This window comes from Oncorhynchus clarkii, unplaced genomic scaffold (genome assembly GCF_045791955.1).
Source record: "Oncorhynchus clarkii lewisi isolate Uvic-CL-2024 unplaced genomic scaffold, UVic_Ocla_1.0 unplaced_contig_1467_pilon_pilon, whole genome shotgun sequence".
NCBI lineage: Eukaryota > Metazoa > Chordata > Actinopteri > Salmoniformes > Salmonidae > Oncorhynchus > Oncorhynchus clarkii.
The window spans coordinates 1,688-73,776 of record NW_027258093.1 but is presented as its reverse complement, the minus strand read 5'-3'; the positions used below and the strand labels follow the sequence as shown (position 1 = coordinate 73,776).

Genomic DNA, 72,089 nt, shown 5'->3' with positions numbered 1-72,089 from the left:
TCTCTCTGTCTCTCTGTAGTGTTGACAGGAGGTTACTGCTGAGTTTCCTCCAGTGCTGTGCTGCCTCTCAGATCCAGCAGGGAGCACCATCATCACCACCAACAGCAGTGTGGCTGCTCAGGTCTCTGCACTACAGACTGGACTTCTCCTGCTCCTCCTCTGTGGACCTGTCAGCTCAGGACCAGGAGAAGGCTCTGTGTCTGACCACTGACCATTGCAGGGCCATCAACTCTGTTCTGAAGCAGAACCAACACGGCACCCAGCTGGTTCAGAACCAGGTCCAGCTCATCCTAAGAGACTGTGAGGTGGAGGACAGAGCACTGAGGGAGCTGCTTCCCATCCTGAATATTGTCAAGCTGAGGTTAGACACACAAAAACAAACATTTGACCAACTGGTTTATCAGTAGGAGTTAGACCTACTCTGTGTCATAATGTTGTCTCTGCTTCTTGTCCTCTCAGCCCCAGCAAAGCTCTGCTACTTCAGCTGCTGGACCTTGTGTGTGAGGGGATTGAAGAGGGGCTGCTGAGTCACGCAGAGTCCCTTTGCAGAGCCCTGGATGGGGAGCTGGACCTCAGTGAGACCAGGCTGGACCAGAAGGCCTGTGGATCTCTGGCCATGGTTCTGGAACACTCAGAGGGTCTGTCAGAACTGGACCTCAGCCACTGTCAACTCACAGACCACCAGCTACAGCCCCTGATCACACACCTGCATAAAGTACAAGTCCTGGAGTGAGTGGCTTTCACTGTGTGTGTGTGTGTGTGTGTGTGTGTGTGTGTGTGTGTGTGTGTGTGTGTGTGTGTGTGTGTGTGTGTGTGTGTGTGTGTGTGTGTGTGTGTGTGTGTGACACTAGATGACAAATGTCTGACCACTCGTTCTCTCTCTCTCTGTCTTTCTCTCTCTCTCTCTCTCTCTCTTGCTCTCTCTCTGTCTTTCTCTGTCTCTCTTTCTCTCTCTGTCTTTCTCTCTCTTGCTCTCTCTCTTGCTCTCTGTCTCTCTCTCTCGCGCTGTCTCCCTCTCTGTCTCCCTCTCTGTCTCTGTCTCTCTCTTTCTCTCTCTCTCTCTCTCTCTCTCTCTCTCTCTCTCTCTCTCTCTCTCTCTCTCAGCCTGAGCCACAATGACATCACTGATGCTCTGACTGACAGAATACTCCAACTGGTCTCTACCAACACTTCAATACACACCGTACGGTAAGGGTGTGTGTGATGGTGAGCAGAGCATGTGTGTGAGATCATATGGGTGAGTCTGTTTCTGGGGGCAACTGTTGGAGGATGGAGATGCGTTGTCTAATGATGTAATAATGATTCATAATAATCATGTTCTATAGACTCTTCAACAACAGAATCCAGGACAGAAGACCCTTCCTGACAGACAAGAGGTTTGAGATCTGATGAAACAACATCAGGTATTAGTTCAGGAAGAGAAGGCTGAATCCAGGACAGAAGATCCTTCCTGACAGACAAGAGATTTGACATCTGGTGAAGATAATGCTGTATAATAACAGGATAATGTGGTCAATGTAGAAGGCTGGTTCGACATCTGGTGATGATAATGTTGTATAATAACAGGATAATGTGGTCAATGTAGAAGGCTGGTTTGACATCTGCTGAAGATAATGTTGTATAATAACAGGATAATGTGGTCAATGTAGAAGGCTGGTTTGACATCTGGTGATGATAATGTTGTATAATAACAGGATAATGTGGTCAATGTAGAAGGCTGGTTTGACATCTGGTGATGATAATGTTGTATAATAACAGGATAATGTGGTCAATGTAGAAGGCTGGTTTGACATCTGGTGATGATAATGTTGTATAATAACAGGATAATGTGGTCAATGTAGAAGGCAGGTTTGAGATCTGGTGAAGATAATGCTGTATAATAACAGGATAATGTGGTCAATGTAGAAGGCTGGTTTTACATCTGGTGAAGATAATGCTGTATAATAACAGGATAATGTGGTCAATGTAGAAGGCTGGTTTTACATCTGGTGAAGATAATGTTGTATAATAACAGGATAATGTGGAACATAAACTTATGGAACATTTTAATACAAAAGACACACAACAAACTGGTTGTTCCAGCTGTAACAGTCCGATCATGTGTAAACTACAGTCAACAGACTCATTAAACAGATTCTCTGCTACTTTTTGGCTACTTTTTAGCCAGTGGTGCTGGCTACTAGTACCGGTACCCCCGGAATATTGTCTCCACATTGACTCTGTACTGTTAACCCCCTGTATATAACCTCCACATTGACTCTGTGCCGTAACACCCTGTATATAGCCTCCACATTGACTCTGTGCCGTAACACCCTGTATATAGCCTCCACATTGACTCTGTACCGGTAACCCCTGTATATAGCCTCCACATTGACTCTGTACCGTAATACCCTGTATATAGTCTCCACATTGACTCTGTACCGGTAACCCCTGTATATAGCCTCCACATTAACTCTGTACCGGTACCCCTGTATACAGCCTCCACATTGACTCTGTACCGGTAACCCCTGTATATAGCCTCCACATTGACTCTGTACCGTAACACCCTGTATATAGCCTCCACATTGACTCTGTACCGGTAACCCCTGTATATAGCCTCCACATTGACTCTGTACCGTAATACCCTGTATATAGTCTCCACATTGACTCTGTACCGGTAACCCCTGTATATAGCCTCCACATTAACTCTGTACCGGTACCCCCTGTGTATAGTCTCCACATTGACTCTGTACCGGTAACCCCTGTATATAGCCTCCACATTAACTCTGTACCGGTACCCCTGTATATAGCCTCCACATTGACTCTGTACCGGTAACCCCTGTATATAGCCTCCACATTGACTCTGTACCGTAACACCCTGTATATAGCCTCCACATTGACTCTGTACCGGTAACCCCTGTATATAGCCTCCACATTGACTCTGTACCGTAATACCCTGTATATAGTCTCCACATTGACTCTGTACCGGTAACCCCTGTATATAGCCTCCACATTGACTCTGTACCAAAACACCCTGTATATAGCCTCCACATTGACTCTGTACCGGTAACCCCTGTATATAGCCTCCACATTGACTCTGTACCGTAATACCCTGTATATAGTCTCCACATTGACTCTGTACCGGTAACCCCTGTATATAGCCTCCACATTGACTCTGTACCAAAACACCCTGTATATAGCCTCCACATTGACTCTGTACCGGTAACCCCTGTATATAGCCTCCACATTGACTCTGTACCGTAATACCCTGTATATAGTCTCCACATTGACTCTGTACCGGTAACCCCTGTATATAGCCTCGCTGTTGTTATTTCCTTCTGCTATTTAATCATTTGTTTTTCTTATCGCTTACTTTTATTTTGGTATTTTCTTAAAACTGCATTGTTGGTTAAGTGCTTGTAAGGTTCTACATGTTGTATTCATCATTTCACTGTAAGTCCTACACCTGTATTCATGTGACTAATAAAGTTTGATTTGATTATCAGTTGATGATGTCTTTCTTTCCTTTTGTTTCCATAACAACCAGGTGTTGTAAATTACCTCAGGCTAGAAACACTATAGCACATCTGACAATTGTTAAATGTGTTGGGACTCGTCTATTTCAAAATAAAATTAAACAAAAACGTTTTAAGTCTTTTCTGATATCAAAACAGAAAAACCTCCCAAATGTTTAAATTTTTTGACCATTTAAATCATTTATGAATATTTTGTTTGTGTTTTTAATAAATTTCCCATGATGCACATGATTGGTGTTTGTCACAGTGTTTTCTCTAAAGGTTGAAATCATTACTAGTAAACACTAAATAATCACTTTCAAGTTATTGCTGGTATGAACGCGATCCCACCCCAAATGTGTTTCTTTTCATGACGATGTAAAAGTTGTTTGTTGAAGACATCTCCTCCTCTGATAGGCAGATCTCGGGAAAGCCGGACCCGCCCATTTACCAGGATGCACCATATTAGGTCAATGATGTCAAAGGAATCTCCTTTTGGAACGTTCCATTTCTTGGAAACATAGAAGTTCTAACTTGTTTTCTTTACCGATAAATGCCAGGTAAATTACATATTCAAATAAATCAAACTTTATTAGTCACATGCGCCGAATACAACAAGTGTAGACTTTACGGCGAAATGCTGATTTACAAGCCCTTAACCAACAGTGCAGTTCAAGAAGCAGAAAATATTTACCAAGTAGGCTAACATAAAAAGTAAAACAATAACAAAAACGAGGCTATATACAGGGGGCACCGGTACCGGGTCAGTGTGCAGGGGTACAGGCTAGTTGAGGCTATATACAGGGGGCAACGGCAGGGGTACAGGCTAGTTGAGGCTAATGTGCAGGTGCAGGGGTACAGGCTAGTTGAGGCTATATACAGGGGGCACCGGTACCGGGTCAGTGTGCAGGGGTACAGGCTAGTTGAGGCTATATACAGGGGGCACCGGTACCGGGTCAGTGTGCAGGGGTACAGGCTAGTTGAGGCTATATACAGGGGGCACCGGTACCGGGTCAGTGTGCAGGGGTACAGGCTAGTTGAGGCTATATACAGGGGGCACCGGTACCGGGTCAGTGTGCAGGGGTACAGGCTAGTTGAGGCTATATACAGGGGGCACCGGTACCGGGTCAGTGTGCAGGGGTACAGGCTAGTTGAGGCTATATACAGGGGGCACCGGTACCGGGTCAGTGTGCAGGGGTACAGGCTAGTTGAGGCTATATACAGGGGGCACCGGTACCGGGTCAGTGTGCGGGGGTACAGGTTAGTTGAGGTAATATACAGCCCACACCAGGGTTTCTCTAGAGAATGTAGCCTTTATACAGCCCACACCAGGGTTTCTCTAGACAATGTAGCCTATATATAGCCTACACCAGGGTTTCTCTAGAGAATGTAGCCTTTATACAGCCCACACCAGGGTTTCTCTAGAGAATGTAGCCTTTATATAGCCCACACCAGGGTTTCTCTAGAGAATGTAGCCTATATGCAGCCCACACCAGGGTTTCTCTAGAGAATGTAGCCTATATACAGCCCACACCTGGGTTTCTCTAGAGAATATGGCCTTTATACAGCCCACACCAGGGTTTCTCTAGAGATTATGGCCTTTATACAGCCCACACCAGGGTTTCTCTAGAGAATGTAGCCTATATGCAGCCCACACCAGGGATTCTCTAGAGAATGTAGCCTATATACAGCCCACACCTGGGTTTCTCTAGAGAATATGGCCTTTATACAGCCCACACCAGGGTTTCTCTAGAGATTATGGCCTTTATATAGCCCACACCAGGGTTTCTCTAGAGAATGTAGCCTATATACAGCCTACACCAGGGTTTCTCTAGAGAATGTAGCCTATATGCAGCCCACACCAGGGTTTCTCTAGAGAATGTAGCCTATATACAGCCCACACCATGGTGTCTCTAGAGAATGTAGCCTATATACAGCCTACACCAGGGTTTATCTCGAGAATGTAGCCTATATACAGCCTACACCAGGGTTTATCTAGAGAATGTAGCCTATATACAGCCCACACCATGGTTCCTGCCCCAGAATCGCATTGTGGGCATTCTTAAATGTACAGCCTAACCGATGGATTTGAAATGGAAATTGGGTATCAGCCCAATCAGTGACACCAACAGAACCAGTTATTTGGTGAAATTACATAAATATTACTGTCTTAGAATTTATACAGCAACATGCCAACATTGTTTAGCATTATATTGTCCAATTGGGGCATTTTTCACTATATTTATTGGGTTGCATCAGTTACATTGGGGGACTTTTATTTTGAAGGCGAACTGCCGATTCCACTATTGCTGCTCACGCCACACTGGTCCACTGATCCACATCGGAATGAAACCTGCGAGTCTCCGCTGTCCGCTCAGTCTGTAACATTCGACAACGTTTGGCGACTGAATATTGCCCTGGGGTGCATTCATCAGGAACCAAACGGAAACAAACTGTCAGAAACAGGAAGGGAATAACCTGAACTTTTTCAGTGAGAAACGCTCGTTTCTGATGCAAAACATTTTGTTACGATCTGCACGATTGAATACACCCATGGAAAGTATGAGACAGGCTTTCCTGCTGGTGATAACTACAACATTTTCAAAAAATTGTTGAATGTTGCCATTAAAAATGACAAGAATAGAGCTAAAGTGATTTCTTATTTTAAATGTCCGAGGCATATTTGGCCTTCACAGTGTATTTGATGTCTGAAAGTTCAAAAACGTTGCGTCTTGCTCAACCGATAATGTTTTTATACATGGAAGTATAAGTGAAAGTAAAATAGGTCAGGGGTCAGGGGTCAGGGGTCACTGCAGAAGCAAACAACTAGTAGATTTAGTTGTCTATAGGAAATGCCAGCACATTTACATTCTAGGAGATTTAGTTGTCTATATGAATCGACAACATATTTACAGTCTAGTAGATTTAGTTGTCAATAGGAAATGACAACACATTTACAGTCTAGTAGATTTAGTTGTCAATAGGAAATGACAACACATTTACAGTCTAGTAGATTTAGTTGTCTAAAGGAATAGCCGACACATTTACAGTCTAGTAGATTTAGTTGTCAATAGGAAATGACAATATATTTACAGTCTAGTAGACTTACAGTGCCTTGCGAAAGTATTATATATATATAAATTATATATAATTTTGCACGCCCAATTTTTCAGTTTTTGATTTGTTAAAAAAGTTTGAAATATTCAATAAATGTCGTTCCACTTCATGATTGTGTCCCACTTGTTGTTGATTCTTCACAACAAAATACAGTTTTATATCTTTATGTTTGAAGCCTGAAATGTGGCAAAAGGTCGCAAAGTTCAAGGGGGCCGAATATTTTCGCAAGGCACTGTATGTATATATATGGTCTATAAGAAATGACAACACATTTACAGTTTAGTATATTTAGTTTACTATAGGAAATAACAACACACTTCCAGTCTAGTAGATTTAGTTGTCTGTAGGAAATGAAAAGACATTTATAGTCTAGTAGATTTAGTATCAATAGGAAATTACAACACATTTACAGTCTAGTAGATTTAGTTGTCAATAGGAATTGACAACACACTTACAGTCTAGTAGATGTAGTTGTCTATAGGAAATGCCAGCACATTTACATTTTAGTAGATTTAGTTGTAAATATAAAATGACAAGACATTTACAGTCTAGTAGATTTAGATGTTTTCGGAAATGCAGACACATTTACGGTAGAGTAGATTTAGTTGTCTGTTGGCAATGCCGACACATTAACAGTCTAGTAGATTTAAATGTCAATAGGAAATGACAATATGTTTACAGTCCAGTAGATGTAGTTGTCAATAGGAAATGATAAGACATTTACAGTCTAGTAGATGTAGTTGTCTATAGGAATTGCCAAAACATTTGCAGGCTAGTAGATTTAGTGGTCTATAGGAAATTCCAACACACCTAGTCTCGTAGATTTAGTTGTCTTTTGGAAATGCCAACACATTTACAGTCTAGTGGATTTAGATTTCTAAAGGAAATGCCGACACATTTACAGTCTAGCAGATTTAGTTGACTGTAGGCAATGCTGACACTTTTACCTTCTGGTAGATTTAGTTGTCAATAGGAAATGACAATATGTTTACAGTCTAGTAAATTTAGTTGTCTATAGGAAATGCCAGCACATTTACAGTTTAGTAGATTTAGTTGTAAATATAAAATGACAAGACATTTCCAGTCTAGTAGATTTAGTTTTCTGTAGGAAATGAAAATACATTTATAGTCTAGTAGATTTAGTTGTCAGAAGGAAATTACAACACATTTACAGTGTAGTAGATTTAGTTGTATATAGGAAATGACAACACATTTACAGTCTAGTAGATTTAGTTGTAAATATGAAATGACAAGACATTTACAGTCTAGTAGATTTAGTTGTCTATAGGAAATTCCAACACATTTACAGTCTAGTAGATTTAGTTGTCATTAGGAAATGACAAGACACTTAGAGTCTAGTATATGTAGTTGTCTTTAGGAATTGCCATCACATTTCCAGTCTAGTAGATTTAGTTGTCTGTAGGAAATGAAAATACATTTACAGTCTAGTAGATTTAGTTGTCTATAGGAAATGACAACACATTTACAGTCTAGTAGATTTAGTAGTCTATAGGAAATGACAACACATTTACAGTGTAGTAGATTTAGTTGTAAATATGAAATGACAAGACATTTACAGTCTAGTAGATTTAGTTGTAAATATGAAATGACAACACATTTAAAGTCTAGTAGATTTAGTTGTCTGCAGTTAATGCAGACACTTTTACATTCTGGTGTATTTAGTTGTCAATAGGAAATGACAATATGTTTACAGTCCAGTAGATGTAGTTGTCTATCGGAAATGCCAGCACATTTACATTCTAGGAGATTTAGTTGTCTATATGAATCGACAACATATTTACAGTCTAGTAGATTTAGTAGTCTATAGGAAATGACAACACATTTACAGTCTAGTAGATTTAGTTGTCTATAGGAAATTCCAACACATTTACAGTCGAGTAGATTTAGTTGTCTTTAGGAAATGCCAACACATTTACAGTCTAGTAGATTTAGTTGTCATTAGGAAATGACAAGACACTTGGAGTCTAGTAGATGTAGTTGTCTGTAGGAATTGCCATCACATTTACAGTCCAGTAGATTTAGTTGTCTGTAGGAAATGAAAAGACAATTATAGTCTAATAGATTTAGTTGTCATTTGGAAATGACAACACAATTACAGTTTAGTAGATTTAGTTGTCTATAGGAAATGACAACACATTTACAGTCTAGGAGATTTAGTAGTCTATAGGAAATGCCAACACATTTACAGTCTAGTAGATTTAGTTTCCTATAGGAAATGACAACACATTTAGTGTAGTAGATTTAGTTGTCTATAGGAAATGACACTACATTTACAGTCCAGTAGATTTAGTTTTCTACAGGATATGAAAAAACATTTAGTAGTGTAGTGTTTAGCAGTGTAGTAGATTTAGTTGTCTATAAGAAATGACAACATATTTACAGTCAAGTAGATGTAGTTGTAAATATGAAATGACAAGACATTTACCGTCTAGTAGATTTAGTTTTCTGTAGGAAATGAAAAGACATTTATAGTCTAGTACATTTAGTTGTAAATATGAAATGACAAGACATTTACAGTCTAGTAGATTTAGTTGTCTATAGGAAATTCCAACACATTTACAGTCTAGTAGATTTAGTTTTCTATAGGAAATGACAACACATTTACAGTGTAGTAGATTTGGTTGTCTATAAGAAATGACAACACATTTACAGTCTAGTAGATTTAGTTGTCAATAGGAAATGACAAAACATTTACCGTCTAGTAGATTTAGTTGTATATAGGAAATAACAACACATTTTCAGTCGAGAAGATTTAGTTGTCTCTTGGAAATGCTGACAAATTTACAGTCTAGTAGATTTAGTTGTCTATAGGAAATTCCAACACATTTACAGTCGAGTAGATTTAGTTGTCTGTAGGAAATGCCAACACATTTACAGTCTAGTAGATTTAGTTGTCATTAGGAAATGACAAGACACTTAGAGTCTAGTATATGTAGTTGTCTATAGGAATTGCCATCACATTTACAGTCCAGTAGATTTAGTTGTCTATAGGAAATAACAACACATTTCCAGTCTAGTAGATTTAGTTGTCTATAGGAAATGACAACACATTTACAGTCTAGTAGATTTAGTAGTCTATAGGAAATGACAACACATTTACAGTCTAGTAGATTTAGTAGTCTATAGGAAATGACAACACATTTACAGTGTAGTAGATTTAGTTGGAAATATGAAATGACAAGACATTTACAGTCTAGTAGATTTAGTTGTAAATATGAAATGACAAGACATTTGCAGTCTAGTAGATTTAGTTGTCTATAGGAAATTCCAACACATTTACAGTCGAGTAGATTTAGTTGTCTGTAGGAAATGCCAACACATTTCCAGTCGAGAAGATTTAGTTGTCTATTGGAAATGCTGACAAATGTACAGTCTAGTAGATTTAGTAGTCTATAGGAAATGACAACACATTTTCAGTCGAGAAGATTTAGTTGTCTATTGGAAATGCTGACAAATGTACAGTCTAGTAGATTTAGTAGTCTATAGGAAATGCCAACACATTTACAGTCTAGTAGATTTAGTTTTCTATAGGAAATGACAAAACATTTACAGTGTAGTAGACTTAGTTGTCAATAAGAAATGACAACACATTTACAGTGTAGTAGATTTAGTTGTCTGTAGGAAATGCCAACACATTTACAGTCTAGTAGATTTAGTTGTCATTAGGAAATGACAAGACATTTAGAGTCTAGTATATGTAGTTGTCTATAGGAATTGCCATCACATTTACAGTCCAGTAGATTTAGTTGTCTATAGGAAATAACAACACATTTCCAGTCTAGTAGATTTAGTTGTCTATAGGAAATGACAACACATTTACAGTGTAGTAGATTCAGTTGTAAATATGAAATTCCAACACATTTACAGTAGAGTAGATTTAGTTGTCTGTAGGAAATGCCAACACATTTCCAGTCCAGTAGATTTAGTTGTCTGTAGGAAATGAAAATACATTTATAGCCTAGTAGATTTAGTTGTCAATAGGAAATGACAACACATTTACAGTCTAGTAGATTTAGTAGTCTATAGGAAATGACAACACATTTACAGTGTAGTAGATTTAGTTGTAAATATGAAATGACAAGACATTTACAGTCTAGTAGATTTAGTTGTAAATATGAAATGACAAGACATTTACAGTCTAGTAGATTTAGTTGTCTATAGGAAATTCCAACACATTTACAGTAGAGTAGATTTAGTTGTCTGTAGGAAATGCCAACACATTTCCAGTCTAGTAGATTTAGTTGTCTGTAGGAAATGAAAATACATTTATAGTCTAGTAGATTTAGTTGTCAATAGGAAATGACAACACATTTACAGTGTAGTAGATTTAGTTGTCTATAGGAAATGACAACACATTTACAGTGTAGTAGATTTAGTTTCCTATAGGAAATGACAACACATTTACACTGTAGTAGATTTAGTTGTCTATAGGAAATGACAACACATTTCCAGTCCAGTAGATTTAGTTGTCTGCAGTTAATGCAGACACTTTTACAGTCTGGTGTATTTAGTTGTCAATAGGAAATGACAATATGTTTACAGTCCAGTAGATGTAGTTGTCTATCGGAAATGCCAGCACATTTACATTCTAGGAGATTTAGTTGTCTATATGAATCGACAACATATTTACAGTCTAGTAGATTTAGTTTTCTATTTGAAACGACAACATATTTACAGTCTAGTAGATTTAGTAGTCTATAGGAAATGACAACACATTTACAGTCTAGTAGATTTAGTTGTCTATAGGAAATTCCAACACATTTACAGTCGAGTAGATTTAGTTGTCTTTAGGAAATGCCAACACATTTACAGTCTAGTAGATTTAGTTGTCATTAGGAAATGACAAGACACTTGGCGTCTAGTAGATGTAGTTGTCTGTAGGAATTGCCATCACATTTACAGTCCAGTAGATTTAGTTGTCTGTAGGAAATGAAAAGACAATTATAGTCTAATAGATTTAGTTGTCATTTGGAAATGACAACACAATTACAGTTTAGTAGATTTAGTTGTCTATAGGAAATGACAACACATTTACAGTCTAGGAGATTTAGTAGTCTATAGGAAATGCCAACACATTTACAGTCTAGTAGATTTAGTTTCCTATAGGAAATGACAACACATTTAGTGTAGTAGATTTAGTTGTCTATAGGAAATGACACTACATTTACAGTCCAGTAGATTTAGTTTTCTACAGGATATGACAAAACATCTCCAGTGTAGTAGATTAGTTGTCTATAAGAAATCACAACATATTTACAGTCAAGTAGATGTAGTTGTAAATATGAAATGACAAGACATTTACCGTCTAGTAGATTTAGTTTTCTGTAGGAAATGAAAAGACATTTATAGTCTAGTACATTTAGTTGTAAATATGAAATGACAAGACATTTACAGTCTAGTAGATTTAGTTGTCTATAGGAAATTCCAACACATTTACAGTCTAGTAGATTTAGTTTTCTATAGGAAATGACAACACATTTACAGTGTAGTAGATTTGGTTGTCTATAAGAAATGACAACACATTTACAGTCTAGTAGATTTAGTTGTCAATAGGAAATGACAAAACATTTACCGTCTAGCAGATTTAGTTGTATATAGGAAATAACAACACATTTTCAGTCGAGAAGATTTAGTTGTCTCTTGGAAATGCTGACAAATTTACAGTCTAGTAGATTTAGTTGTCTATAGGAAATTCCAACACATTTACAGTCGAGTAGATTTAGTTGTCTGTAGGAAATGCCAACACATTTACAGTCTAGTAGATTTAGTTGTCATTAGGAAATGACAAGACACTTAGAGTCTAGTATATGTAGTTGTCTATAGGAATTGCCATCACATTTACAGTCCAGTAGATTTAGTTGTCTATAGGAAATAACAACACATTTCCAGTCTAGTAGATTTAGTTGTCTATAGGAAATGACAACACATTTACAGTCTAGTAGATTTAGTAGTCTATAGGAAATGACAACACATTTACAGTCTAGTAGATTTAGTAGTCTATAGGAAATGACAACACATTTACAGTGTAGTAGATTTAGTTGGAAATATGAAATGACAAGACATTTACAGTCTAGTAGATTTAGTTGTAAATATGAAATGACAAGACATTTGCAGTCTAGTAGATTTAGTTGTCTATAGGAAATTCCAACACATTTACAGTCGAGTAGATTTAGTTGTCTGTAGGAAATGCCAACACATTTCCAGTCGAGAAGATTTAGTTGTCTATTGGAAATGCTGACAAATGTAAAGTCTAGTAGATTTAGTAGTCTATAGGAAATGACATCACATTTTCAGTCGAGAAGATTTAGTTGTCTATTGGAAATGCTGACAAATGTACAGTCTAGTAGATTTAGTAGTCTATAGGAAATGCCAACACATTTACAGTCTAGTAGATTTAGTTTTCTATAGGAAATGACAAAACATTTACAGTGTAGTAGACTTAGTTGTCAATAAGAAATGACAACACATTTACAGTGTAGTAGATTTAGTTGTCTGTAGGAAATGCCAACACATTTACAGTCTAGTAGATTTAGTTGTCATTAGGAAATGACAAGACATTTAGAGTCTAGTATATGTAGTTGTTTATAGGAATTGCCATCACATTTACAGTCCAGTAGATTTAGTTGTCTATAGGAAATAACAACACATTTCCAGTCTAGTAGATTTAGTTGTCTATAGGAAATGACAACACATTTACAGTGTAGTAGATTCAGTTGTAAATATGAAATTCCAACACATTTACAGTAGAGTAGATTTAGTTGTCTGTAGGAAATGCCAACACATTTCCAGTCTAGTAGATTTAGTTGTCTGTAGGAAATGAAAATACATTTATAGTTTAGTAGATTTAGTTGTCAATAGGAAATGACAACACATTTACAGTCTAGTAGATTTAGTTGTCTATAGGAAATGACAACACATTTACAGTGTAGTAGATTTAGTTGTAAATATGAAATGACAAGACATTTACAGTCTAGTAGATTTAGTAGTCTATAGGAAATGACAACACATTTACAGTCCAGTAGATTTAGTTGTCTATAGGAAATTCCAACACATTTACAGTCGAGTAGATTTAGTTGTCTTTAGGAAATGCCAACACATTTACAGTCTAGTAGATTTAGTTGTCATTAGGAAATGACAAGACACTTGGAGTCTAGTAGATGTAGTTGTCTGTAGGAATTGCCATCACATTTACAGTCCAATAGATTTAGTTGTCATTTGGAAATGACAACACAATTACAGTTTAGTAGATTTAGTTGTCTATAGGAAATGACAACACATTTACAGTCTAGGAGATTTAGTAGTCTATAGGAAATGCCAACACATTTACAGTCTAGTAGATTTAGTTTCCTATAGGAAATGACAACACATTTAGTGTAGTAGATTTAGTTGTCTATAGGAAATGACACTACATTTACAGTCCAGTAGATTTAGTTTTCTACAGGATATGACAAAACATTTACAGTGTAGTAGATTTAGTTGTCTATAAGAAATGACAACATATTTACAGTCAAGTAGATGTAGTTGTAAATATGAAATGACAAGACATTTACCGTCTAGTAGATTTAGTTTTCTGTAGGAAATGAAAAGACATTTATAGTCTAGTACATTTAGTTGTAAATATGAAATGACAACACGTTTACAGTCTAGTAGATTTAGTTTTCTATAGGAAATGACAACACATTTACAGTCTAGTAGATTTAGTTGTCAATAGGAAATGACAAAACATTTACCGTCTAGTAGATTTAGTTGTATATAGGAAATGACAAAACATTTACCGTCTAGTAGATTTAGTTGTATATAGGAAATAACAACACATTTTCAGTCGAGAAGATTTAGTTGTCTCTTGGAAATGCTGACAAATTTACAGTCTAGTAGATTTAGTTGTCTATAGGAAATTCCAACACATTTACAGTCGAGTAGATTTAGTAGTCTATAGGAAATGACAACACATTTACAGTGTAGTAGATTTAGTTGGAAATATGAAATGACAAGACATTTACAGTCTAGTAGATTTAGTTGTAAATATGAAATGACAAGACATTTGCAGTCTAGTAGATTTAGTTGTCTATAGGAAATTCCAACACATTTACAGTCGAGTAGATTTAGTTGTCTGTAGGAAATGCCAACACATTTCCAGTCGAGAAGATTTAGTTGTCTATTGGAAATGCTGACAAATGTACAGTCTAGTAGATTTAGTAGTCTATAGGAAATGACAACACATTTTCAGTCGAGAAGATTAAGTTGTCTATTGGAAATGCTGACAAATGTACAGTCTAGTAGATTTAGTAGTCTATAGGAAATGCCAACACATTTACAGTCTAGTAGATTTAGTTTTCTATAGGAAATGACAAAACATTTACAGTGTAGTAGACTTAGTTGTCAATAAGAAATGACAACACATTTACAGTGTAGTAGATTTAGTTGTCTGTAGGAAATGCCAACACATTTACAGTCTAGTAGATTTAGTTGTCATTAGGAAATGACAAGACATTTAGAGTCTAGTATATGTAGTTGTCTATAGGAATTGCCATCACATTTACAGTCCAGTAGATTTAGTTGTCTATAGGAAATAACAACACATTTCCAGTCTAGTAGATTTAGTTGTCTATAGGAAATGACAACACATTTACAGTGTAGTAGATTCAGTTGTAAATATGAAATTCCAACACATTTACAGTAGAGTAGATTTAGTTGTCTGTAGGAAATGCCAACACATTTCCAGTCCAGTAGATTTAGTTGTCTGTAGGAAATGAAAATACATTTATAGCCTAGTAGATTTAGTTGTCAATAGGAAATGACAACACATTTACAGTCTAGTAGATTTAGTAGTCTATAGGAAATGACAACACATTTACAGTGTAGTAGATTTAGTTGTAAATATGAAATGACAAGACATTTACAGTCTAGTAGATTTAGTTGTAAATATGAAATGACAAGACATTTACAGTCTAGTAGATTTAGTTGTCTATAGGAAATTCCAACACATTTACAGTAGAGTAGATTTAGTTGTCTGTAGGAAATGCCAACACATTTCCAGTCTAGTAGATTTAGTTGTCTGTAGGAAATGAAAAGACATTTATAGTCTAGTAGATTTAGTTGTCAATAGGAAATGACAACACATTTACAGTCTAGTAGATTTAGTAGTCTATAGGAAATGACAACACATTTACAGTGTAGTAGATTTAGTTGTAAATATGAAATGACAAGACATTTACAGTCTAGTAGATTTAGTTGTAAATATGAAATGACAAGACATTTACAGTCTAGTAGATTTAGTTGTCTATAGGAAATTCCAACACATTTACAGTAGAGTAGATTTAGTTGTCTGTAGGAAATGCCAACACATTTCCAGTCTAGTAGATTTAGTTGTCTGTAGGAAATGAAAATACATTTATAGTCTAGTAGATTTAGTTGTCAATAGGAAATGACAACACATTTACAGTGTAGTAGATTTAGTTGTCTATAGGAAATGACAACACATTTACAGTGTAGTAGATTTAGTTTCCTATAGGAAATGACAACACATTTACACTGTAGTAGATTTAGTTGTCTATAGGAAATGACAACACATTTACAGTCCAGTAGATTTAGTTTCCTATAGGAAATGACAACACATTTCCAGTCTAGTAGATTTAGTTGTCTGTAGGAAATGAAAATACATTTATAGTCTAGTAGATTTAGTTGTCAATAGGAAATGACAACACATTTACAGTGTAGTAGATTTAGTTGTCTATAGGAAATGACAACACATTTACAGTGTAGTAGATTTAGTTTCCTATAGGAAATGACAACACATTTACAGTGTAGTAGATTTAGTTGTCTATAGGAAATGACAACACATTTACAGTCCAGTAGATTTAGTTTTCTACAGGAAATGACATAACATTTACAGTGTAGTAGATTTAGTTGTATATAGGAAATGACAACACATTTACAGTGTAGTAGATTTAGTTTCCTATAGGAAATGACAACACATTTACAGTGTAGTAGATTTAGTTGTCTATAGGAAATGACAACACATTTACAGTCCAGTAGATTTAGTTTTCTACAGGAAATGACTTAACATTTACAGTGTAGTAGATTTAGTTGTCTATAGGAAATGACAACACATTTTCAGTCGAAAAGATTTAGTTGTCTATTGGAAATGCTGACAAATGTACAGTTTAGTAGATTTAGTGGTCTATAGGAAATGCCAACACATTTACAGTCTAGTAGATTTAGTAGTCTATAGGAAATGCCAACAAATTTACAGTCTAGTAGATTTAGTAGTCTATAGGAAATGCCAACACATTTTCAGTCTAGTAGATTTAGTTTTCTGTAGGAAATGAAAAGACATTTATAGTCTAGAAGATTTAGTTGTCAATAGGAAATCACAACACATTTCCAGTCTAGTAGATTTAGTTGTCTGTAGGAAATGCCAACACATTTACAGTCTAGTAGATTTAGTTGTCAACAGGAAATGACAACACATTTACATTGTAGTAGATTCAGTTGTCTATAGGAAATGCCATCACATTTAAAGTCTAGTAGATTTAGTTGTAAATATGAAATGAGAAGACATTTACAGTTTAGTAGATTTAGTGTTCTATAGGAAATTCCAACACATTTACAGTCTAGTAGATTTATTTTTCTATAGGAAATGCTGACAAATGTACAGTTTAGTAGATTTAGTTGTCAATAGGAAATGACAAGACATTTACCATCTAGTAGATTTAGTTTTCTATAGGAAATGACAACACATTTACACTGTAGTAGATTTAGTTGTCTATAAGAAATGACAACACATTTACAGTCTAGTAGATTTAGTAGTCTGTAGGAAATGGCAACACATTTACAGTCTAGTAGATTTAGTTGTCTATAGGAAATTCCAACACATTTACAGTCGAGTAGATTTAGTTGTCTGTATGAAATGCCAACACATTAACAGTCTAGTAGATTTAGTTGTCATTAGGAAATGACAACACATTTACATTGTAGTAGATTTAGTTGTCTATAGGAAATGACAAGACATTTACCGTCTAGTAGATTTAGTTGTCTATAGGAAATGACTTCACATTTTCAGTCGAGAAGATTTAGTTGTCTATTGGAAATGCTGACAAATTTACAGTCTAGTAGATTTAGTGGTCTATAGGAAATGCCAACACATTTACAGTCTAGTAGATTTAGTAGTCTATAGGAAATGACAACACATTTACACTGTAGTAGATTTAGTTGTAAATATGAAATGACAAGACATTTACAGTCTAGTAGATTTAGTTTTCTATAGGAAATTACAACACATTTACACTGTAGTAGATTTAGTTGTCTATAAGAAATGACAACACATTTACAGTCTAGTCGATTTAGTAGTCTGTAGGAAATGGCAACACATTTACAGTCTAGTAGATTTAGTTGTCTATAGGAAATGACAACACATTTACAGTCTAGTTAATTTTGTCGTCAATAGGAAATGACAAGGCACATAGACAGTCTAGTAGATGTAGTTGTCTGTAGGAAATGACAACACATTTACACTGTAGTAGATTTAGTTGTCTATAAGAAATGACAACACATTTACAGTCTAGTAGATTTAGTTGTCAATAGGAAATGACAAGACATTTGCCGTCTAGTACATGTAGTTGTCTATAGGAATTGCCATCACATTTACAGTCCAGTAGATTTAGTTGTCGATGGGATATAACAACACATTTCCAGTATAGTAGATTTAGTTTTATGTAGGAAAAGAAAATACATTTATAGTCTAGTAGATTTAGTGGTCTATAGGAAATGTCAACACATTTACAGTCTAGTAGATTTAGTTTTCTATAGGAAATGACAACACATTTACATTGTAGTAGATTTAGTTGTCTATAGGAAATGACAACACGTTTACAGTCTAGTAGATTTAGTAGTCTGTAGGAAATGGCAACACATTTACAGTCTAGTAGATTTAGTTGTCTATAGGAAATTCCAATACATTTACAGTCAAGTAGATTTAGTTTTCTATAGGAAATGGCAAAACATTTACAGTCTAGTAGATTTAGTTGTCTATAGGAAATAACAACACATTTGCAGTCGAGTAGATTTAGTTGTCTGTATGAAATGCCAAGACATTAACAGTCTAGTAGATTTAGTTGTCATTAGGAAATGACAACACATTTACATTGTAGTAGATTTAGTTGTCTATAGGAAATGACAAGACATTTACCGTCTAGTAGATTTAGTTTTCTATAGGACATGACAACACATTTACACTGTAGTAGATTTAGTTGTCTATAAGAAATGACAACACATTTAAAGTCTAGTAGATTTAGTGGTCTGTAGGAAATGGCAAGGCACTTAGGGTCTAGTAGATGTAGTTGTCTATAGGAATTGCCATCACATTTACAGTCCAGTAGATTTAGTTGTCGATGGGATATAACAACACATTTCCAGTCTAGTAGATTTTGTTTTCTGTAGGAAAAGAAAATACATTTATAGTCTAGTAGATTTAGTAGTCTATAGAAAATGCCAACACATTTACAGTCTAGTAGATTTAGTTTTCTATAGGAAATGCTGACAAATGTACAGTTTAGTAGATTTAGTGGTCTATAGGAAATGCCAACACATTTACAGTCTAGTAGATTTAGTTTTCTATAGGAAATGACAACACATTTACATTGTAGTAGATTTAGTTGTCTATAGGAAATGACAACACGTTTACAGTCTAGTAGATTTAGTAGTCTATAGGAAATGCCAACACATTTACAGTCTAGTAGATTTAGTTGTCATTAGGAAATGACAAGACACTTAGAGTCTAGTAAATGTAGTTGTCTATAGGAATTGCCATCACATTTACAGTCCAGTAGATTTAGTTGTCTATAGGAAATAACAACACTTTTCCAGTCTAGTAGATTTAGTTGTCTGTAGGAAATAAAAATACATTTATAGTCTAGTAGATTTAGTTGTCAATAGGAAATTACAACTCATTTACAGTCTAGTAGATTTAGTTGTCAATAGGAAATGACAAGACATTTACCGTCTAGTAGATTTAGTTTTCTATAGGAAATGACAACACATTTACACTGTAGTAGATTTAGTTGTCTATAAGAAATTACAACACATTTACAGTCTAGTAGATTTAGTAGTCTATAGGAAATTCCAACACATTTACAGTCGAGTAGATTTAGTTGTCTGTATGAAATGCCAAGACATTAACAGTCTAGTAGATTTAGTTGTCATTAGGAAATGACAACACATTTACATTGTAGTAGATTTAGTTGTCTATAGGAAATGACAAGACATTTACCGTCAAGTAGATTTAGTTTTCTATAGGACATGACAACACATTTACAGTCTAGTAGATTTAGTTGTCTATAGGAAATGCCAACACATTTACAGTCTAGTTAATTTTGTCGTCAATAGGAAATGACAAGGCACATAGACAGTCTAGTAGATGTAGTTGTCTGTAGGAAATGACAACACATTTACACTGTAGTAGATTTAGTTGTCTATAAGAAATGACAACACATTTACTGTCTAGTAGATTTAGTTGTCAATAGGAAATGACAAGACATTTGCCGTCTAGTACATGTAGTTGTCTATAGCAATTGCCATCACATTTACAGTCCAGTAGATTTAGTTGTCGATGGGATATAACAACACATTTCCAGTCTAGTAGATTTAGTTTTCTGTAGGAAAAGAAAATACATTTATAGTCTAGTAGATTTAGTTGTAAATAGGAAATGACAAGACATTTACTGTCTAGTAGATTTAGTTGTCTATAGGAAATTCCAACACATTTACAGTCTAGTAGATTTAGTAGTCTATAGAAAATGCCAACACATTTACAGTCTAGTAGATTTAGTTTTCTATAGGAAATGTTGACAAATGTACAGTTTAGTAGATTTAGTGGTCTATAGGAAATGCCAACACATTTACAGTCTAGTAGATTTAGTTTTCTATAGGAAATGCTGACAAATGTACAGTTTAGTAGATTTAGTGGTCTATAGGAAATGCCAACACATTTACAGTCTAGTAGATTTAGTTTTCTATAGGAAATGACAACACATTTACATTGTAGTAGATTTAGTTGTCTATAGGAAATGACAACACGTTTACAGTCTAGTAGATTTAGTAGTCTATAGGAAATGCCAACACATTTACAGTCTAGTAGATTTAGTTGTCATTAGGAAATGACAAGACACTTAGAGTCTAGTAAATGTAGTTGTCTATAGGAATTGCCATCACATTTACAGTCCAGTAGATTTAGTTGTCTATAGGAAATAACAACACTTTTCCAGTCTAGTAGATTTAGTTGTCTGTAGGAAATAAAAATACATTTATAGTCTAGTAGATTTAGTTGTCAATAGGAAATTACAACTCATTTACAGTCTAGTAGATTTAGTTGTCAATAGGAAATGACAAGACATTTACCGTCTAGTAGATTTAGTTTTCTATAGGAAATGACAACACATTTACACTGTAGTAGATTTAGTTGTCTATAAGAAATGACAACACATTTACAGTCTAGTAGATTTAGTAGTCTGTAGGAAATGGCAACACATTTACAGTCTAGTAGATTTAGTTGTCTATAGGAAATTCCAACACATTTACAGTCGAGTAGATTTAGTTGTCTGTATGAAATGCCAAGACATTAACAGTCTAGTAGATTTAGTTGTCATTAGGAAATGACAACACATTTACATTGTAGTAGATTTAGTTGTCTATAGGAAATGACAAGACATTTACCGTCAAGTAGATTTAGTTTTCTATAGGACATGACAACACATTTACACTGTAGTAGATTTAGTTGTCTATAAGAAATGACAACACATTTAAAGTCTAGTAGATTTAGTGGTCTGTAGGAAATGGCAACACATTTACAGTCTAGTAGATTTAGTTGTCTATAGGAAATGACAACACATTTACAGTTTAGTAGATTTAGTTGTCAATAGGAAATGACAAGGCACTTAGAGTCTAGTAGATGTAGTTGTCTATAGGAATTGCCATCACATTTACAGTCCAGTAGATTTGGTTGTCGATGGGATATAACAACACATTTCCAGTCTAGTAGATTTTGTTTTCTGTAGGAAAAGAAAATACATTTATAGTCTAGTAGATTTAGTTGTAAATAGGAAATGACAAGACATTTACAGTCTAGTAGATTTAGTTGTCTATAGGAAATTCCAACACATTTACAGTCTAGTAGATTTAGTAGTCTATAGAAAATGCCAACACATTTACAGTCTAGTAGATTTAGTTTTCTATAGGAAATGTTGACAAATGTACAGTTTAGTAGATTTAGTGGTCTATAGGAAATGCCAACACATTTACAGTCTAGTAGATTTAGTTTTCTATAGGAAATGACAACACATTTACATTGTAGTAGATTTAGTTGTCTATAGGAAATGACAACACGTTTACAGTCTAGTAGATTTAGTAGTCTATAGGAAATGCCAACACATTTACAGTCTAGTAGATTTAGTTGTCATTAGGAAATGACAAGACACTTAGAGTCTAGTAAATGTAGTTGTCTATAGGAATTGCCATCACATTTACAGTCCAGTAGATTTAGTTGTCTATAGGAAATAACAACACATTTCCAGTCTAGTAGATTTAGTTGTCTGTAGGAAATAAAAATACATTTATAGTCTAGTAGATTTAGTTGTCAATAGGAAATGACAAGACATTTACCGTCTAGTAGATTTAGTTTTCTATAGGAAATGACAACACATTTACACTGTAGTAGATTTAGTTGTCTATAAGAAATGACAACACATTTACAGTCTAGTAGATTTAGTTGTCAATAGGAAATTACAAGACATTTGCCGTCTAGTATATGTAGTTGTCTATAGCAATTGCCATCACATTTACAGTCCAGTAGATTTAGTTGTCGATGGGATATAACAACACATTTCCAGTCTAGTAGATTTAGTTTTCTGTAGGAAAAGAAAATACATTTATAGTCTAGTAGATTTAGTTGTAAATAGGAAATGACAAGACATTTACTGTCTAGTAGATTTAGTTGTCTATAGGAAATTCCAACACATTTACAGTCTAGTAGATTTAGTAGTCTATAGAAAATGCCAACACATTTACAGTCTAGTAGATTTAGTTTTCTATAGGAAATGTTGACAAATGTACAGTTTAGTAGATTTAGTGGTCTATAGGAAATGCCAACACATTTACAGTCTAGTAGATTTAGTTTTCTATAGGAAATGACAACACATTTACATTGTAGTAGATTTAGTTGTCTATAGGAAATGACAACACGTTTACAGTCTAGTAGATTTAGTAGTCTATAGGAAATGCCAACACATTTACAGTCTAGTAGATTTAGTTGTCATTAGGAAATGACAAGACACTTAGAGTCTAGTAAATGTAGTTGTCTATAGGAATTGCCATCACATTTACAGTCCAGTAGATTTAGTTGTCTATAGGAAATAACAACACATTTCCAGTCTAGTAGATTTAGTTGTCTGTAGGAAATAAAAATACATTTATAGTCTAGTAGATTTAGTTGTCAATAGGAAATGACAAGACATTTACCGTCTAGTAGATTTAGTTTTCTATAGGAAATGACAACACATTTACACTGTAGTAGATTTAGTTGTCTATAAGAAATGACAACACATTTACAGTCTAGTAGATTTAGTTGTCAATAGGAAATTACAAGACATTTGCCGTCTAGTATATGTAGTTGTCTATAGGAATTGCCATCACATTTACAGTCCAGTAGATTTAGTTGTCGATGGGATATAACAACACATTTCCAGTCTAGTAGATTTAGTTTTCTGTAGGAAATGACAAGACATTTACTGTCTAGTAGATTTAGTTGTCTATAGGAAATTCCAACACATTTACAGTCTAGTAGATTTAGTATATAGGAAATGCCAACACATTTACAGTCTAGTAGATTTAGTTTTCTATAGGAAATGCTGACAAATGTACAGTTTAGTAGATTTAGTGGTCTATAGGAAATGCCAACACATTTACAGTCTAGTAGATTTAGTTTTCTATAGGAAATGACAACACATTTACATTGTAGTAGATTTAGTTGTCTATAGGAAATGACAACACGTTTACAGTCTAGTAGATTTAGTAGTCTATAGGAAATGCCAACACATTTACAATCTAGTAGATTTAGTTTTCAATAGGAAATGACAAGACATTTACCGTCTAGTAGATTTAGTTTTCTATAGGAAATGACAACACATTTACATTGTAGTAGATTTAGTTGTCTATAAGAAATGACAACACATTTACAGTCTAGTAGATTTAATAGTCTGTAGGAAATGGCAACACATTTACAGTCTAGTAGATTTAGTTGTCATTAGGAAATGACAACACATTTACATTGTAGTAGATTTAGTTGTCTATAGGAAATTCCAACACATTTACAGTCGAGTAGATTTAGTTGTCTGTATGAAATGCCAAGACATTAACAGTCTAGTAGATTTAGTTGTCATTAGGAAATGACAACACATTTACATTGTAGTAGATTTAGTTGTCTATAGGAAATGACAAGACATTTACCGTCTAGTAGATTTAGTTGTCTATAGGAAATGACTTCACATTTTCAGTCGAGAAGATTTAGTTGTCTATTGGAAATGCTGACAAATTTACAGTCTAGTAGATTTAGTGGTCTATAGGAAATGCCAACACATTTACAGTCTAGTAGATTTAGTAGTCTATAGGAAATGACAACACATTTACACTGTAGTAGATTTAGTTGTAAATATGAAATGACAAGACATTTACAGTCTAGTAGATTTAGTTTTCTATAGGAAATTACAACACATTTACACTGTAGTAGATTTAGTTGTCTGTAGGAAATGGCAACACATTTACAGTCTAGTAGATTTAGTTGTCGGTAGGAAATGAAAAGACATTTATAGTCTAGTAGATTTAGTTGTCAATTGGAAATTAAAACACATTTACAGTCTAGTAGATTTAGTTGTCATTAGGAAATGACAAGACATTTGCCGTCTAGTAGATTTAGTTTTCTATAGGACATGACAACACATTTACACTGTAGTAGATTTAGTTGTCTATAAGAAATGACAACACATTTAAAGTCTAGTAGATTTAGTGGTCTGTAGGAAATGGCAACACATTTACAGTCTAGTAGATTTAGTTGTCTATAGGAAATGACAACACATTTACAGTTTAGTAGATTTAGTTCTCAATAGGAAATGACAAGGCACTTAGAGTCTAGTAGATGTAGTTGTCTATAGGATTTGCCATCACATTTAAAGTCCAGTAGATTTAGTTGTCGATGGGATATAACAACACATTTCCAGTCTAGTAGATTTAGTTTTCTGTAGGAAAAGAAAATACATTTATAGTCTAGTAGATTTAGTTGTAAATATGAAATGACAAGACATTTACAGTCTAGTAGATTTAGTAGTCTATAGGAAATGCCAACACATTTACAGTCTAGTAGATGTAGTATTCTATAGGAAATGCTGACAAATGTACAGTTTAGTAGATTTAGTGGTCTATAGGAAATGCCAACACATTTACAGTCTAGTAGATATAGTTTTCTATAGGAAATGACAACACATTTACATTATAGTAGATTTAGTTGTCTATAGGAAATGACAACACGTTTACAGTCTAGTAGATTTAGTAGTCTATAGGAAATGCCAACACATTTACAGTCTAGTAGATTTAGTTGTCATTAGGAAATGACAAGACACTTAGATTCTAGTAAATGTAGTTGTCTATAGGAATTGCCATCACATTTACAGTCCAGTAGATTTAGTTGTCTATAGGAAATAACAACACTTTTCCAGTCTAGTAGATTTAGGTTTCTGTAGGAAATAAAAATACATTTATAGTCTAGTAGATTTAGTTGTCAATAGGAAATTACAACTCATTTACAGTCTAGTAGATTTAGTTGTCAATAGGAAATGACAACACATTTACACTGTAGTAGATTTAGTTGTCTATAAGAAATGACAACACATTTACAGTCTAGTAGATTTAGTAGTCTGTAGGAAATGGCAACACATTTACAGTCTAGTAGATTTAGTTGTCTATAGGAAATTCCAACACATTTACAGTCGAGTAGATTTAGTTGTCTGTATGAAATGCCAACACATTAACAGTCTAGTAGATTTAGTTGTCATTAGGAAATTACAACACATTTACATTGTAGTAGATTTAGTTGTCTATAGGAAATGACAAGACATTTACCGTCTAGTAGATTTAGTTGTCTATAGGAAATGACTTCACATTTTCAGTCGAGAAGATTTAGTTGTCTATTGGAAGTGCTGACAAATTTACAGTCTAGTAGATTTAGTGGTCTATAGGAAATGCCAACACATTTACAGTCTAGTAGATTTAGTAGTCTATAGGAAATGACAACACATTTACACTGTAGTAGATTTACTTGTAAATATGAAATGACAAGACATTTACAGTCTAGTAGATTTAGTTGTCTGTATGAAATGCCAACACATTAACAGTCTAGTAGATTTAGTTGTCATTAGGAAATGACAACACATTTACATTGTAGTAGATTTAGTTGTTATTAGGAAATGACAAGGCACTTAGAGTCTAGTAGATGTAGTTGTCTATAGGAATTGCCATCACATTTACAGTCCAGTAGATTTAGTTGTCGATGGGATATAACAACACATTTCCAGTCTAGTAGATTTAGTTGTCGATGGGATATAACAACACATTTCCAGTCTAATAGATTTAGTTTTCTGTAGGAAAAGAAAATACATTTATAGTCTAGTAGATTTAGTTGTAAATAGGAAATGACAAAACATTTACAGTCTAGTAGATTTAGTTGTCTATAGGAAATTCCAACACATTTACAGTCTAGTAGATTTAGTTTTCTATAGGAAATGACAACACATTTACAGTGCAGTAGATTTAGTTGTCTATAAGAAATGACAACACATTTACAGTCTAGTAGATTTAGTTGTCAATAGGAAATGACAAGACATTTACCGTCTAGTATAGGAAATGACTTCACATTTTCAGTCGAGAAGATTTAGTTGTCTTTTGGAAATTCTGACAAATTTACAGTCTAGTAGATTTAGTGGTCTATAGGAAATGCCAACACATTTACAGTCTAGTAGATTTAGTAGTCTATAGGAAATGCCAACACATTTACAGTCTCGTAGATTTAGTGCTCTATAGGAAATGACAAAACATTTACAGTCTAGTAGATTTAGTTAGTTGTCAATAGGAATTGCCTAAACATTTGCAGTCTAGTAGATTTAGTTGTCTATAGGAAATGACAACACATTTACAGTCCAGTAGATTTAGTTGTCTATAAGAAATAACAGCACATTTCCAGTCTAGTAGATTTAGTAGTCTATATGAAATGCCAACACATTTACAGTCTAGTAGATTTAGTTGTCTATAGGAAATGACAACACATTTACAGTCCAGTAGATTTAGTTGTCTATAAGAAATAACAACACATTTCCAGTCTAGTAGATTTAGTAGTCTATAGGAAATGCCAACACATTTACAGTCTAGTAGATTTAGTTTTCTATAGGAAATGACAACACATTTACAGTCTAGTAGATTTAGTTGTCTATAGGAAATAACAACACATTTACAGTCGAGTAGATTTAGTTGTCTGTAGGAAATGCCAACACATTTACAGTCTAGTAGATTTGGTTGTCATTAGGAAATGACAAGACACTTAGAGTCTCGTAGATGTAGTTGTCTATAGGAATTGCCATCACATTTACAGTCCAGTAGATTTAGTTGTCTACAGGAAATAACAACACATTTCCAGTCTAGTAGATTTAGTTGTCCGTAGGAAATGAAAATACATTTATAGTCTAGTAGAGTTAGTAGTCAATAGGAAATGGCAAGACATTTATCGTCTACTATATTTAGTTGTCTATAGGAAATGACAACACATTTTCGGTCGATAAGATTTAGTTGTCTATTGGAAATGCTGACAAATTTACAGTCTAGTAGATTTAGTAGTCTATAGGAAATGCCAACACATTTACAGTCTAGTAGATTTAGTTGAAAATATGAAATGATAAGACATTTACAGTCCAGTAGATTTAGTTGTCTATAGGAAATGCCAACACAGTTATAGTCTAGTAGATTTAGTTGTCAATAGGAAATGACAAGACATTTACCGTCTAGTAGATTTAGTTTTCTATAGGAAATGACAACACATTTACACTGTAGTAGATTTAGTTGTCTATAAGAAATGGCAACAAATTTACAGTCTAGTAGATTTAGTAGTCTGTAGGAAATGGCAACACATTTACAGTCTAGTAGATTTAGTTGTCTATAGGAAATTCCAACACATTTACAGTCAAGTAGATTTAGTTGTCTGTATGAAATGCCAACACATTAACAGTCTAGTAGATTTAGTTGTCATTAGGAAATGACAACACATTTACATTGTAGTAGATTTAGTTGTCTATAGGAAATGACAAGACATTTACCGTCTAGTAGATTTAGTTGTCTATGGGAAATGACTTCACATTTTCAGTCGAGAAGATTTAGTTGTCTATTGGAAGTGCTGACAAATTTACAGTCTAGTAGATTTAGTGGTCTATAGGAAATGCCAACACATTTACAGTCTAGTAGATTTAGTAGTCTATGGGAAATGACAACACATTTACACTGCAGTAGATTTAGTTTTAAATATGAAATGACAAGACATTTACAGTCTAGTAGATTTAGTTGTCTGTATGAAATGCCAACACATTAACAGTCTAGTAGATTTAGTTGTAATTAGGAAATGACAACACATTTACATTGTAGTAGATTTAGTTGTCATTAGGAAATGACAAGGCACTTAGAGTCTAGTAGATGTAGTTGTCTATAGGAAATTCCAACACATTTACAGTCTAGTAGATTTAGTTTTCTATAGGAAATGACAACACATTTACAGTGCAGTAGATTTAGTTGTCTATAAGAAATGACAACACATTTACAGTCTAGTAGATTTAGTTGTCAATACGAAATGACAAGACATTTACCGTCTAGTAGATTTAGTTGTCTATAGGAAATGACTTCACATTTTCAGTCGAGAAGATTTAGTTGTCTTTTGGAAATTCTGACAAATTTACAGTCTAGTAGATTTAGTGGTCTATAGGAAATGCCAACACATTTACAGTCACTAGATTTAGTTTTCTAAAGGAAAGGCCAACACATTTACAGTCTAGTAGATTTAGTTAGTTGTCAATAGGAATTGCCTAAACATTTGCAGTCTAGTAGATTTAGTTGTCTATAGGAAATGACAACACATTTACAGTCCAGTAGATTTAGTTGTCTATAAGAAATAACAGCACATTTCCAGTCTAGTAGATTTAGTAGTCTATAGGAAATGCCAACACATTTACAGTCTAGTAGATTTAGTTGTCTATAGGAAATGACAACACATTTACAGTCCAGTAGATTTAGTTGTCTATAAGAAATAACAACACATTTCCAGTCTAGTAGATTTAGTAGTCTATAGGAAATGCCAACACATTTACAGTCTAGTAGATTTAGTTTTCTATAGGAAATGACAACACATTTACAGTCTCGTAGATGTAGTTGTCTATAGGAATTGCCATCACATTTACAGTCCAGTAGATTTAGTTGTCTACAGGAAATAACAACACATTTCCAGTCTAGTAGATTTAGTTGTCTGTAGGAAATGAAAAGACATTTATAGTCTAGTAGAGTTAGTAGTCAATAGGAAATGGCAAGACATTCATCGTCTACTATATTTAGTTGTCTATAGGAAATGACAACACATTTTCAGTCGAGAAGATTTAGTTGTCGATTGGAAATGCTGACAAATTTACAGTCTAGTAGATTTAGTAGTCTATAGGAAATGCCAACACATTTACAGTCTAGTAGATTTAGTTTTCTATAGGAAATGACAAAACATTTACAGTCTAGTAGATTTAGTTGAAAATATGAAATGATAAGACATTTGCAGTCCAGTAGATTTAGTTGTCTATAGGAAATGCCAACACAGTTATAGTCTAGTAGATTTAGTTGTCTATAGGAAATGCTGACACGTTTACATTCTAGGTTTCTGATGTCAAAACTGACAAACCTCCATAATATTTGTGATATAAAAAAAAGTATGAATATTTTGTGTGTTTTTAATAAATTAACCTGATTGGTGTTTGTTACTGTGTTTTCTTTGAAGGTTGAAATCATTACTAGCAAATCTTAAGAAATCACTTTCAAGTTATTGCCATCCCAAGTTTATTTATTTACACAACAAAACTTTTTAACAAAACTTTTTTTTGAGGTCACTGTTTTTTCAGTGGGTTTTCATTGTGATTCCAGATTTCTAAGGGGCAGGCTTGCAGTTCCTATCGCTTCCACTGGATGCCAACAGTCTTTAGAAACGGGTTGAGGTTTCTCCTTTGAGAAATTAAGAAGTAACACTGTTCAGAATGAGGCTCGAGGGAAGTGTAAGAGCGACATGAACAGCACGCTCCACTTTCTTGTCCTCCTGCATGGAACACAGTTCATCCGGTCTTAAATCCAGTCTTAAATTTGATCGATTATTTACGTTAAAAAATACCCAAAGTTGTATCAGGAAAGTTGTTTGAAATGTTTGGACAAAGATTACAGGTAACTTTTGAGATGTTTTGTAGTCATGTTGCGCGTTTTGGAACCAGTGTTTTTCAGAATCAAACGCGCCAAATAAATTGACATTTTGGATATGTATCAACGGAATTAATTGAACAAAATTGAACAAAAGGACCATTTGTGATGTTTATGGGACATATTGGAGTGCCAAAAGAGGAAGATATTCAAAGGTAAGGCATGAAATATATCTTTATTTCTGTGTTTTGTGTCGCACCTGGCGGGTTGTTTGCGGAGGTGCTATACTCAGATAACATTATGCTTTTGCTGTAAAGCCTTTCTGAAATCTGACATGCTGGATTCACAACAAGTATATTGTATGTGTGATTTCATGAACATTTTATTTTTATAGTAATTTATTTGAATTTGGCGCCATTTATTTTCACTGGATGTTTGCCAGGTGAGACGCTACCGTCCCACATATCCCAGAGAATTTAATCCAGCCGCTTTGTCAGATTTCAAAAAGCTTTAATGGCGAAAGCATATCATGCGATTATCTGAGAACAGCGCCCCGCACACAAAAGCATAACATTCATTTTTCAACCAAGCAGAGTCATCGCTAAAGTCAGAAATAGCAATTAAATCACTTACCTTGTTAAATCACAAATGGTCCTTTTGTTCGAAAGTCCTTCTTTATATAATAAAAAGTCAGTTTGGGTTACGTTCTTGAATCAGTAATCCACCTGTTGAATCCCAAAAGTTACCAATAAATTTCTCCAATTAAGTCAAACGTTTATAATCAATCCTCAGGTACCCTATTTTACAATTTAAGACGCAGAATAGTATGTCCATTACCGGAGATAAACAACAAGTACACGCTCTCATCCACGCGCGTCATAACACTACAAGACAAAATGGGAGCCACCTCAAAAAACTACAAATTCTAGCTCATTTTTCTAAAAACAAGCCTGAAATTCTTTCCAAAGACTGGTGACATCTAGTGGAAGCCCCAGGAACTTCAATCTGGGAGGAATTCCATTTATTTTCCCACTGACAGCCGTTCTAATCAGGGGTGAGCTGGAAAAATAAAAATCTGGATGGATTGTTCCTCGGGTTTCCGTCTGCCATATCAGCTCTGTTATACAGAGCTGTTATTTTAACAGTTTTGGAAACTGTAGAGTGTTTACTATCCAATACTATACAATACTACCATTCATATGCATATCCTAGCTTCTGGGCCTAGTAACAGGCAGTTTACTTTGGGCAACTCATTCATCCAAACTTCCTAATTCTGTCCCCTAGATCAAAGAAGATAACAAAAACGTAATATTTAAGCTGATATATACTTGTATTTTCATGAAAGTTTATTATGACTATTTCTGTAGCTTGTATTTCGCGCTCTGCAATTTCACCGGATGTTGGCCAGATGGGAAGCTAGCATCCCACCTAGCACAGAGAGGTTAATTACTGACATTGCAGCCCAAGAATCAACAAGAAAAGTGATCAATTCACCATTCACGCAGGCCTCCATCATTGGCTCCCTCTTCACCGGTGAGTGCTGCTTAAAACAAAGTAGTCCTTTCTCATTTTGTACTTGCTTTTTCTCCCTTAACTGCAATTCCTTATTTCCCCCCTCTGTCTCTGTCACTTCCTCACGTCAATAGTCTTTTGTGTATTCTGGTTGGTAGTCAGGGTTATACAGTGGTCTGGGCCGGAGAGCCCATTTGCCATGGTGCATGTTGTCCTCTGCCTCGAGACACCCCACCCCCAGGTGCTCCTCTTCCTCTTTGGGTGGCCTCTGTGCCAGGTTGCTGACAATTTATAGCAAAATGTCTTTGTTTCCCACAGGTGAAGCAAATTATATCACCGGGTAGTTGTCCTCTGCCTCCTTATCTGGGTGCCCCAGATCCACCACCTCTTCTTCCCCCAGTGCCTTGGTAGAAAACTGAAGTTGAGCCACCTGCAGTTTCTCGCCTATCCCTTTTTTGGCCTTTCTCTTTTCTTCCACTTTCTCACCCTGCTGCCTTTCTTCGTGTTTGCAGTGCTAGGTAACCGTCTGCAGTGGCTCAGTCTCCCAGCCATTCAGGCATAAAAAGTCCCAGATCAATCAGTCAATCACAAATCAATATCACCAATCAATAATAAGCAACATCAAATGGATAGACACCTTTAACGCCCTTAACAATACCCTTTTTTGGGGTGTGACAAAAAAATATTTTTGGTATTTTACAACTTTATGAGAAGCACAGTAATACACAGAAAAACAGGTTATTACCTTCTACAACTTTATACACTGTTTTTTTGTCTCCCCCTCAGTCCCTCAGTTGGCGTCTAAAAACTCTACCAGCTACTTTAACACACTTCTATCAATGAGGTAAACTTAAGTAGACCAGCCTATATTCTCCTATATCCCCTTGTAGACCAGCCTATATCCCCCTATATCCCCTTGTAGACCAGCCTATATCCTCCAGTAGACTAGCCTATATCCCCCAGTAGACCAGCCTATATCCCCCAGTAGTAAATATAAATAATAAAAAAATAATAAAATAATAATTAATACAAATATAAAGATAAGATATGAGTATAATAATACAGCAAGAATCTTCTTCCAGCAGGTTCTTCTAGCTAATAGAGAGTTGCACCCTTCTCCAAAATCATGCCTCATTTATACCCTCCATCTTCCTTTCTGTTAACTCATTGTGGCTAACATCCTCGAAAGATGCGCTCAGTGGTTAACACCTAATGCGGCCATCACTCAAAAGGTGCTCTTTCAGCACCCACTAACCCCCATCTTTCCTCACATAGGCAGGACGTCTTGACAGGATGCCTCCTCCTGGCTGCTCTGACCGGGGGATTCCCAAAGCAAGCCAGCACCCTTAGTACACTCCATTATCAATATGGAGTACACTCCATTATCATTAACTTTTAAAACATTTATTTCTAAACATTAACATTCCCCACTCAATTATAATCCCACTCGAACCTTTTCTTCCCATAACTTCCTAAACATTCAACATTTTTAAACATTTTAACATTAGACCATTTCATCATTATAACATGTCATTACCAACATCCTACAGACCCTAAGGCCTTGTCCTTTAACCTCTTGTAACTAGGGGGCACTATTTTAATTTTTGGAAAAATAACGTTCCCAAAGTAAACGGGCTATTTTGTCAGGACAAGATGCTAGAATATGCATATAATTGACAGCTTAGGATAGAAAACACTCTAAAGTTTCCAAAACTGTAAAAATATTGTCTGTGAGTGTAACAGAACTTATACTGCAGGCGAAAGCCGGAGAAAAATCCAATCCGGAAGGGACTCTTATTTAGAAGCTCTGCGTTCTATTGAGCAGTGAATGAGGTATCAACCAGATTCCTTTTTCTATGGCTTCCCTAATTGTTTCAGGCTTTTATTTAGAAAAATGAGCCTGAACGTCAACATTGCATCAGTCGTCAGCTGAAGTCTCGCAGAGTGTTTTGTGCGTAAAGGACAAATGCGGCCATTGTTTCTCTCTTTCCTACTAAGAAGCCACCAGTCCCGGTTGATATATTATCGAATAGATATTTGAAAAACACCTTGAGGATTGATTATAACCAATGTTTTCTAATAATATTTATGTCCGTTGCATTATGCTAATTAGTGTCAATTGATGACAATGCTCCCGGACCCAGGATGGGTAGTACCAACAAGTTAAACCTAACCAACACAGTCTACAAGCATCGTACCTTAAAGCAACCAACATTAAAACATTCTGAACCATTTTACTGCATTACTTGAATCACCTTTTAATATCTCCCACTGTATGTTTCAACCTCAGGAGGCTGAAAAAAATTGTCTTGTCACCCGAAAACCCTCACTAACTTTTACAGGTGCACAATTGAGAGCATCCTGTCAGGCTGTATCACCGTCTGGTACAGCAACTGCACCGCCTGCAACCGCAGGGCTCTCCAGAGGGTGGTGCGGTCTGCACAACGCATCACCTGGGGCAACTTCCTGCCCTCCAGGACACCTACACCACCCGATGTCACAAGAAGGCAAAAAGGATCATCAAGGACAATAACCACCCGAGCCACTCCCTGTTCACCCTGCTATCATCAAGAAGGCGAGGTCAGTACAGGTGCATCAAAGCTGCGACAGAGAGAAAAACAGCTCCTGTGTCAGGGCCATCAGATTGTTAAACAGCCACCACTAGCACAGAGAGTCTGCTGCCTACCTCCAGACTTGATATCATTGGCCTCTTTAATAAATGGAACAGAAGTCACTTTAATAATGCCACTTTAAGAATGTTTACAAATCTCACATTACTCATCTCATATACTGTATCTTTCACTATCTATTTAAAATAATATATTACTATATATTCTTTACTATCTATTGCATCTTAGCCGCTCTGTCACTGCTCATCCATATATTGTATACTTACTTATATATTCTTATCCCATTCGTTTATAAGACTGTGTGTATTAGGTTTTGTGGTGGAATTTGTTAGATATTAGGTTTCGTTGTGGAAGTGTTAGATATTACCTGTTAGATACTGATGCACTGTCAGATCTAGAAGCATAAGCATTTCGCTACACTCACAATAACATCTGCTAACCATGTGTATGTGACCAATAACATCTGCTAACCATGTGTATGTAACCAATAACATCTGGTAACCATGTGTATGTGACCAATAACATCTGGTAACCATGTGTATGTAACCAATAACATCTGCTAACCATGTGTATGTGACCAATAACATCTGCTAACCATGTGTATGTGAGACCAATAACATCTGCTAACCATGTGTATGTGACCAATAACATCTGCTAACCATGTGTATGTAACCAATAACATCTGGTAACCATGTGTATGTGACCAATAACATCTGGTAACCATGTGTATGTGACCAATAACATTTTATTTTGATTTGGACTAAGACCTAACAGCCATCTCTTCCTCTTCCTGGACCAATACCTAATAGCCATATCTTCCTCTTCCTGGACCAATACCTAACAGCCATCTCTTCCTCTTCCTGGACCAAGACCTGACAGCCATCTGTTCCTCTTCCTGGACCAAGACCTAACAGCCATCTCTTCCTCTTCCTGGACCAAGACCTAACAGCCATCTCTTCCTCTTCCTGGGCGAAGACCTGATGTTTAATCAGATCTCAAACCTCTCGTCTGTCAGGAAAGCGGTTCTGTTCCTGATTCTGTTGTTGAAGAGTCTGTAGAGACAAAAAAAAAACATTATTATTTTAATGTTATTATTATCCTCTAATAGTTGCCCCCAGCAACATACACACCCATATGATCTCACACAGACATGCTCTGCTCACTGTCACACACACCCTTACCGTATGGTGTGTATTGAAGTGTTGGTAGAGACCAGTTGGAGTATTCTGTCAGTCAGAGCATCAGTGATGTCATTGTGGCTCAGGCTACAACACACAGAGAGAGAGAGAGAGAGAGAGAGAGAGAGAGAGCGGACATTTATCATGTAGTGATAGACACACACACAGAGAGAGAGAGAGAGAGAGAGAGAGAGAGAGAAGAGAGAAAGAGAGAAAGAGGGACAGAGCAAGAGAGCGAGAGAGAGACACACAGAGAGAGGGAGAGCCAGGGAGAGAGAGATCGGACATTTATCATGTAGTGATAGACACACAGTCTTGTACAAATAACCTTGTGGGTACATACAATTCAGACCCTAACCCGTACCTTAATTAAAAACCTAAACCTAACCCTAGATCCTAAACCTAACCATAGATCCAAATCCTCTACCTAATTTTAACCCTAATACTAATTCTAACCTTAATCCTAAACCCCCTAGAAATAGCATTTGACCTTGTGGGGACCAACAAAATGTCCCCAGTTGGTCCCCAAAAGTATAGTTAAACACGTACACACACACACACACACACACACACACACACACACACACACACACACACACACACACACACAGTGAAAGCCACTCACTCGAGGACTTGTACTTTATGCAGGTGTGTGATCAGGGGCTGTAGCTGGTCGTCTGTGAGTTGACAGTGGCTGAGGTCCAGTTTTGACAGACCCTCTGAGTGTTCCAGAACCAGGGCCAGAGATCCACAGGCCTTCAGGTCCAGCCTGGTCTCACTGAGGTCCAGCTCCCCATCCAGGGCTCTGCATAGGGACTCTGCGTGCCTCAGCAGGCCCTCTTCAATCCCCTCACACACAAGGTCCAGCAGCTGAAGTAGCAGAGCTTTGCTGGGACTGAGAGGACAAGAAGGAGAGTCAACATTATGACACAGTAGGTTTAACTCCTACTGATAAATTAGTTGGTCAAATGTTTGCCTTTGTGTGTCTAACCTCAGCTTGACAATATGCAGGATGGGAAGCAGCTCCCTCAGTGCTCTGTCCTCCACCTCACAGTCTCTTAGGATGAGCTGGACCTGGTTCTGAACCAGCGGGGTGCCGTGTTGGTTCTGCTTCAGAACAGAGTTGATGGCCTTGCAATGGTCAGTGGTCAGACACAGAGCCTTCTCCTGGTCCTGAACTGACATGTCCACAGAGGCGGAGCAGGAGAAGTCCAGCCTGAAGTGCAGAGACCTGAGCAGCCATACTGCTGTTGGTAGTGATGATGGTCCCCCCTGCTGGAACTGAGAGGCAGCACAGCACTGGAGGAAACTCAGCAGTAACCTCCTGTCAACACTACAGAGAGAGAGAGAGAGACTTATTTACACAACACCACACATTAAAGCACTGATAAAGACAATACAACTCTGTTAGTCGGGTCAACTCCCAGGCGAATGCCTTCAATTCCACCCCTAGCTGAGGTAAACCTCTATACGGAAGTTTGGAGAGCTGGCGTGCCCAAAGTAAGATTCCTGTTTCTCAGACTCAGAAGCTAGGATATGCATACAATTGGTGGATTTGGATAAAAAAACACTCTACAGTTTCCAAAACTGTTAAAATAATGTCTGTCAGAACTGATATGGCAGGCGAAAATCTGAAGAAAATCCGACCAGAAAAAATTAACATTAAATTACAGGCTTTTATTTTGTAAAGCTTTAGAAATCTCCTATGTCCGTCCACCAATTGATATAGCTTTCACTAATTGTCAACTGTCATTATTCAAGGTTTTGAGGCAATTATTTTGAAAAATGAATAGGAATTTTGACTTACAGTGTGATGACTGTAAGGGTCACATCAGTGGTTTTGTGCGCAATGGAGGAGACGCGCTAATTTGGCGTTCATATTGAACACAGTCCTTTTGTCACGACTTCCACCGAAGAACCTCTCCTTGTTCGGGACGGCGCCCGAAGTCACCGGCTTACTAGCCATCTCTGCTCCATTTTTCTATTATCCATTTGTTTTGTCTTTTTCCCTGCACACCTGGTTTACATTCCCAATCACACTGATCCAACATCTTGGTGCCATATCCGCTGCGCCTCGACCAACGCAACCGGCGTTACCTCCTGGATCCAGTTCCAGTGGCATGCATCTCTCCCTTCCCAGGGAGTATGATGGGACGGCAGACCGGTGCCAGGGGTTCATATTACAACTGGACCTGTACCTGGCCACCATTCACCCAGCTCCCTCGGGAAGTACTCGTCTCATGTCTCTCGGGGAGAGCTCTGGAGTGTGGGGAGTCGCGGCGTTGGACCACTTCGAAGAGCGGCTTCGACCTGAGACGGAGCCCTGGAATTCCAGACCTTAGCTGCCGGAGCAGGATGGAACGACAGGGCCCTTATCGACCATTACCGATGCAGCCTGCGCGAGGACGTCAGACGAGAGTTGGCCTGCAGGGATGCCACCATCACCTTTGACCAACTGGTGACCAACTGGTGGATCTGTCCATCCGGTTGGATAACCTGCTGGACACCCACGGACGTCCAGAGAGGGCTCTGTTGGTTCCATCTTTCCAACACCACCGCTTCGGTGGAACTGGGAGGGGCTGCGCGTAGGGAGGCTGGAGGAGCTGGAGGAGGGGCCTTCACGTGCACCATCTGTGGCCGCAGAGGTGCCGGGTTGGTCCCTTTGGGAGTCGAGGCAGCAGGCAGGGCACTTTGGCGTCACCCCAGGTGAGTCTGCACCACTCTCATCCAGAGTCCTCTGTTAACCAACTGTTTGTACCTGTTTGATTTCCTGATGTTTTTTGCCGCATTAGGCGCTCGTCAATTCAGGCACGGCTGGGAATTTTATCAGCACTCGCCCTTATTATTGTTATTCCTGTGGTTAGACCTGTCCCAGTACACGCTCTGGATAGTCGATCATTGGAGTCCGGGCAGATCAGGGAAGCTACTAGCTACTATCTCCCTGGCCTAGGTGACGCAGGGAAGGCACGAGGAGAGAATCAGTCTCTTTCTCATTGACTCTCCTGTGTTTCCTGTGGTACTGGGCAATCCCTGGATAGCTCGTCATGACCCCATCATTTCATGGCAACAGAGGGCTTCACAGGGTGGTCGCGAGAGTGATCGGGGAGGTGTGTAGTGGTTTCCGTTGGTGCTACCACAGTGGAAAGTCCAGATCAGATCTCCACTGTGCGCATTCCCCCCGAATATGCCGATTTGGCTCTCGCATTCTGTAAAGAGATGGCGACTCAATTACCACTCCATCGACGGGGCGATTGTGCGATAGATCTCCTGGTAGACGCTGCTCTTCCCAGGAGTCCCATGTATCCTATGTCGCAAGCGGAGAGAACAAGTATTTGATACACTGACGATTTTGCAGGTTTTCCTACTTACAAAGCGTGTGATTTTTAAGTAATTAATTTTCATTTTATTGCATGACATAAGTATTTGATACATCAGAAAAGCAGAACTTAATATTTGGTACAGAAACCTTTGTTTGCAATTACAGATATCATATGTTTCCTGTAGTTCTTGACCAGGTTTGCACACATTATACCAGGGATTTTGGCCCACTCCTCCATACAGACCTTCCCCAGATCCTTCAGGTTTCGGGGCTGTCGCTGGGCAATATGGACTTTCAGCTCCCTCCAAAGATTTTCTATTGGGTTCAGGTCTGGCGACTGGCTAGGCCACTCCAGGAACTTGAAATGCTTCTTACGGAGCCACTCCTTAGTTGCCCTGGCTGTGTGTTTCAGGTCGTTGTCATGCTGGAAGACCCAGCCACGACCCATCTTCAATGCTCTTACTGAGGGAAGGAGGTTGCTGGCCAAGATCTCGCAATACATGGCCCCATCCATCCTCCCCACAATACGGTGCAGTCGTCCTGTCCCCTTTGCAGAAAAGCATCCCCAAAGAATGATGTTTCCACCTCCATGCTTCACGGTTGAGATGGTGTTCTTGGGATTCTACTCATCCTTCTTCTTCCTCCACACACGGCGAGTGGAGTTTAGACCAAAAAGCTCTATTCTTGTCTCATCAGACCACATGACCTTCTCCCATTCCTCCTCTGGATCATCCAGATGGTCATTGGCAAACTTCAGACGGGCCTGGACATGCACTGGCTTGAGCAAGGTGACCTTGCGTGCGCTGCAGGATTTCAACCGATGACGGCGTAGTGTGTTACTAATGGTTTTCTTTGAGAACGTGGTCCCAGCTCTCTTCAGGTCATTGACCAGGTCCTGCCGTGTAGTTCTGGGCTGATCCCTCACCCTCATCCCTCACTCATTATCATTGATACCCCACGAGGTGAGATCTTGCATGGAGCCCAAGACCGAGGGTGATTGACCGTCATCTTGAACTTCTTCAATTTTCTAATAATTGCGCCAACAGTTGTTGCCTTCTCACCAAGCTGCTTGCCTACTGTCCTGTAGCCCATCCCAGCCTTGTGCAGGTCTATAATTTTATCCCTGATGTCCTTACACAGCTCTCTGGTCTTGGCCATTGAGGAGAAGTTGGAGTCTGTTTGATTGAGTGTGTGGACAGGTGTCTTTTATGCAGGTAACGAGTTCAAACAGGTTCAGTTAATACAGGTAATGAGTGGAGAACAGGAGGGTTTCTTAAAGATAAACTAACAGGTCTGTGAGAGCTGGAATTCTTACTAGTTGGTGATCAAATACTTATGAATACTTATCAATACTTATGTCATGCAATAAAATGCAAATTCATTATTTAAAAATCATACAATGTGATTTTCTGGATTTTTGTTTTAGATTCCGTCTCTCACAGTTGAAGTGTACTTATGATAAAGATTACAGACCTCTACATGCTTTGTAAGTAGGAAAATCTATAAAATCGGCAGTGTATCAACTACTTGTTCTCTCCACTGTACATATTCTTTCGAGATTAGAAAGTTTGTCAGATCTGTTACAACCTGTAATTGTAAAAATATGTATGTATCTGAATCCCTGCGTCTGGTATATTTGGTCCCCCACTTCACCCTTCTCCTCCAGTTTATGGATGGAGGTCTGCGTCCGTGCATTGATTATCGAGGTCTCAAAATCACTGTGAGATACAGTTACAGTTACCATGGCGATTGAGTCAATGCACGGGGCGCACTTTTTCACTAAACTGGATCTCAGGAGCGTGTACAACCTGGTGCGTATCCAGGAGGGAGACGAGTGGAAGACGGCATTTAGTACCACCTCAGGGCATTATGGGTACCTCGTCATGCCGTATGGGTTGATGACTGCTCCATCAGTCTTCAAATCCTTTGTAGACGAGACAGGGACCTGCACGGGCAGGGTGTAGTGGTGTATATCAATGACATTCTAATATACTCCGCTACACGTGCCGAGCATGTGTCCTTGGTGTGCAGGGTACTTGGACGACCATTGGAGCATGACCTGTCTGTCAAGGCTGAGAAATGCCTGTTCTTTCAGCAAGCAGTCTACTTCCTAAGGGACCGCATTTCAACCGTGCGTAATTAGCCGACTCCCAACACGGTAAAGGAGGTGCATCGATGTTTAGTGTTTGCCAATTACTACTGGAGATTTATCCAGGATTTTGGCCAGGTGGCTGCTCCCATTACCTCACTACCGAAGGGGGGTCATGTACGGCTGCAGTGTTCGGTTGAGGCGGACAGAGCTTTTGGGCAACTACGGGCTCTGTTTACCTCGGCTTCCATGCTGGCCCATCCGGATCCCTCTTTGGAGTTCATAGTGGAGATCAACGCGTCTGAGCCTGGGATAGGAGGAGTGCTCTCTCAGCAGTCGGGCATGCCATCGAAGCTCTGCCCCTGTGCTTTCTTCTCGAAGAAGCTCAGCCCGGCGGAGCGAAACTATGATGTGGGGGACCCGGAGTTGTGTGCTGTAGTTAAAGCTTTGAAGGCATGGAGACATTGGCTTGAGGGGGCTAAACACCCTTTCCTCATCTGGACTGACCACCGCAACCTGGAGTACATCCGGGCAGCGAGGAGACTGAATCCTCATCAGGCAAGGTGGGCCATGTTCTTTACCCTGTCCTACAGACCAGGTTCCCAGAATGTTAAGGCAGACGCACTGTCCCGACTGTATGACGCAGAGGAGCGGTCCATAAATCAGACTCCCATACTCCAGGCTTCCTGCTTGGTTGTGCCGGTCATCTGGGAGCTGGACGTGGACATTGAGCAGGCATTGCGTACAGAGCCCGCTCCCCCCCAGTGTCCCGTCGGGCGTCTGTACGTTCCGTCTGCTGTCCGGGACCAGTTGATCTGGGCCCACAAGTCACCCATCTCTGGTCATCCGGGGATCGGTCGGATGGTGCGCTGTCTAACTGGGAAGTACTGGTGGCCCACCTTGGCAAAGGATGTGAGGGTTTTTGTTTCCTGCTGCTTGGCAGTGTAAGGCTCCTACACTTCGCCCAGTGTAAGGCTCCTAGACACCTGCCCAGAGGTAAGCTACATCCCTTACCCATTCCACAACAGCCTTGGTCACATCTGTGGATTTTTTGACGGATCTTCCTCCCTCACAGGGAACCACCATGATCCTGGTCGTTGTGGATCGTTTCTCTAAGTCCTGTCATCTCCTCCCTCTGCCCGGGATACCTACGGCTCTACAGACTGTGGAGGCCCTGTTTACAAACGTCTTCCGGCACTACGGGTGCCTGAGGATATAACGTCTGATCGAGGTCCCCAGTTCACTTCGAGAGTCTGGAGGGCGTTCATGGAACGTCTGGGGGTCTCGATTAGTCTCACCTCAGGTTTTCACCCTGAGAGTAATGGGCAGGTGGAAAGAGTGAACCAGGATGTGGGCAGGTTCATGCGGTCCTATTGCCAGGACCGGTCAGGGGGAGTGGGTGGCGTTTGTGCCCTGGGCAGAGATGGCGCAGAACTCGCTCCGCCACTCCTCCACTAACCTCTCCCCCTTTCAATGTGTATTGGGGTACCAGCCGGTTCTGGCACCGTGGCATCAGAGTCAGACCGAGGCTCCCGAGGTGGACGATTGGTTCAGACGAGCAGAGGAGACAGGGGAAGCCGCCCATGGTCACGTCACCGCAGTGAGGCCCCGGTGGTCACACCGTGGGACCGGGTCTGGCTCTTGACCCGAAATCTGCCCCTCCGCCTGCCCTGCCGGAAGCTGGGTCCGCGGTTTGTGGGGCCATTTAAAGTCCTTAGGAGTGTGAACGTGGTTTGTTATAGGTTACATCTTCCCCCCGATTACTGTATTAACCCCTCGTTCCATGTGTCTCTCCTCAGGCCGGTGGTGGCTGGCCCGCTCCAGGAGTTTGAGGTGTGGGAGGTTCCTCCACCCCATCTGGACATCCATGGGGCTCCGGCGTACTCTGTCCGTTCTATCCTGGATTCGAGGCGTCGGGTGAGGGCCTTTAGTACCTCGTGGAGTGGGAGGGGTCCAGAGGAGAGGTGCTGGGTGCTGGTGGCAGATGTGTTGGACCCTGAACTTCTACGGGAGATCCATCGCCTCGCCCTCCGGGTTATCCCCGAGGCCGGTGTGAGCGTGCCGCTGGAGTCACGCGTCAAGGGCCACCAAAGTCAACTCCTCTCCTTGTTCAGGCAGCGTTCGGCGTCAACGTCATCGGCTTTCGCCGCTCCATTTTTTTATTATCCATTTGTTTTGTCTTTTTCCCTGCACACCTGGTTTACATTCCCAATCACACTGTATTTATTCCTCTGTTTTATGTCATTGTGTGTGATTGCTTTATGTAGTGCTTGTTGCACGTTCATTCTGGTGCACGTCAGGTTTTTGTGCCCATATTTTGATTTATATTAAACTGCTAATTGCTGCTAACTGACTTCACTGCCACCAGTTAGAGCATCCGCTACACCTTTCCGTATGAAATATGATAATTTATTTACATTTTAGACAACCTGAGGGTGATATAGACACGTTGTTTGACTTGTTTCAACGAAGTTTGCTGGTAGCTTTTAGAACTTCTTTGTCTGCATTTTTCAACGAGAGAAACCGGTTGATTACTGAGTTAAGCGCGCCAGCTAAACAGACTTCTTTTGGATATAAAGAAGGACTTTATCGAACAAAAGGACCATTTGTGATGTTTCTGGGAATCGTATGATTGCAACCAGCTGAAGATCTTCAAAGGTAAGTGATACATTTTATCGCTATTTCTGACTTTCGTGATGGCTCTGCTTGGATTGAAAATGAATGTATTGCTTTTGTGTGTCGTCAGAATCTTCGCTGTAAAGCCTATTTGAAATCTGACACAGCGGCTGGATTAACAAGAAGTGTATATTTTAAATGATGTAAGACACATGTCATGAAGGTTTAATATTATGAAGTTAGGGTTTTTTGAATTTCGCACTCCGCAATTTACAGGATGTTGTCAAATCGAGATCGGGAAATCGGGATTCTAGCCGTAGGGGATTGCAGGGGATCCCTAAGAGGTTTTAAGGTTAGTACATTACACTAAGGTTAGGTTTAGAGGTGAAATTAGAGGTTAAATCAATCAGGAAGTGGAAAGCCTCATAGTTATATCCATTCTAGCAGGGTCAAAGAGTGCCAACTAAACCTGAGTTGAGAGACTCTGTCCAGAAGAGGCAGGATGCTCTCTATCTCCCCCGGTGGTATGGAGGTCCACAGCAGGTTGACTTTGACTTGGTGGCTGTGCTGCAGGGTAAAACACAGAGCGGTACAGTCCACTCTGTCCAGCTCTCTGCTGTTCAGGTTGATCCAATGGTCTGAAGAACTCAACAAACTGGACACACATTCACTGGCTCTGTCATAGATCTGTCTGATGGTGGACTTTACAAAGCTGGAACTGGACCTGAACAAACATGGAGAAAGGATTGTTGTGGTTATGTCAAGGCTTTATAAAGGATAACTCACATAATAACAACTGGCTGGATAGAACATTAATAATTAAAGACTATAAATAATGAAAAAAGGTCTCCCACCTCTTGAATAAAACCCTAATGATATTACAGAGGAAAACTCAGAACAACATGTCACTGGATAGAAATAGTTATTTTATTATTTCTAGAAAGTCTGAACAGAGAAAGAAGTTCAACCACCTCTTGAGAGTAACCCTTCCCAGAAAGGGGAGAAGATCTGAGATGTTCTTCTCTAGAAGCCTGTTCTTCCTGAGGTCCACAGTGATGTTGTGGGTTGAATGCTGCAGCAGAGAGAGAAGCACTTCCCAGTCCATCCTGCAGGAGGTCAGGTCTCCACCAACCTTCTCTAGGAACCACTGAGTCAACTCCTTGTCCTGAGCTTCATAGACAACTACAGTCAGCTGCTGCAAAGTTTCTGAGTTTAGTCTAGGAGGTTGGAACATACAGGCTGTCAGAAATATGAAGAAAAACACATGAATGAAGTTACTATTTCTACTTTAAAAAAAATATCAACTTCAGACTGACCTAAGAGAGAGAGGTCCCTGGTGACACAGCAGTGCAATGAGAGAGTGACCCTGGATCCAGAGGTCAGTCAGGTCCAGACACTGAACCCTCCAGAGTCTCAGAAGGGACACCACATTACTCAGAGCCCTGGATAACACTCTCTCTGGTGTCTGGCTGCTCTTTAGGACCAAGGAGAGTTCTGGGACAGTCAGTGGAGTAGCACCTCTCTCTATCCTCATAACCAGTCTGGACAGTTTCACTGCCACACCCACATTCAGCCTGGAATGAAAAGACAAAACGCAAGTCACTTGAAACAGACAAACCAGACATTTAGGAAAAAGTGTGATCCAAAAGTTTTGGGACAGTGACACATTAGTTGTTGTTTTGACTCTGTACTTTGAATGAGGTTAAAGTGAAACGTGAATAATGATGAGTGAGAAAGTTTTTAAAAAGTTAGAGGCACCAATATCATAGCATGCTAACCTCTCACCATTACAATAACATGGAGGGGTTAGTATTTTATATCATACCCCCAAGACATGCTAACCTCTCACCATTACAATAACAGGGAGGTGTTAGCATTTTATATCATACCCCCCAAGACATGCTAACCTCTCACCATTACAATAACAGGGAGAGTTTAGCATTTAATATACCATTTAATATACCAAGACATGCTAACCAATCACCATAGCATTTGCATTTCTTTGGAGGTTATGATATTTATGTCTCTGTAATTTTCTCACTCATCATTATTCAGGACTATCTGTAACCATGGTAGCATCTACATTAATGTAGAAGTGTTCAGAAACATAATCTATTCTTATTTACAATAGAAGTGACTCCAAAATGAGACAATACATTATTTACCATTCATTTCTGTTGGGCACAAAATAAACTGAAACCAAAACAAACAGCAAATGTATCCAACCGGTTTGTAGATTCAAAGATCAAATACTAAATGTTTGATTACTTTAATACACATAGCCAAATACTTTTGATTCACTAAAACGGGTGGACTAAACAGTTCACCTGACACACCCATCTGTTTCGCCTCCCAGGAAAGTTCCAGACGGTTCCGTTACCGAGTTCCTACCGAAAGTATCCAAGAGTCTGCCGATTCATCTCTTCTTCCCGAGCTGATGCAACTAGGCAGGGCCAGCCGAACGGCGATACATACATACGAAGAGTCAGAGAACTTACTCACAACCCTTTTCATGCTGTGGGGGAACCAGTCGAAATCTCTCCAGATACTCATCGACTCTGGGGCCGATGAGAGTTTTATGGACGCTACCCTGGTGTCTGAGCTGAACATCCCCACTCAACCCCTCTCCATTCCCATGGATGTTAGAGCCCTTGGTGGGCACTCTATAGGCCGGGTCACTCATAATACTCATCAACCTACGGGAACCACAACGATACAATCCAATTCCTGCTAATTAAGTCTCCTCAGGTTCCCGTGGTAATATATTGGCTCCATCGACACAATCAAATAAAATTTCAAAAATCAAATGTATTTATAAAGCCCTTCTTACATCAGCTGATATCTCAAAGTGCTGTACAGAAACCCAGCCTAAAACCCCAAACAGCAAGCAATGCAGGTGTAGAAGCACGGTGGCTAGGAAAAACTCCCTAGAAAGGCCAAACCCTAGGAAGAAACCTAGAGAGGAACCAGCCTATGAGGGTTGGCCAGTCCTCTTCTGGCTGTGTCGGGTGGAGATTATAACAGAACATGGCAAGATGTTCAAATGTTCATAAATGACCAGCATGGTCAAATAATAATAATAATCACAGTAGTTGTTGAGGGTGCAGCCAGTCAGCACTTCAGGAGTAACTGTCAGTTGGCTTTTAATAGGCGATCATTACGAGTATCTCTACCGCTCCTGCTGTCTCTAGAGAGTTGAAAACAGCAGGTCTGGGACAGGTAGCATGTCCTGTAAACAGGTCAGGGTTCCATAGCCACAGACAGTTTAAACTGGAGCAGCAGCACGGCCAGGTAAGGAGTCATCATGCCAGGTAGTCCTGAGGCATGGTCTTAGGGCTCAGGTCCTCCAAGAGAGAAAGAAAAAAAGAGAGAGAAAGAGAGACAGAATTAGAGAGAGCATACTTAAATTCACACAGGACACTGGATAAGACAGGAGAAGTACTCCAGATATAACAAACTGACCCTAGCCCCCCGACACAAACTACTGCAGCATAAATATTGGAGGTTGAGACAGGAGGGGTCAGGAGACACTGTGGCCCCATCCGATGATACCTCCGGACAGGGCCAAACAGGAAGAATATAACCCCACCCAGTTTTCCAAAGCACAGCACTAGAGGGATATCTTCAACCACCAACTTACCATCCTGAGGCAAGGCCGAGAATAGCCCACAAAGATCTCAGCCACGGCACAACCCAAGGGGAGGGACGCCAACCCAGACAGGAAGATCACGTCATTGACTCAACCCACTCAAGTGACGCACCCCTCCTAGGGACGGCATGAAAGAGCACCAGTAAGCCAGTGACTCAGCCCCTGTAATAGGGTTAGAGGCAGAGAATCCCAGTGGAGAGAGGGTATCCGGCCAGGCAGAGTCGGCAAGTTGCTCCAGAGCCTTTCCGTTCACCTTCACACTCCTGGGCCAGACTACACTCAATCATATGACTCACTGAAGAGATGAGTCTTCAGTAAAGACAAAGGTTGAGACCGAGTTTGCGTCTCTCACATGGGTAGGCAGACCATTCCATAAAAATGGAGCTCTATAGGAGAAAGCCCTGCCTCCAGCTGTTTGCTTAGAAATTATAGGGACAATTTGGAGGCCTGCGTCTTGTGACCGTAGTGTACGTGTAGGTATGTACGGCAGGACCAAATTGGAAAGATAGGTAGGAGCAAGCCCATGTAATGCTTTATAGGTTAGCAGTAAAACCTTGAAATCAGCCTTTGCCTTAACAGGAAGCCAGTGTAGGGAGGCTAGCACTGGAGAAATATGATCAAATATTTTGGTTCTAGTCAGGATTCTAGCAGCCGTATTTAGCACTAACTGAAGTTTATTTAGTGCTTTATCCGGGTAGCCGAAAAGTAGAGCATTGCAGTAGTCTAACCTAGAAGTAACAAAAGCATGGATGAATTTTTCTGCATCATTTTTGGACAGAAAGTTTCTGATTTTTGCAATGTTACATAGATGGAAAAAAGCTGTCCTTGAAACAGTCTTGATATGTTCGTCAAAAGAGAGATCAGGGTCCAGAGTAACGCCGAGGTCCTTCACAGTTTTATTTGAGACGACTGCACAACCATCAAGTTTAATTGTCAGATTCAACAGAAGTTCTCTTTGTTTCTTGGGAACTAGAACAAGCATCTCTGTTTTGTCCAAGTTTAAAAGTAGAACGTTTGCAGCCATCCACTTCCTTATGTCTGAAACATAGACTTCTAGCGAGGGCAATTTTGGGGCTTCACCATGTTTCATTGAAATGTACAGCTGTGTGTCATCCGCATAGCAGTGAAAGTTAACATTATGTTTTCGAATGACATCCCCAAGAGTTAAAATATATAGTGAAAACAATAGTGGTCCTAAAACGGAACCTTGATGAACCCCCGAAATGTACAGTTGATTTGTCAGAGGACAAACCATTCACAGAGACAAACTGATATCTTTCCGACAGATAAGATCTAAACCAGGCCAGAACTTGTCCGTGTAGACCAATCTGCGTTTCCAATCTCTCCAAAAGAATGTGGTGATCGATGGTATCAAAAGCAGCACTAAGGTCTAGGAGCACGACGACAGATACAGAGCAGATGCAGAGCCTCGGTCTGATGCCATTAAAAGGTAATTTGCCACCTCCAGTGCAGTCTCAGTGCTATGATGGGGTCTAAAACCAGACTGAAGCATTTCATATACATTGTTTGTCTTCAGGAAGGCAGTGAGTTGCTGCGCAACAGCCTTTTCTAACATTAATGAGAGGAATGGAAGATTCGATATAGGCCGATAGTTTTTTATATTTTCTGGGTCAAGGTTTTTTTTTTTTTCAAGAGAGGCTCTATTACTGCCACTTTTAGTGAGTTTGGTACACATCCGGTGGATAGAGAGCCGTTTATTATGTTCAACATAGGAGGGCCAAGCACAGGAAGCAGCTCTTTCAATAGTTTAGTTGGAATAGGGTCCAGTATGCAGCTTGAAGGTTTAGAGGCCATGATAATTTTCATCATTGTGTCAAGAGATATAGTACTAAAACACTTAAGTGTCTCTCTTGATCCTAGGTCCTGGCAGAGTTGTGCAGACTCAGGACAACTGAGCTTTGGAGGAATACGTAGAGTTAAAGAGGAGTCCGTAATTTGCTTTCTATTAATCATGATCTTTTCCTCAAAGAAGTTCATGAATTTATCACTGCTGAAGTGAAAGCCATCCTCACTCTCTTGGAGAACGCTGCTTTGTGACGGTAGCAAAAATACATTGAGCAACAGTGAGGGCTCTTCGATACTGCACGATGCTGTCTTTCCAAGCTAGTCGGAAGACTTCCAGTTTGATGTGGCGCCATTTCTGTTCAAATTTTCTGGAAGCTTGCTTCAGAGCTCGGGTATTTTCTGTATACCAGGGAGCTAGTTTATTATGACAAATGTTTTTAGGAGTGCAACTGCATCTAGGGTATTGCGCAAGGTTAAATTGAGTTCCTCAGTTAGGTGGTTAACTGATTTTTGTCCTCTGACGTCCTTGGGTAGGCAGAGGGAGTCTGGAAGGGCATCAAGCAATCTTTGTGTTGTCTGAGAGTTTATGACACGACTTTTGATGCTCCTTGGTTGGGGTCTGAGCAGATTATTTGTTGCTATTGCAAACATAATAAAATGGTAGTCCGATAGTCCAGGATTATGAGGAAAAACATTAAGATCCACAGCATTTATTCCATGGGACAAAACTAGGTCCAGAGTATGACTGTGACAATGAGTAGGTCCAGAGACATGTTGGACAAAACCCACTGAGTCGATGATGGAAAGCCTTTTGGAGTGGGTCTGTGGACTTTTCCATGTGAATATTAAAATCACCAACAATTAGAATATTTTCTGCTATGACTACAAGGTCCGATAGGAATTCATGGAACTCAGTGAGGAACGCTGTATATGGCCCAGGAGGCCTGTAAACAGAGGCTACAAAAAGTGATTGCGTAGATTTCATGACTAGTAGCTCAAAAGACGAAAACGTCATTGTTTTTGTTGTAAATTGAAATTTGCTATCGTAAATGTTAGCAACACCTCCGACATTGCGGGATGCACGGGGGATATGATAACTAGTGTAACCAGGAGGTGAGGCCTCATTTAACACAGTAAATTCATCAGGCTTAAGCCATGTTTCAGTCAGGCCAATCACATCAAGATTATGATCACAATCTCTTTCAATAATGGCAGGAATGGAGGAATGGAGGAGGTGTTTATCCTAGTGAGATTGCTAAGGCGAACAGCGCCATGTTTAGTTTTGCCCAACCAAGTCGAGGCACAGACACGGTCTCAATGGGGATAGCTGAGCTGACTACACTGACTGTGCTAGTGGCAGACTCCACTAAGCTGGCTGGCTGGCTAACAGCCTGCTGCCTGGCCTGCCCCCTATTTCATTGTGGAGCTAGAGGAGTTAGAGCCCTGTCTATATTCGTAGAAAAGGGCACCCCTCCTAGGATGGAGTCCGTCACTCCTCAGCAGGTCAGGCTTGGTCCTGTTTGTGGGTGAGTCCCAGAAAGAGGGCCAATTATCTACAAATTCTATATTTTGTGAGGGGCAGAAAACAGTTTTCAACCAGCAATTGAGTTGTGAGACTGCTGTAAAGCTCATCACTCCCCCTAACTGGGAAGGGGCCAGAGACAATTACTCGATGCCGACACATTTTTCTAGCTGATTTACACGCTGAAGCTATGTTGTGCTTGGTGACCTCTGACTGTTTCATTCTAACATCGTTGGTGACGGCGTGGATAACAATATCTCTATACTCTCTACACTCGCCAGTTTTAGCTTTAGCCAGCACCATCTTCAGATTAGCCTTAATGTCGGTAGCCCTGCCCCCTGGTAAACAGTGTATGATCGCTGGATGATTTGTTTTAAGTCTAATACTGCGGGTAATGGAGTCGTCAATGACTAGGGTTTTCAATTTGTCAGAGCTAATGGTGGGAAGCTTCGGCGTCTCAGACCCCGTAACGAGAGGAGTAGAGACAAGAGAAGGCTCGGCCTCAGACTACGACTCGCTGCTTAAATGGGGAAAACCGGTTGAAAGTTTGTCGGCTGAATGAACGACACCTGTTGAGCATTCCTACAGCATATCCCTCTAGAAGACATGAGAAAGTTGTCCGGCTGCGGGGACCGTGCAGGGGGATTTATTCTGACATTAATATCTGTACTTACTGGTGGCACAGACGCTGTTTCATCCTTTCCTACACTGAAATTACCCTTGCCTAACGATTGCGTCTGATTCCATCCTCGCCGTAAGGTGATCGTTCTCCTGTATATTATGAGTACAGTGACTGCAATTAGAAGGCATCATGTTAATGTTACTACTTAGCTTCGGCTGTTGGAGGTCCTTACGAACCATGTCCAGATAAAGCGTCCGGAGTGAAAAAGTTGAATGAAAAAAAGTTGAATGAGGGAAAAACAAAAAATAAACGGTAATTAAAAAGTAAAAACCGTAAAGTTGTCAGGTAGCAAAGTAAGGTTGGCAACAAAACGCACAGCAACACAATCCCCTCATTGACTGGTTTGCTGGTGCCAGCATGAGCTGGAGCCCATTCTGCTCATTGCCTGAAGTCAGCGCTCCCTTCACCGGGATGTCTTCCTGGGGCCACAAAAGTTGCCCCGGACCTCTCCGCATTTCCTGCAGAGTACCAGCACCTACTGGGGGTGTTCATTAAGACCGGGCCACTTTGCTTCTGCGGCACCGACCCCATGACTGTGGGACCTTCTCCCAGGCACCACTCTGACACGGGGATGACTGTACTCACTGTATGGTCAAGAGACCAAGGCTATGGAGACCTATATTGAGGACTCCTTAGCTGCCGGGTTCATCCGTCCCACTGCGTCCCCCGCCGGCGCAGGGTTCTTCTTTGTGGAGTAGAAGGACAAAACCCTGCGCCCGTGCATCAACTCACAGGGTCTCAACGACATCACGGCGAATGACCTCCACCCGCTACCACTCATCTCCTCGGCCTTCTAGCCTCTCTAAGGGGCCGCCGTGTTCTCCAAGCTGGATCTATGGAACGCCTACCACCTAGTGCAGATACGGGAAGGGGACGAGTGGAAGACAGCCTTCAACACGGCCAGTAGTGTTGATGCTCCAGCTGTGTTCCAGGCCCTGGTTAATAATGTTCTCAATGAAATGTTAAACTGGTTCGTCTTTGTCCACCTCAACGACATCCTCGTCTTCTCCCGCTCTGCCCAAAAACACGTCCGACAGGTCCTCCAACGCTTCCTGGAGAACTTTTTGTGAAAGAGCTCCAACATCCCCTTCCTGGGCTACGTCATCACTGCAGGGAGTGTACAGATGGATCCCGGGAAGGTGAGAGTGGTGGTGGCTTGGCCCCAGCCTACATCCAGAGTGCAGCTGCAAAATTTTCTGGGGCGCCAACTTCTATCGCCGCTTTATCCGGGGTTAGAGCACCCTGACTTCCCCCCTGTCTGTACTCACCCAAGGTTCCGTTCACATGGTCCCCAGCTGCGGACCGGCCGTTCCGGGACCTCAACCACCGTTTCACCACTGCTTACTTCATGGTTCATCCTGACCCGTCCCGCCAGTTTGTGGTGGAGTCCGATGCTTCGAATGTCGGACTGGGGGTGGTCCTGGAACTCAAGTTACATCCTTGCACCTTCTTCTCCCATCACCTCAACGCCACGGAGATGAATTACGATGTGGGGAATGGTGAGCTTCTCTCAGTGAAGATGGTATTGGAGGAGTGGAGGCACTGGCTGGAGAGGGTGGCACATCCGTTAACCTCCTGAAGCTAGGGGGCACTATTTTTATGTTTGGAAAAATATTCCTTTTTCTGTGGCTTCCCTAAGGTGTCAACAGTCTTTAGACATAGTTTCAGGCTTTTATTTTGAAAAATTAGAGTGAAGGATCACATTGCGTAAGTGGAGAGGTGGGGGCACTCAGAGTGAGTTGGTGCGCAATTGAGTAAACCGGCCATTGTTCCTCCCGCTGTTATGGAAAAAGCTACACACTCGGTTGATATATTATCGAATGATTATAAAAAAACTTTGACATGTTTCTGTGGACATTATGAAGACTATTTGGAATTTCCGTCTGCGTTGTCGCGACTGCTCTTTCCTGTTGATTTCTGAACATAACGCGACAAACAAACGTCGGTATTTTGGGTATAAAAATTATCTTTATGGAACAAAAGGAACATTTGCTGTGTAACTGGGAGTCTTGTGAGTGAAAACATCCGTAGATCATCAAAGGTAAACGGTTAATTTGATTGCTATTCTGATTTTCGTGACCAAGCTTCGTGATGCTAAGTGTACATAATGCTATGCTAAGCTATCGATAAACTTACACAAACGCTTGGATTTCTTTCGCTGTAAAGCATAATTTCAAAATCTGAGACAACAGGGTGATTAACAAAAGGCAAAGATGTGTTTCAAAATATTGCACTTGTTTCATGAATATTAATATTTTCTAGTAATATTATTTGACTGTTGCGCTATGCTATTCAGTGGTTGCAGACGGAAATTATCCCGCTACAGGGATTGGTAGCGTCAAGAAGTTAATTGTGTGGACAGACCCCGCGGCTACACCCCCGGACGTCGAGACCATCCTTCACACCTCTTGCTTGGCGAAGGCACTCAGTTTGGAAGCAGATCCGGGAAGCGCAGCATTCCCAGCCGAACACCGGAGGGCCCCAGATAATCGGATGTTTGTTCTGACGATGTCTGCTCCTCCGTCCTGGAGTGGGCTCACTCCTCCAGGATTGCCTACCGCCCGGGCTCCCACCGGACACTGGCCTTTGTGTAATAATGCTTTTGGTGGCTTACAATGGTTCCTGACGTCTCTGCGTTCTTCGCCACCTGCACGATTTGTGTGCAGAACAAGCTCATCGGCAGAGGTACTGAGACAGACAGGACTGTTGCAGAGGTACTGAGACAGACAGGACTGTTGTAGAGGTACTGAGACAGACAGAACTGATGTAGAGGTACTGAGACAGACAGGACTGTTGTAGATGTACTGAGACAGGACTGTTGCAGAGGTACTGAGACAGACAGGACTGTTGCAGAGGTACTGAGACAGACAGGACTGTTGTAGAGGTACTGAGACAGACAGGACTGTTGTAGAGGTACTGAGACAGACAGGACTGTTGTAGAGGTACTGAGACAGACAGGACTGTTGTAGAGGTACTGAGACAGACAGGACTGTTGTAGAGGTATTGAGACAGACAGGACTGTTGTAGAGGTACTGAGACAGACAGGACTGTTACAGAGGTACTGAGACAGGACTGTAGTAGAGATACTGAGACAGACAGGACTGTTGTATAGGTACTAAGACAGACAGGACTGTTAAGGAGGTACTGAGACAGACAAGACTGTTGCAGAGGTACTGAGACAGACAGGACTGTTACAGAGGTACTGGGACAGACAGGACTGTTGTAGAGGTACTGAGACAGACAAGACTGTTGCAGCGGTACTGAGACAGACAGGACTGTTGCAGAGGTACTGAGACAGGACTGTTGCAGATGTACTGAGAAAGACAGGACTGTTGTAGAGATACTGAGACAGGACTGTTACAGAGGTACTGAGACAGGACTGTTACAGAGGTACTGAGACAGACAGGACTGTTACAGAGGTACTGAGACAGACAGGACTGTTGTAGAGGTACTGAGACAGACAGGACTGTTGCAGAGGTACTGAGAAAGACAGGACTGTTGTAGAGATACTGAGACAGGACTGTTACAGAGGTACTGAGACAGGACTGTTACAGAGGTACTGAGACAGGGCTGTTGCAGAGGTACTGAGAGAGGCAGGACTGTTGTAGAGGTACTGAGACAGACAGGACTGTTGTAGAGGTACTGAGACAAACAACTGTTGCAGAGGTACTGAGACAGACAGGACTGTTGTAGAGGTACTGAGACAGACAGGACTGTTGTAGAGGTACTGAGACAGACAGGACTGTTGCAAAGGTACTGACACAGGACTGTTGCAGAGGTACTGAGACAGACAGGACTGTTGTAGAGGTACTGAGACAGACAGGACTGTTGTAGAGGTACTGAGACAGACAGGACTGTTACTGAGGTACTGAGACAGACAGGACTGTTGTAGAGGTACTGAGACAGGACTGTTGCAGAGGTACTGAGAGAGGCAGCACTGTTGTAGAGGTACTGAGAGAGGCAGCACTGTTGTAGAGGTACTGAGACAGACAGGACTGTTGTAGAGGTACTGAGACAGACAGGACTGTTGTAGAGGTACTGAGACAGACAGGACTGTTGCAAAGGTACTGAGACAGGACTGTTGCAGAGGTACTGAGGCAGACAGGACTGTTGCAGAGGTACTGAGACAGACAGGACTGTTGTAGAGGTACTGAGACAGACAGGACTGTTGCATAGGTACTGAGACAGGACTGTTGTAGAGGTATTGAGAAAACCAGGACTGTTCTAGAGGTACTGAGACAGACAGGACTGTTGCAAAGGTACTGAGACAGGACTGTTGCAGAGGTACTGAGGCAGACAAGACTGTTGCATAGGTACTGAGACAGGACTGTTGTAGAGGTATTGAGAAAACCAGGACTGTTCTAGAGGTACTGAGACAGACAGGACTGTTGCATAGGTACTGAGACAGGACTGTTGTAGAGGTATTGAGACAGACAGGACTGTTGCATAGGTACTGAGACAGGACTGTTCTAGAGGTACTGAGACAGACAGGACTGTTGCAAAGGTACTGAGACAGGACTGTTGTAGAGGTACTGAGACAGACAGGACTGTTGTAGAGGTACTGAGACAGGACTGTTGTAGAGGTACTGAGACAGACAGGACTGTTGCAGAGGTACTGAGGCAGACAGGACTGTTGCAGAGGTACTGAGACAGACAGGACTGTTGTAGAGGTACTGAGGCAGACAGGACTGTTGCAGAGGTACTGAGACAGACAGGACTGTTGCAGAGGTACTGAGACAGACAGGACTGTTGTAGAGGTACTGAGACAGACAGGACTGTTGTAGAGGTACTGAGACAGACAGGACTGTTGTAGAGGTACTGAGACAGACAGGACTGTTGCAGAGGTACTGAGACAGACAGGACTGTTGTAGAGGTACTGAGACAGACAGGACTGTTGTAGAGGTACTGAGACAGACAGGACTGTTGTAGAGGTACTTAGACAGACAGGACTGTTGTAGAGGTACTGAGACAGACAGGACTGTTGTAGAGGTACTGAGACAGACAGGACTGTTGCAGAGGTACTGAGACAGACAAGACTGTTGCAGAGGTACTGAGACAGACAGGACTGTTGCATAGGTACTGAGACAGACAAGACTGTTGCATAGGTACTGAGACAGGACTGTTGTAGAGGTATTGAGACAGACATGACTGTTGTAGAGGTACTGAGACAGACAGGACTGTTGTAGAGGTACTGAGACAGACAGGACTGTTGTAGAGGTACTGAGACAGACAGGACTGTTGTAGAGGTACTGAGACAGACAGGACTGTTGTAGAGGTACTGAGACAGACAAGACTGTTGCAGAGGTACTGAGACAGACAAGACTGTTGCAGGGGTACTGAGACAGGACTGTTGTAGAGGTATTGAGACAGACAGGACTGTTGTAGAGGTACTGAGACAGACAGGACTGTTGTAGAGATACTGAGACAGACAGGACTGTTGTAGAGATTCTGAGACAGACAGGACTGTTGTAGAGATTCTGAGACAGGACTGTTGCAGAGGTACTGAGACAGACAAGACTGTTGCAGAGGTACTGAGACAGACAAGACTGTTGCAGAGGTACTGAGACAGGCAGGACTGTTGCAGAGGTACTGAGACAAACAGGACTGTTGCACAGGTACTGAGACAGACAGGACTGTTGTAGAGGTACTGAGACAAACAACTGTTGCAGAGGTACTGAGACAGACAGGACTGTTGCAGAGGCACTGAAACAGACAGGACTGTTGCAGAGGTACTGAGACAGACAGGACTGTTGTAGAGGTACTGAGACAAACACGACTGTTGCAAAAGTACTGAGACAGGACTGTTACTGAGGTACTGAGACAGACAGGACTGTTGTAGCGGTACTGAGACAGACAGGACTGTTGCAGAGGTACTGAGAGAGGCAGGACTCTTGTAGAGGTACTGAGAGAGGCAGCACTGTTGTAGAGGTCCTGAGACAGACAGGACTGTTGTAGAGGTACTGAGACAGACAGGACTGTTGTAGAGGTACTGAGACAGACAGGACTGTTGCAAAGGTACTGAGACAGATATGACTGTTGTAGAGATACTGAGACAGACAGGACTGTTGCAGAGGTACTGAGACAGACAGGACTGTTGCAGAGGTACTGAGACAAACAGGACTGTTGTAGAGGTACTGAGACAGACAGGACTGTTGCAGAGGTACTGAGACAGACAAGACTGTTGCAGAGGTACTGAGACAGACAGGACTGTTGTAGAGGTACTGAGACAGACAGGACTGTTGTAGAGGTACTGAGACAGACAGGACTGTTGTAGAGGTACTTAGACAGACAGGACTGTTGTAGAGGTACTGAGACAGACAGGACTGTTGTAGAGGTACTGAGACAGACAGGACTGTTGTAGAGGTACTGAGACAGACAGGACTGTTGTAGAGGTACTGAGACAGACAAGACTGTTGCAGAGGTACTGAGACAGACAAGACTGTTGCAGGGGTACTGAGACAGGACTGTTGTAGAGGTATTGAGACAGACAGGACTGTTGTAGAGGTACTGAGACAGACAGGACTGTTGTAGAGATACTGAGACAGACAGGACTGTTGTAGAGATTCTGAGACAGACAGGACTGTTGTAGAGATTCTGAGACAGGACTGTTGCAGAGGTACTGAGACAGACAGGACTGTTGCAGAGGTACTGAGACAGACAAGACTGTTGTAGAGATACTGAGACAGACAGGACTGTTGTAGAGATTCTGAGACAGGACTGTTGCAGAGGTACTGAGACAGACAGGACTGTTGTAGAGATACTGAGACAGACAGGACTGTTGTAGAGATTCTGAGACAGACAGGACTGTTGTAGAGATTCTGAGACAGACAGGACTGTTGTAGAGGTACTGAGACAGACAGGACTGTTGCAGAGATTCTGAGACAGGACTGTTGCAGAGGTACTGAGACAGACAGGACTGTTGTAGAGATACTGAGACAGACAGGACTGTTGTAGAGATTCTGAGACAGACAGGACTGTTGTAGAGGTACTGAGACAGACAGGACTGTTGTAGAGATTCTGAGACAGGACTGTTGCAGAGGTACTGAGACAGACAGGACTGTTGTAGAGATACTGAGACAGACAGGACTGTTGTAGAGATTCTGAGACAGACAGGACTGTTGTAGAGATTCTGAGACAGACAGGACTGTTGCAGAGGTACTGAGACAAACAGGACTGTTGCACAGGTACTGAGAGAGGCAGCACTGTTGTAGAGGTACATAGACAGACAGGACTGTTGTAGAGGTACTGAGACAAACAACTGTTGCAGAGGTACTGAGACAGACAGGACTGTAGTAGAGGTACTGAGACAGACAGGACTGTTGCAGAGGTACTGAGACAAACAACTGTTGCAGAGGTATTGAGACAGACAGGACTGTAGTAGAGGTACTGAGACAGACAGGACTGTTGCACAGGTACTGAGAGAGGCAGCACTGTTGTAGAGGTACATAGACAGACAGGACTGTTGTAGAGGTACTGAGACAAACAACTGTTGCAGAGGTACTGAGACAAACAGGACTGTTGCAGAGGTACTGAGACAAACAGGACTGTTGCACAGGTACTGAGACAGACAGGACTGTTGTAGAGGTACTGAGACAAACAACTGTTGCAGAGGTACTGAGACAGACAGGACTGTTGCAGAGGTACTGAGACAGACAGGACTGTTGCAGAGGTACTGAGACAGACAGGACTGTTGCAGAGGTACTGAGACAAACAGGACTGTTGTAGAGGTACTGAGACAGACAGGACTGTTGTAGAGGTACTGAGACAAACAACTGTTGCAGAGGTACTGAGACAGACAGGACTGTTGCAGAGGCACTGAAACAGACAGGACTGTTGCAGAGGTACTGAGACAGACAGGACTGTTGTAGAGGTACTGAGACAAACACGACTGTTGCAAAAGTACTGAGACAGGACTGTTACTGAGGTACTGAGACAGACAGGACTGTTGTAGCGGTACTGAGACAGACAGGACTGTTGCAGAGGTACTGAGAGAGGCAGGACTCTTGTAGAGGTACTGAGAGAGGCAGCACTGTTGTAGAGGTACATAGACAGACAGGACTGTTGTAGAGGTACTGAGACAGACAGGACTGTTGTAGAGGCACTGAGACAGACAGGACTGTTGTAGAGGCACTGAGACAGACAGGACTGTTGTAGAGGCACTGAGACAGACAGGACTGTTGTAGAGGTATTGAGACAGACAGGACTGTTGCAGAGGTACTGAGACAGACAGGACTGTTGCATAGGTACTGAGACAGACAAGACTGTTGCAGAGGTACTGAGACAGACAAGACTGTTGCAGAGGTACTGAGACAGGACTGTTGTAGAGGTATTGAGACAGACAGGACTGTTGCAGAGGTACTGAGACAGACAGGACTTTTGTAGAGGTACTGAGACAGACAGGACTGTTGTAGAGGTACTGAGACAGACAGGACTGTTGTAGAGGTACTGAGACAGACAGGACTGTTTCAGAGGTACTGAGACAGACAGGACTGTTGTAGAGGTACTGAGACAGATAGGACTGTTGCAGAGGTACTGAGACAGGACTGTTGTAGAGGTACTGAGACAGACAGGACTGTTGTAGAGGTACTGAGACAGACAGGACTGTTGTAGAGGTACTGAGACAGACAAGACTGTTGCAGAGGTACTGAGACAGACAAGACTGTTGCAGAGGTACTGAGACAGACAAGACTGTTGTAGAGGTACTGAGACAGATAGGACTGTTGCAGAGGTACTGAGGCAGGACTGTTGTAGAGGTACTGAGACAGACAGGACTGTTGTAGAGGTACTGAGACAGACAAGACTGTTGCAGAGGTACTGAGACAGACAAGACTGTTGCAGAGGTACTGAGACAGACAAGACTGTTGTAGAGGTACTGAGACAGGACTGTTGTAGAGGTACTGAGACAGACAGGACTGTTGTAGAGGTACTGAGAAAGACAGGACTGTTCTAGAGGTACTGAGACAGGACTGTTGTAGAGGTACTGAGACAGGACTGTTGCAGAGGTACTGAGAGAGGCAGGACTGTTGTGGAGGTACTGAGACAGACAGGACTGTTGTAGAGGTACTGAGACAGGACTGTTGTAGAGGTACTGAGACAGGACTGTTGTAGAGGTACTGAGACAAACACAACTGTTGCAGAGGTACTGAGACAGACAGGACTGTTACTGAGGTACTGAGACAGACAGGACTGTTGCAGAGGTACTGAGACAGACAGGACTGTTGCAGAGGTACTGAGACAGACAGGACTGTTGTAGAGGTACTGAGACAGGACTGTTGTAGAGGTACTGAGACAGACAGGACTGTTGCAGAGGTACTGAGACAGACAGGACTGTTGCAGAGGTACTGAGACAGACAGGACTGTTGTAGAGGTACTGAGACAGACAGGACTGTTCCAGAGGCACTGAAACAGACAGGACTGTTCCAGAGGTACTGAGGGTTCCCTGGGTTTCAGCCCCCGCTCTTCCCGGAGTAAGAGAAAGAGGTCGGTGTACCCTTGGCCCAGATGTTGTCCTACCTGGAAGAGAGCCCGGTCGGCTCTTCTCAAGACCACCTCCAGGTATCAACGACAAGCGGACCTCCCCCGTCTCGAGCAGAGGGTATGGCTTTTCACCCGAGATCTGCCTCTCCAGGTGTAGTCCCGCAAACTTTCACCCCGGTTTATCGGTCCTTTCCCCATCTCCAAGATCACTATCCCCTCTGCTGTTCGTCGTCTGTTGCCCCGTACCCTCCGAATACATCCTACTTGGGGGGGGGGGGTACTGTCACACCCTTATCTGTTTCACATGGCTTTATGATTGTCTCCATGCCCCTCCAAGTGTCGCCCATCTTCCCCATTATCCCCAGTGCATTTATGCCTATGTTCTCTGTTCGTCTGTTGCTTGTTAACCTCTAGCGTCGAGCAATCCCGTATCCGGGAGCGTAATCATAGCCTCAAGCTCATTACCATAACGCAACGTTAACTATTCATGAAAATCGCAAATGAAATGAAATAAATATATTGGCTCACAAGCTTAGCCTTTTGTTAACAACACTATCATCTCAGATTTTCAAAATATGCTTTTCAACCATAGCTACACAAGCATTTGTGTAAGAGTATTGATAGCTAGCATAGCATTAAGACTAGCATTCAGCAGGCAACATTTTCACAAAAACAAGAAAAGCATTCAGCAAACACCAAACTTTTTTCCAAATTAACTCCATAATATCGACAGAAACATGGCCAATGTTGTTTAGAATCAATCCTCCAGGTGTTTTTCACATATCTATTCGATGATAAGTCATTCGTGGCAGTTGGGTTTCTCCTCTGAAGCAAATGGAAAAATACACGCAGGTGGAGATTACGCAATAATTGCAACGGAGGACACCAAGCGAGCACCTGGTAAATGTAGTCTCTTATGGTCAATCTTCCAATGATATGCCTACAAATACGTCACAATGCTGCAGACACCTTGTGGAAACGACAGAAAGTGTAGGCTCATTCCTGGCGCATTCACAGCCATATAAGGAGTCATTGGAGCACAGCGCCTTCAAAATCTGGGGCATTTCCTGTTTGAAATTTCATCTTGGTTTCGCCTGTAGCATCACTTCTGTGGCACTCACAGATAATATCTTTGCAGATTTGGAAACGTCAGAGTGTTTTCTTTCCAAAGCTGTCAATTATATGCATAATCAAGCATCTTTTCGTGACAAAATATATTGTTTAAAACGGGAACGTTTTTTTAATCCATAAATTAAAAGAGCGCCCCCTATATCGAAGAAGTTAATTTTGTTTGTCAAGTCTACCAGCGTTTTGCCCCTTTCTCCTGTCATTTCTAAAGTTCCTGTTTTCTAGATTTCTCGGTTTGACCATTCCTGCCCTGACCTGCCGTTCGGTACCTTGTCACATCACCCTGGATTATTGACCTCTGCCTGCCCTGACCCCGAGGCTACCTGCCATTTATGTACATTGTCTTACCACCCTGGATTGTTGACCTCTGCCTAACCTGACCCCGAGGCTACCTGCCATTTATGTACATTGATTTACCACCCTGGATTATTGACCTCTGCCTGCTCCGACCCTGAGACGACCTGCCATTTATGTACATTGTCTTACCACCCGAGACTGTCTGCCGTTCTGTACCTTTTGGACTCTGATCTGGATTACTGACCTCTGCCTGGTCTTGACCTGCCTTTTTGCCTGCCCATTATTTTTGTAATAAACTTCTGTGACTTCGACACCTCTGCATCTGGGTCTTCTCCTGAAACGTGATTCCATAATATGCATGACATTTGGTTCTCTAGATGAGCTATTCTGAGTATAAACTTTCAGGTTTCATGTTAGAAGATTTCTGAAAGATTAAATTCACAAGATATCTAAAAGACAAATGGTATGCATCACAAAATGTAGATAAATTCACAATTTCTGTGTGACATTTGGTAATGTAACATTTGTAATGTCAGGAAATCGGCAGATAAATGTTACCAGATTCACCAACACTAAGTTTTATATGTCAAATGTTTCTACAAGATAATAACCACTAGCATCACATAATCACTAACCACCACACATGTTCAGACTCACCTCAGCTGTGAGATGTAGGGCAGACACTGAAGGAAACTCCTCACTTCACTCTCTTCATCTGACCAGCCCTTCAGCTCTACTGGTTTCTTCTCTGGTTGGAGTTTCAGCACTTCTAGGAGGAGAGAGGCCTTTCTCTCTGAGAGGTCTATGGACCAGACTGCAGGAGCTGACTGGTAAACTGGCTGTAATGCTGGAAGGACACTCCTGCCTGTTTGAGTCTCATAGTCCTTCACATGTGAGTACAGATCCAGCAGGAAATCACATTTCTGATTGTGATATACTTCAGACAGTGACAACACTTTCTCTACAGTTGTTTGTATGGTTCCTCTCTCATGGAGAGCTGCTTGAAGACACAGATTCAGTAGGAATGTCCTCTCTCTCTTTGTCCTCTCCAGATTATCCTTCAGTGGAGGAAATCTGAACAAACAGTTTAAAACACAGATGATATACAGGTGAGTGACGAGGACTGATATGAGTAACAGGGTTGGGGAACTGAAAACTAATAGCACCGTATGACTCCATCTTTTAAAACAATACAACTATGAATTGGAATTTTGTTAAATTTCAATTCCTACTGAATTAGAGTTTCTACAGCTTCTTCACATGTTAATGTATTAACAAGATAAAGACAGTGTAAAACATGAATACTATCTACACCAGGTCAGTGATATATGGACTCTTGTTGGATAAACTCACTCACCTCAGCTGTGAGATGTAGGGCAGACACTGAAGGAAACTCCTCACTTCACTCTCTTCATCTGACCAGCCCTTCAGCTCTACTGGTTTCTTCTCTGGTTGGAGTTTCAGCACTTCTAAGAGGAGGGAGGCCTTTCTCTCTGAGAGGTCTATGGACCAGACTGCAGGAGCTGACTGGTAAACTGGCTGTAATGCTGGAAGGACACTCCTGCCTGTTTGAGTCTCATAGTCCTTCACATGTGAGTACAGATCCAGCAGGAAATCACATTTCTGATTGTGATATACTTTAGACAGTGACAACACTTTCTCTACAGTTGTTTGTATGGTTCCTCTCTCATGGAGAGCTGCTTGAAGGCACAGATTCAGTAGGAATGTCTTCTCTCTCTTTGTCCTCTCTTCAGGGGATCTTCTCTGATCCTGTGGTGGAGTAAAACTGCAAGAACAGTTTAACAACAAATAGATTGATATGTGAGAGATATGATATGCATTTCTGATGGTCACATTATGGAGGGTAAAATACAATGACTATCTTTCTAAACTCAACATTCACTTCAATTGTTCCTAAAAATCCTGACCACAAAGTAAGATTGCATCTTCTAAAAACAGTATGTGTATATTTAGGTCATTAAGTTATTGCAGAAAGCTACAAACTTCCTCTCTAAAGGGAAATACAGGGACAGACAACTACAATCTCTGAACTGTACTGATCCAACTCACCTTAGCTGGGAGATGTAGGGCAGACACTGAAGGAAACTCCTCACTTCACTCTCTTCATCTGACCAGCCGTTCAGCTCTACTGGTTTCTTCTCTGGTTGGAGTTTCAGCACTTCTAGGAGGAGGGAGGCCTTTCTCTCTGAGAGGTCTATGGACCAGACTGCAGAAGCTGACTGATAAAGTGGGTTCAATGAGGGAAGGATACTCCTGGCTGTTTGATTCCTATTGTACTTCACATGAGAGTACAGATCCAGCAGGATGTCATATCTCTCAGTTTGATACACAGAGAACTGTGACAGCAGTGTGTTCACAGTTCTATGGCTTGTTTCTCTGTGATCTAGTGCTGCTTGTAGACACAAATCTAGTAGGACTGCTTTCTCTTCTGTCTCCAGTTTTTCAGGGGATCCTCTCTGATGTTGTAGATGGGTAAACCTGTGACCCATAAAACATAAGAATGTCTATGTTCAGATAGTAGCAGGGAGAATGTGACTGCTGCCTCTTTAATGGACTGAATACTGTTGTCATGTCAAAAATTTTTAAGTATTCTAGAACGCAGACTTTACTGTAGTTAAAAAACTTTACAGAAATCTATAGTAAGTACTGTAGTCTATAGTAAAGATCGAGGAATACTAGTGTGTGGTATAGTAATCTACAGTGTACCACAGTTTACTACAGAATTCTATAGTAAGTACTGTAGTATTCTAAGTGTTATTATTTGTTCATATTGGCACTCACCTGAGCTTGTTGATATTTGGTAGACACTTTAAAATGGTTTTGCTGAGAGCTTCACTGAGAACAGTTCTCTGATCCCAGTGTAGACAGAGATTAACCCTCTCTAGACTCTGCTTCATCACTTCTTCTGCTCTCTCAAACACTCGTCTTTCACCCTGGACTGGAAGGTGCAACTCCTTTCCACGGAGACCAAGTAAAGTGGTGAAATCCATCTCTGTCTCACTGCTCAGCAAAGTTGTCCAGAGTTGATAGAGCATTGAGGGGTCAGATGAATCATCAGAGGATGGTCTTTAAATAATAGATTATACATTTGATTATATTTCATAGTAGCGGAAACGGAAGTGCTTATAATTCAGTATCTGAATAGAAGAGAAAATAAGATATATTTTTTTAAAGATGGGTTGCTTCATCCCAATGCATCTTTCTTTTACTGGTTAATTGGCAACAAACTGGTGAATTAGATAACACAAATATTACCCAAGATGTCTGACATTCTTCAGAGAGCCCAGTATCAGCCTTACTCCTTGGTCTGACACAGTGCAGCCATTCAGGTCCAAGCCAACTTTTCTCTCTGCAGACTGACTGGTCACATAAGAGACTGCACAGCACTGGTGAGGATCCAGATGTTCTCCACTCAGGTCTAGATGATAGTCCAGTTTGTCCAGGAGAAGCAGACAGGCCTCAGTAGACTGATATTCATACAAGCACTGACACAAAAACAGAAGATCTTTCTCAGACTCGGGATCACCACCTTCTACATGATCTTGGTTTGTTTGAGATGGAAGAAATGTGTTCACCACTTCCTTGAAGAACCAATCTGATGTCTTCTTGATCTGTTCAGCTGGAACTAGACTGTTTACCAATCTAGTATTCCTCTCATTCAGAAGCCCACACAGGAAAGGAATTAAGTGTTTTGTGTGTTTCCATTCTTCAGTCGGGCACTTCTCGAGAACCTCTCTGATTTTGTCTGGATTCTGTAAGAGCCAAAGGGCACCAAAGAACTCCTGCATTGTGTAGTGGAGAAACGCAGAGCAAGTGTCTGATGCAGTGGGCTCAACCTTAACCATAAATGCCCCCAAGAAGGCAAAATGGACACTGCCTTCTTCACAACTCAGTGTTGTCAAGTTCATGTTTTTCTCATTTGTTGCATCAAAAGCAATTTCTGCCAAAGACAATATTTTCTCTCTGTTTTTTATGAGACACTTGTTGTGATCTTCCAGTCGTTTGCCACTGTGTTTTTGGATGCAGTGACGGAGGATGTTGATGTACATCTTAGTTGTAGAACATGGCTGCTTAGAATCCGCTAGGGTAGAATAATAACTACAAGCAACAACCATTAGTGCGTACATTGGGACATGGCACAGACTGAACAACTCTAGGTTGTTTAACACACTGCTCAAGGAGTCAGGCTCAGCACTCAGCATCTGTGTTAAATAAGCCCTGATGGATTCATCACTGAACCCTTTCACCTCCACTCTGAACCAGTCTGTGGGCCAGTCTGTCAGGAAGTCTTCCGATTGATCTGGTCTGCATGTGGTCACAATCTTTGCGTCAGGGAGGAGGTTCTCCACAAGGTCCTTTACTACCGACAGAGAGGAGAGGTCTGTGATTCCATCAAATATGATGACAACGTTTTCAGAGTTCTTCTTAATATCCTGTAACACTTCTTCTTTACTTTCGTTTGGCTCACTGTACATGTTAAAGAGAAGGTCCTCCAGGCTCATGGGTTTTCTGTGTGAAATGTCTCTCACCTCAAAATAAAACATGTAATCTAGTTCTCTGTGATCTTTCTCTGCCCAGAGGTTCAACATTTGATGGGATACTGATGTTTTTCCAATTCCAGGTTTTCCAACCAGGAGGATTTTTTCATGTGTTTTAAGCAGCTCAGCAGGGGATGTTTCCTGTTTGGCCAAGGGGATGAAGCTCTTTAGTTTTTTAGGCCGAGCTTTCTTGCATCTTTTGCTTTTCACTTTAATTTTAGAGTCAGATGAATGCACATGTGTATCTAACACAAGAGGGGTGTAAGAGAAAGTCCCCCCATTTCTACATCTATCTGGTAGGAGACTACAGCTATGTTTCCATGCACCCTCTGTGATCTTCCGTGCTTTACATTTCAGCTGTGTCTGATATCCGTGACAGGGTTTTGAACCTAAAATAAGGGTATTAAGGGAAGAGAGAGTAAATGCACTGTGCCAACAAATCAAAGCCAATCTAAAGGACGAGAGAAATCCAGGATAGAAAACTACAAGGATACACTGGTAGATCTTCATAGATTGAAGGGGATCTTTTGGGGATCAAATAAAATAAAATAAAATAAAATATTTTGGGGATAAATGGTCATCAAAAACAAGAAGGACCGAGGGGCAGTAAAAAACACATTTAAAATGTCTTTATTATGATGGCATGTTTAACAGAATAACATCTATAAAAACTCTGACACGTTTTCAGCATAGCCTTCTTCAAGATGACACAGATCTCTACTGAACATGCCATCATAATGAAGGCTTTTTTTTACTTAATGAAAAGTGCATTGGTCGTCCTTGTTCTTGATGAACAATCTTAAAAGGTACATTAACCCCTGTGCGCTTCAAATAGCTTCCCCAGCAGCATGGAACCAAAGGAATGATGTCAAAAGTCTAAACCCTGTTGCACTAAATTAACCTACAATAATATTTGAAAGACACGTTTTAACAGGTATGCTATTTTCAGCCAATTGTATACTATATAGTGTACTAATAGGACACTATACAATCGCTTACCAACAAAGTAGTCTGTCATCTCTGGGTCGTCCTTGAAGGGGAAGTAGCTGATCCATTGCTTTAAGTCAGCGTTGTCTAAGGTCCTCTTCCTTGTGATGTCTAGAATCGTCAGTAACTCGTAGCATGCAACCTCTCCTTTGGCCGAGACCCAGTCCAGTATTTTTCTGGTTTGGTCAAAATGGTCAACTTCAGCCTGAATTTTACTGACTTCCTCCTCGTTAAGAACCTTGCGCTGGAACAGGTTTTCCACAATGAGGGGCAGATTCTTGAGCTTTCCAATGAGATGTTGCCTTCCATTTGTAATGTACTCTAAAGCAGATTGTCTTGTAGAAGCCATGTCTCAGGTTGTTAAAATCACTTCAACACGTTGGATCTCTGGAAGAAGACAGTACATATGTAGTCAGTCAACAGTAGAACAGTCAAGTAATGATTAGGTTTATTTATTAAATGAAACGTTTTATCCTATGTAAAATAAACATACCCCAACTACAGTGCCTTGCGAAAGTATTCGGCCCCCTTGAACTTTGCGACCTTTTGCCACATTTCAGGCTTCAAACATAAAGATATAAAACTGTATTTTTTTGTGAAGAATCAACAACAAGTGGGACACAATCATGAAGTGGAACGACATTTATTGGATATTTCAAACTTTTATAACAAATCAAAAACTGAAAAATTGGGCGTGCAAAATTATTAATTAAGTTAAATTAAATTAATTAAGTAATTAATTACCTAAAATGACCTAAAATACCCTCTAATTCAGGACATTAGGAAACAGGATATTAGGAACCAGGATATTAGGAATCAGATTATATAATTTCCTATAGCCAACCAAATCTACGAGACAGCATTATGAAGTCATTTCCTATAGGTCTATAGCTAATCAAATCAACTAGACAGCATTATGAAGTCATTTACTATAGTCTACCAAATCTACTAGACAGCATTATGAAGTCAATTCCTATAGGTCTATATCCAATCAAATCTACTAGACAGCATTATGAAGCCATTTCCTATAGGCCTTTAACCAACCAAATCTACTGGACAGCATCGTACAAAAATTGTACCTGGGGTGACTTCATAAGTTCACAGCACAACGTTTTGCAAAAAAACAAGCGTTTCGAGCGAGTCTCACTGAAAGTCGACGCTCCAGACTGAGCATGCGCGGCCACAATTTTACACAGAACCATTAAGATGTAAAACAAACTCAGAAATCACTAACAAATGTATTCTTTATCAAATCTCCTAGACAAAATACAGTACAAGTAAGCTACTCAGAAAACATAGTCTCCGTGACTTGTAAATAGTTTTTACCTTAGTCAGCTAGCATCAAGCAAAGATTGCAATCTACTCCAGAGATAGCCTGCAAAGTTCTGCCATATTTTCCAGGTCTATGCCCAAACAGTTAGAGCTTCGAACTTTTAAAAAATTAATTTCTCCAGAAATAAGTCTCGCACTGTTGCCACCTGTTATAGACCCGCCTCAGCTCCCAGCTGTGCCCTGGACACCATGTGTGAATTGATTGCCCCCCATCTATCTTCAGAGTTTGTTCTGTTAGGTGACCTAAACTGGGAAATGCCAGTCCTACAATCAAACATAAATGCCCTCAATCTCACACAAATTATCAAGGAACCCACCAGGTACAACCCTAAATCCGCAAACATGGGCACCCTCATAGATATTATCCTGATCAACTTGCCCTCCAAATACACCTCTGCTGTTTTCAATCAGGATCTCAATGATCACTTTCTCATTGCCTGCATCCGCTATGGGCCCCGGTTAAACGACCACCCCTCATCACTGTCAAACGCTCCCTAAAACACTTCTGCGAGCAGGCCTTTCTATTCGACCTGGCCCGGGTATTCTGGAAGGATATTGACCTCATCCCGTCAGTCGAGGAAGCCTGGTCGTTCTTTAAAAGTAATTTCCTCACCATCTTAAATAAGCATGCCCTTTCAAAAAATGTAGATCTAAGAATAGATATAGCCCTTGGTTCACTCCTGACCTGACTGCCCTCGACCAGCACAAAAACATCCTGTGGCGGACTGCACTAGCATCGAATAGTCCCCGCGATATGCAACTTTTCAGGGAAGACAGGAACCAATACAAGCCGTCAGTCAGGAAAGCAAAGGCTAGCTTTTTCAAGCAGAAATTTGGATCCTGTAGCTCTAACTCCAAAAACGTTTGGGACACTGTAAAGTACATGGAGAATAAGATCTCCTCCTCCCAGCTGCCCACTGCACTGAGGCTAGGAAACACTGTCACCACCGATAAATCGAGAATTTCAAAAAACATTTCTCTACGGCTGGCCATGCTTTCCTCCTGGCTACCCAAACCCCTGTCAACAGCTCCGCATCCCCCCGCAGCTACTTGCTCAAACCTCCCCAGCTACTCCTTCACCCAAAACCAGATAGCAGACGTTCCGAAAGAGCTGCAAAACCTGGACCCGTACAAATCAGCTGGGCTAGACAATCTGAACCCTTTCTTTCTAAAATGATCCGCCGCCATTGTTGCAACCCCTATTACTAGTCTGTTCAGCCTCTCTTTCATATCGTCCGAGATCCCTAAAGATTGGAAAGCTGCTGCGGTCATCCACCTCTTCAAAGGGGGAGACACTCTAGACCCAAACTGTTATAGACCTATATCCATCCTGCCCCACCTTTCTTAAGTCCTCGAAAGCTAATAAACAGATCACTGACCATTTCGAATCCCACCGTACCTTCTCCGCTGTGTAATCCATTTTTTTGAGCTGGTTACGGGTGCACCTCAGCCACGCTCAAGGTCCTAAACAATTTCATAGCCGCCATCAATAAAATACAGTAATGTGCAGCCGTCTTCATTGACCTGGCCAAGGCCTTCGACTCTGTCAATCACTGTATTCTTATCGGCAGACTCAATAGCCTTGGTTTCTCAGATGACTGCCTCGCCTGGTTCACCAACTACTTAGCAGACAGAGGTCAGTGTGTTAAGTCAGAGGGCCTGTTGTCTGGACCTCTGGCAGTCTCTATGGGGGTACCACAGGGTTAAATTCTCGGGCCGACTCTTTTCTCTGTATATATCAACGATTTCGCTCTTGCTGCAGGTGATTCCCTAATCAACCTCTATGCAGACAACACCATTCTGTATACATCTGGCCCTTCTTTGGACACTGTGCTAACTAACCTCCAAACGAGATTCAATTTCATACAACACTCCTTCCGTGGCCTCCAACTGCTCTTAAACGATAATAAAACCAAATGCATGTTTTTCAACCACTCGCTGCCTGTACCCACCCGCTCGACTAGCATCACTACTCTGGACGGTTCTGACAAGGAATATGTGGACTACAAATACATAGGTGTCTGGCTAGACTGTAAACTCTCCTTCCAGACTAATTTTAAACATCTCCAATCGAAAATTAAATCTAGAATCAGCTTACTATTTAGCAACAAAGCCTCCTTCACTCATGCCGCCAAAAATCCCTTCTTAAAACTGACTATCCTACCGATCCTCGACTTCGGCGATGTCATTTACAAAATAGCTTCCAATACTCTACTCAGCAAACTGGATGCAGTCTATCACAGTGCCATCCGTTTTATCACCAAAGCCCATTATTCCAGCCACCACTGCGACCTGTATGTTCTCGTCGGCTGGCCCTCGCTACATATAAGTCACCAGACCCACTGGCTCCAGATCATCTATAAGTCTCTGCTAGGTAAAGCTCCGCCTTACCTCAGCTCAGTCCGTAGCACGCGCTCCTGCAGGTTCATCTCACTGGTCATCCCCAAAGCCAACACCTCTTTTGGCCGCCTTTCCTTCCAGTTCTCAGCTGCCAGTGACTGGAACGAATTGCAAAAAAAAAAAAAAAAAAAAAAAAAAAAAAGAATGAAAACTGAAGCTGGAGACTTTTATTTCCCTCACTAACTTTAAACATCAGCTATCTGAGCAATTAACCGATCGCTGCAGCTGTACACAGCCCATCTGTAAATAGCCCACCCAATCTACTTTCCTCATCCCCATATTGTTTTTATTTACTTTTCTGCTCTTTTGCACATCACCTTCTGCTCATTTATCACTCCAGTGTTAATTTGCTAAATTGTAATTACTTTGCTTCTATGGCCTATTTATTGCCTTACCTCCTCACGCCATTTGTACTCACTGTATATAGACTTCCTTTTTTATATTGTGTTATTGACTGTGCACTTGTTTATTCCATGTGTAACTCTGTGTTGTTGTTTGTGTCACACTGTTTTGCTTTATCTTGGCCTGGTCTCAGTTGTAAATGAGAACTTGTTCTCAACTGGCCTACCTGGTTAAATCTTCTCTCACTCAGTTTGACACAAACCCTTTCCTAACGTGATAATACCTTGACAAAGTTGTTAAATAGCATGTTGTTACAGTGGGGAGAAGTATTTGAAACACTGCCGATTTTGTAGGTTTTTAATTTGTATTTTATTGCATGACATAAGTATTTGATACGTCAGAAAACCAGAACTTAATA

The 72,089-nt window shown here is 40.7% G+C and overlaps 2 protein-coding genes across 2 annotated transcripts in view; one reads left to right on the top strand and one right to left on the bottom strand.

The window, feature by feature from the left end:
- The window catches only part of LOC139395353 (uncharacterized), a 17,888-nt gene extending 15,743 nt beyond the window's left edge, over positions 1 to 2,145 (top strand). Inside the window, exons 10-13 of the mRNA XM_071142920.1 lie at positions 20 to 361; positions 460 to 729; positions 1,105 to 1,188; positions 1,326 to 2,145. Coding sequence (XP_070999021.1) covers positions 20 to 361; positions 460 to 729; positions 1,105 to 1,188; positions 1,326 to 1,389 — 760 coding nt within the window. The 3' untranslated portion in view covers positions 1,390 to 2,145. The remainder of the gene's footprint in view (positions 1 to 19; positions 362 to 459; positions 730 to 1,104; positions 1,189 to 1,325) is intronic.
- A 32,890-nt stretch (positions 2,146 to 35,035) lies between these two features.
- Positions 35,036 to 67,954, bottom strand: LOC139395351 (protein NLRC5-like). Its single transcript, XM_071142919.1, has 14 exons — positions 67,610 to 67,954; positions 65,328 to 66,999; positions 64,854 to 65,138; positions 64,122 to 64,550; positions 63,409 to 63,837; positions 62,709 to 63,125; positions 44,807 to 45,064; positions 44,462 to 44,707; positions 43,960 to 44,214; positions 36,458 to 36,799; positions 36,092 to 36,361; positions 35,470 to 35,553; positions 35,231 to 35,340; positions 35,036 to 35,055 (listed from the first exon to the last, which is right to left on the bottom strand). Exons 1-13 carry the CDS (start codon positions 67,944 to 67,946, stop codon positions 35,277 to 35,279), a joined length of 5,088 nt encoding a protein of 1,695 aa, XP_070999020.1. The 5' UTR covers positions 67,947 to 67,954; the 3' UTR covers positions 35,036 to 35,055; positions 35,231 to 35,276.
- Positions 67,955 to 72,089: the final 4,135 nt, after the last annotated feature.

What these genes read in the sequence shown, in the direction of transcription:
- LOC139395351 (XM_071142919.1), bottom strand. Translation starts at nt 67,946, where the DNA reads ATGGCTTCTACAAGACAATCTGCTTTAGAGTACATTACAAATGGAAGG. An exon ending in CCCTACATCTCACAGCTGAG is followed by an intron (nt 45,065 to 62,708) that starts GTGAGTCTGAAC and finishes TTTTCATTCCAG; the next exon opens with GCTGAATGTGGGTGTGGCAG. An exon ending in ACTTCAATACACACCATACG is followed by an intron (nt 35,341 to 35,469) that starts GTAAGGGTGTGT and finishes TTGTCTCTACAG; the next exon opens with ACTCTTCAACAACAGAATCA.